General features: G+C 42.3%; 3 protein-coding genes across 10 annotated transcripts in view; 2 read left to right on the plus strand and 1 right to left on the minus strand.

Annotated features, from left to right (window-relative positions):
- The first annotated feature begins 821 nt into the window (after positions 1–821).
- Positions 822–41,837, plus strand: LOC132874488 (E3 ubiquitin-protein ligase DTX3L-like). 6 transcript variants are annotated; one of them, XM_060910706.1, is made up of 17 exons: positions 822–996; positions 1,634–1,706; positions 2,028–2,105; positions 10,106–10,177; positions 10,528–10,581; positions 10,683–10,760; positions 10,936–10,977; positions 17,568–17,630; positions 17,771–17,830; positions 18,618–18,707; positions 35,778–35,837; positions 35,948–35,989; positions 36,572–36,794; positions 36,940–37,055; positions 37,956–39,443; positions 40,711–40,928; positions 41,053–41,837. In XM_060910706.1, exons 2-17 carry the CDS (start codon positions 1,671–1,673, stop codon positions 41,120–41,122), a joined length of 2,790 nt encoding a protein of 929 aa, XP_060766689.1. In that variant the 5' UTR covers positions 822–996; positions 1,634–1,670; the 3' UTR covers positions 41,123–41,837. The 6 variants fall into 6 exon arrangements, with proteins under 6 accessions (XP_060766689.1, XP_060766690.1, XP_060766691.1 ...); XM_060910707.1 differs by lacking the exon at positions 10,106–10,177 and adding an exon at positions 6,810–6,872 and having other exon boundaries at positions 824–996; XM_060910708.1 differs by lacking the exon at positions 35,948–35,989 and having other exon boundaries at positions 824–996.
- Positions 41,838–51,241: 9,404 nt separating this feature from the next.
- LOC132874040 (E3 ubiquitin-protein ligase DTX3L-like) lies at positions 51,242–69,015 on the plus strand. Of its 3 annotated transcripts, none has more exons than XM_060909909.1 (12): positions 51,242–51,292; positions 52,715–52,787; positions 54,162–54,329; positions 54,701–54,923; positions 55,069–55,184; positions 56,756–56,818; positions 56,959–57,018; positions 57,802–57,891; positions 64,518–65,276; positions 65,368–67,002; positions 67,509–67,726; positions 67,851–69,014. In XM_060909909.1, the coding sequence occupies exons 2-12, from the start codon at positions 52,752–52,754 to the stop codon at positions 67,918–67,920; spliced, it is 3,438 nt and encodes a 1,145-aa protein (XP_060765892.1). In that variant the 5' UTR covers positions 51,242–51,292; positions 52,715–52,751; the 3' UTR covers positions 67,921–69,014. The 3 variants fall into 3 exon arrangements, with proteins under 3 accessions (XP_060765892.1, XP_060765891.1, XP_060765893.1); XM_060909908.1 differs by lacking the exon at positions 51,242–51,292 and adding an exon at positions 52,517–52,582 and having other exon boundaries at positions 67,851–69,015; XM_060909910.1 differs by lacking the exons at positions 51,242–51,292; positions 64,518–65,276 and adding an exon at positions 52,517–52,582.
- Positions 69,016–70,354: 1,339 nt separating this feature from the next.
- lrp1aa (low density lipoprotein receptor-related protein 1Aa) overlaps positions 70,355–72,089 on the minus strand; it is a 181,188-nt gene continuing 179,453 nt past the window's right edge. Inside the window, 1 exon segment of the mRNA XM_060910723.1 lies at positions 70,355–71,701. Coding sequence (XP_060766706.1) covers positions 71,561–71,701 — 141 coding nt within the window. The 3' untranslated portion in view covers positions 70,355–71,560.

Raw genomic sequence — 72,089 nt, forward strand, 5'->3', positions numbered from 1 at the left:
TCACTGAACCCACGCTCGCATTCGCACCTACGGCCAATGAGATGATCACTGAACCCACGCTCGCATTCACAGCTACGGCCAATGAGACGATCACTGAACCCACGCTCACATTCGCACCTACGGCCAATGAGACGATCACTGAACCCACGCTCACATTCGCACCTACGGCCAATGAGACGATCACTGAACCCACGCTCACATTCGCACCTACAGTCAATGAGATGATCACTGAACCCACGCTCACATTCGCACCTACAGTCAATGAGAATCACTGAACCCACGCTCACATTCGCACCTACAGTCAATGAGAATCACTGAACCCACGCTCACATTCGCACCTACAGTCAATGAGAATCACTGAACCCACGCTCACATTCGCACCTACAGTCAATGAGAATCACTGAACCCACGCTCACATTCGCACCTACAGTCAATGAGATGATCACTGAACCCACACTCACATTCACACCTACGGCCAATGAGACGATCACTGAACCCACGCTCGCATTCACAGCTACGGCCAATGAGACGATCACTGAACCCACGCTCACATTCACACCTACGGCCAATGAGACGATCACTGAACCCACGCTCACATTCACACCTACAGTCAATGAGACGATCACTGAACCCACGCTCACATTCACACCTACAGTCAATGAGACGATCACTGAACCCACGCTCACATTCGCACCTACAGTCAATGAGACGATCACTGAACCCACGCTCACATTCACACCTACAGTCAATGAGACGATCACTGAACCCACGCTCACATTCGCACCTACAGTCAATGAGACGATCACTGAACCCAGCTGATTAAACCCACAACTCCACAGCACATGAAGCCCCGCCCACTGCAGAACTCAATAACAAGTGCTTTCAGTTTCGTTTTGTGTGAAATGTGAAGTGAGTAAAGCAGAGAGGAGACACCGAGAGACACCGAGAGACACTCCGAGACCCTGAAGGACCCTGAGAGCCCCTCACTCGCCTGCTGTAAGTACCTTACCCTCCCTCTGCCTGCTGTAAAGCCTGTCAGTGTTCAGGCGCCTCATTAACATGGCGAAAAGTAAAGACTGAGCTGCAGGAGATCAGTTTCAGAAACTACGAGGGGATTTAAAGCTTTAACTCTCTCACACTCGTGTGATTATTATTCAGTTCTCATGAGACTCCGACAGCATTTTAACTCCAGCTTTCATCAAACAATCATCGAGTAACAGCTGCTTCCGTCAGCAAAGAGAAAACGAAAGTAACTGCTGTCGCAGATAAACACCGACTAACAAATCAAACGAATCCAGAGGAATATAAAGATATAATCAAAAGCTTTAGTGTTAATAATGAATGTGAGACAGAAAGAGAGAGTGTGCAGGTCAGTAAAGCTGGACACAGTGATCAGGAAGAGATCCTGCTTCTGTTTTCTTGTTAGATCCTGAACACTTCCTCATCCTGCTGATGGAATGGAGTTGGACAGCATGCCTTTTGTCCTTAATTGCTTGATGATGTGTGTAAAGTTCTCTTACACTCCTCCTCTGAACAGTTTTCCGAGAGTTTAATCAGTAACACACACCATCATAAAGAAAATGGTGGAAAATCAGGAAATGGATTGATTTCTTTTAAATGATTTTGATTCCAGATCTGAAGCTAGAAGTGGAAATAAACTTTCATTAGTCATGCACGAGCCGATGGAGGTCCAAAATTCAACTGATGCAAGTATCCCTTTAATAATATAAACTTATTTTAAACTTTATCTTTCCTTATTGTATTAAATGTGTTTAAACAGTATAAGAGTGAAATAGACACCGACACGAACAGGGCACTGAAAGTGATCCAAACACAAAGCAATAGCACACAGAAGGGCAGGGAACTAAAAACATTTGTGTAAAATGGAACCATAAAAAGTTCAAGTTTTATGGTTAAATACAGAGAAAATGTTCTTTATCTATTTCACTGTAATTTACTGCATGATATTAAACTTGTACATGTTTGCATTTTATAGTAAAGATCACATCATCAACCCACTTTTTCAGACACAAAATCCGAGTCGGTTCAGAAACCGAAGTGAAGACGAACCATCGACACAATCCAGCACTGCCAAAGCCACACAGGTTATTTAAAGAATTAGACAACAGCATTCCTGCCTCATCAATACTAATCATGACTAATCTATACTAATCACATCTAATCAATACTAATGATGTCTATTTAAATTGATGCATGTTTGTGTGGACATTTACTAACAACCTGAAAGCATTAATGTCTCGAGTGAGATGTCCGCCATTTTGATTTAAACACAGTGTGTCACTCTGGGGCGGCACGGTGGTGTAGTGGTTAGCGCTGTCGCCTCACAGCAAGAAGGTTCTGGGTTCGAGCCCCATGGCCGGCGAGGGCCTTTCTGTGCGGAGTTTGCATGCTGTCCACGTGGGTTTCCTCCGGGTGCTCCGGTTTCCCCCACAGTCCAAAGACATGCAGGTTAGGTTAACTGGTGACTCTAAATTGAGCGTAGGTGTGAATATGCTTGGAGAGGAGATGGGCGCCACCAAGCAATCCAAGCCCAGAGAAAAGACATGAGAGATGAGTGGCTATGTCAGCATCTCTCATGCCTCCCTGTGACCGCAGTGTGGTTACGGGAATGAACAGGGGGGTGTCACTCTGAAATTTAAGTTTTGGCTGTAAATACATCCAACACACAATGACCATGAATACACATACATATATTTTTTTCTAGATTAGACTAGATTAGATATAACTTTATTGATCCCTTTGGGAGGGTTCCCTCAGGGAAATTAAAATCTATCCCCATTCACTGGATGTCTGTGAATATTCTCAGTCATCCAGGTCATAGTAAACTGTGGGTGGTAAAAGAGAGCAACTGGACTTGAAGACGTTTCACTTCTCATCCGAAAGGCTTCTTCAGTTCTGTCTGACTAATAGGGAGTATCAGGTATTTATCCTCTCATGGATGAAAAGCAATCCTAAGGTGTGGTTGAGTCCTCCTGTTGATGTGGGTCACTGGGGGCTGGGTGTGAACGGCCTAGAGAGTTGTTGGGGTGATCAATGGGTTGTTGGTTCTCTCTGTCCTCCTGTGAGTCACTGAAAACAGCTGGGTTTTGGTGTGCATTCAGGTGGGGTTTACATTAGACCGTATCAGCGGATCATCAGATTAATGTTTTTAAAACGATTAGTGTTCACACAGCAACGCCAATACACAATTCACGTGCACACAGCAACGCCAATACACAGATACGCTCGGCTCCGCAGGCATCCTGTGCTCCAAATCACTCCGCCCTGAACAGCGAGTGCCCTCTGGAGGGTGCGCACTCCGGCCCTGCGCAGCTCACACAGCGCGCGAGTGAAGCGCACGAGCAGTGATTCGGGACTGAGACGCTGTGTGTGTGATCCCAGTGCATGTCGGGCATGCGCGTCACTTACCACTTGCAAATGGAAGGATGGCAAGCCTAAAGACAATCATAACTACACAATGGGCAGTATTTGCATCAGTATTTGCAGTATTTTCATACTTTTATACTCTTTAATGAAAGGTGATACAAGGCGGAAGTCCGCCCCGTTTTTCAGCAGTCGTGTCACATGACCAACGCCAGCGAATCAGGAAGGTGGATGTCACAGTGACGTTGTCCAATGACGACGCCAGCTAGAGCTCAGCACAGCGTATCTGCGTATTCTCAATGTTTACACAGCACCGGACCAGACACGATCTGGACTGAATACGTGAACCCTGGCGGATTCCCGTTTCCCGGCGTTTCCAGGCGTTTTAATGTAAATGGACAGTGCATCCGCGAAGAAAACGAGACAGATACGGTCTAATGTAAACTTGGCCTCAGTTGTCTGGGAAGTGTGCCAAGGACTGCATTGTAGGCGGCTGATAAATGATGTCTTAGACCCCCCAACTCTGTTCAGTGATGGCCGTTCCAGGTTGACAAAAATGGCTTCTTTAACTCCTCGCTCATATCAATGATCCTCTCTGGCTAAAATTTGTACGTTGCAATCCTGAAATGAGTGTCCTTTATTGTTAAGATGAAGATAGACAGCAGAGTCCTGGCCTGAGGAACTGGCTCTCCTGTGTTGAGCCATGCGCCTGTGAAGCGGTTGTTTTGTTTCCCCAATATACAGAATAGCCAGGTCCAAGGAGCAGAAGAGGTTCATCATCTCGATCTCAGGATTGACATGTAACAAAGAGGGACAGATTTTTTTGGGGGGGAGGGGAGAGAGAGAGAAAACACAGGTTAAGTATGCCTAATGTCACCTGAATAAGTAGGAGCAGTATACAGTGGTGCTTGAAAGTCTGTGAACCCTTTAGAATGTTCTATATTTCTGCATAAATATGACCTAAAACATCATCAGATTTTCACACAAGTCCTAAAAGTAGATAAAGAGAACCCAGTTAAACAAATGAGACAAAAATATTACACTTAGTCATTTATTTATTGAGGAAAATAATCCAATATTGCATATCTGTGAGTGGCAAAAGTATGTGAACCTTTGCTTTCAGTATCTGGTGTGACCCCCTTGTGCAGCGATAACTGCAACTAAACGTTTCCAGTAACTGTTGATCAGTCCTGTACACCGGCTTGGAGGAATTTTAGCCCGTTCCTCCATACAGAACAGCTTCAACTCTGGGATGTTGGTGGGTTTCCTCACATGAACTACTCACTTCAGGTCCTTCCACAACATTTTGATTGGATTAAGGTCAGGACTTTGACTTGGACATTCCAAAACATTCACTTTATTCTTCTTTAACCATTCTTTGGTAGAACGACTTGTGTGCTTAGGGCCGTTGTCTTGCTGCATGACCCACCTTCTCTTGAGATTCAGTTCATGGACAGATGTCCTGACATTTTCCTTTAGAATTCGCTGGTATAATTCAGAATTCATTGTTCCATCAATGATGGCAAGCCATCCTGGCCCAGATGCAGCAAAACAGGCCCAAACCATGATACTACCACCACCATGTTTCACAGATGGGATAAGGTTCTTATGCTGGAATGCAGTGTTTTCCTTTCTCCAAACATAACACTTCTCATTTAAATCAAAAAGTTCAATTTTGGTCTCATCCGTCCACAAAACATTTGTCCAATAGCCTTCTGGCTTGTCCACATGATCTTTAGCAGACTGTAGACAAGCAGCAATGTTCTTTTTGGAGAGCAGTGGCTTTCTCCTTGCAGCCCTGCCATGCACACCATTGTTGTTCAGTGTTTTCCTGATGGTGGACTCATGAACATTAACATTAGCCAATGTGAGAGAGGCCTTCAGTTGCTTAGAAGTTACTCTGGGGTCCTTTGTGACCTCGCCGACTATTACACATCTTGCTCTTGGAGTGATCTTTGTTGGTCGCCCACTCCTGGGGAGGGTAACAATGGTCTTGAGTTTCCTCCATTTGTACACAGTCTGTCTGTCTGTGGATTGGTGGAGTCCAAACTCTTTAGAGATGGTTTTGTAACGTTTTCCAGCCTGATGAGCATCAGTAACACTTTTTCTGAGGTCCTCAGAAATCTCCTTTGTTCGTGCCATGATACACTTCCACAAACATGTGTTGTGAAGATCAGACTTTGATAGATCCCTATTCTTTAAATAAAACAGGGTGCTCACTCACACCTGATTGTCATCTCATTGATTGAAAACACCTGACTCTAATTTCACCTTCAAATTAACTGCTCATCCTAGAGGTTCACATACTTTTGCCACTCACAGATATGTAATATTGGATCATTTTCCTCAATAAATAAATTACCAAGTATAATATTTTTGTCTCATTTGTTTAACTGGGTTCTCTTTATCTACCTTTAGGACTTGTGTGAAAATCCGATGATGTTTTAGGTCAGATTTATGCAGAAATATAGAAAATTCTAAAGGGTTCACAAACTTTCAAGCACCACTGTACATATTGCACTGAGTAGGGTTAACTATGCTGTCAACTAACTCTGACAGCATAACTAAAAGGGGAGAGCCAGAAGGTAACACAGGCATGAGGAGCCCCGGGACATAAAGCAGCAGCCACTACACCGTCAACAAACTTGAGTGAGCAAGCGAGTGGGGACTGACAGCATCCATACATCCCAGTTTACCAACACACTCTGTCTGAGGATCCTCCAGATCTACTCCTTTACCTCATAAACACCATTAACAAAAGGCTTGACTAAACAGATATGTTTTCAGCCGAGACTTAAACACTGAGACTGTGTCTGATTCCCGAACACTACTTGGAAGGCTGTTCCATAAATGATGTGATCCCCAAATTCTGTGCAGTTTTACATTGAGGAACATTATTCTTAAATTGTTGCACTGTTTGCCCACGCAGTCTTTCACAGAGCGGTGAACCCCGCCCCATCTTTACTTCTGAGAGACTCCACCTCTCTAGGAGGGTCTTTTTATACCCAATCATCTTACTGACCTGTTGCCAATTAACCTAATTAGTTTTTTTTACCATTACACAACTTTTCCAGTCTTTTGTTGTCCCGTCCCAACTTTTCTGAAACGTGTTGCTGACATCAAATTCAAAATGAGCATTTATTTTTCAAAAAACACAATACAATTTCTCAGTTTCAACATTCGATATGTTGTCTTTGTACTATTTTCAATTAAATATCAGGTTGCCATGATTTGCCAATTATTGCATTCTTTTTTTTATTTACAGTTTACACAGCATCCCAACTTTTTTGGAATTGGGGTTGAACAATATTTATCTAACTTTTGGACTTACATTGCTGACTCTGAATACGGTCTTTAAGCTTAATATTAATTTATGGACTGGGCTCATGAGGCACGCATGAACACTAATGCTCTATCTTTCACAGGACGCTGAAGAAATGGATGTTGACCAAAACTCAGGGTCATCATTGAGCAGTGGAAATCAAGCAGTGAGTGACTGTTCAAATCTGATACTCCATTATTATTTATATAATCCTCCAGAACAGGGGTCGGCAACCTATGGCACGCGTGCCACTGGTGGCACGCGGCGTCATAACCACTGGCACGCAGAACCGAAGCAAAAAAAAAAAAATCAAGCAAAAAAAAAAAAGCAACGAGCACTGAGTGACAGTGCGATCCTCCAATAACATTCGCTCTACAGCGCTCTCCGCAGAGATCCCGCCCATTTTCCCAGAACTCAAAGTCAAAGTTAGCACTGATAATGTTACGTTACAAATGCAGAGAAGATGACAGAGCCCCCGGCTAAAAAATCTAAAGCGCGGCTATTTCAGCCTTTCTGGACAGAGGAATTTGGTTTCGTTTGTGTGAAAGACCGTGCTGTATGTACATTGTGCTGTGAAAACGTTGTATGTCGCACCTCAAGTGTTAAAAGACATTTCGAGACAAAACATGAGAAGAACTATAAAGACGCTGCCGATAGAGCCGAATCCCTCAAACGTGCCGTGGCTAGTTATGGGAAACAGTCAAGTTCTCTTAAAACGTTTGCCAACACCAAAGACCTTGTCACAGAAGCCAGTTACAATCTGGCTAACTGCATTGCTAAACATGGAAAGCCATTCACTGATGGTGAATATACAAAGGAGGCCTTTCTGAGTTGCGCAGAGAGACTTTTTGAGGACTTGCCCAACAAAGACACCATTAAAAATCGAATAAAGGACATGCCCACGTCCGCTAGAACAATTCAGCGACGTGTCGATGAAATGGCTAACGATGTCCGATATCAGCAAACAGAAGGACTGAATAATGCAAAGATTTTCAGCCTAGCTCTTGATGAGAGTGTGGACGTGAATGACATTCCACGATTAGCTGTCATGGCAAGATACTGTGACGAATCCAAGTCATCAGTGAGAGAGGAGCTCTGCTGTTTGAAACCTATGCCGGACACAACTAAAGGTGAGGACGTAGCTACGGTGATTGCGCAACATTTTGATGAGAGAGGGGTTGACATGGCGAAGATTTTTGCAATAACGACAGACGGCGCTCCCTCCATGGTTGGGAGGCAGAAGGGAGCCGTCAAACTTATTGAGGAAAAGGTCGGGCACCCCGTAATGAAGCTCCACTGTATAATTCACCAGGAAAATTTGTGTGCAAAAATGTCAAATTCAGATCTCAATGGTGTTATGGCTACGGTGGCAAAGGTTATCAACTTCCTCATCAAACGATCGGCACTGACACACCGACAGTTTCGATCCCTGCTGGAAGAAATGGACAGCACGTACACAGATCTCCCTCTCCACTCAGCGGTGAGATGGCTGAGCTGCGGGAAAGTTTTACAGCGATTTGTCAGTTGCATCGATGCAATCAAGGTGTTTTTGGCAGAGAAGGGCCAACATTATCCGCAACTGGAGGACGAGGGGTGGATTGTTAAACTCGCATTTCTTGCGGACATCACTGGGCACCTCAACGAGCTTAATGTCAAACTGCAAGGCGCAGGACAAACTGTTTTGGACATGTTTGAAACGTGGACTGCTTTTGTTGCCAAACTTGCGGTATTCTCACGTGACATTGCGTCCTCAACCTTTCGCTACTTCGGACACTTGAGGGAGTTGTCCACACAACGCAACATCAGCACCACAGAAATAGCTGAATACATGCGGGAACTAGAGGCGGAGTTCACTGCCCGCTTTGTGGATTTTAAACGCTACGGTCCGATGTTCGATTTTTTGATCAAGCCTGACAGCTTTGATGAGCACGACCTGGACACAGAGCTGTTCGGTTGGATGGATGTACAGGGCATGGAGATGCAGCTGATCGAATTGAAGAGCTCATCACTGTGGGTGACGAAGTTCGCAGAGCTGCGCAAGCAGTTGGAGTCCAGCACTGTGCAACAGTATGGAGCCTGCATCCTCGCATGCTGGACATCTACACCGGAGAAGTTCAGCTGTCTCAAAAACATCGCATTGGCCCTCTTGTCTGTTTTTGGATCAACGTACCTGTGTGAGCAGGTATTTTCGCACATGAAAAATGTGCTCAGCACCACCCGCAGTCGTTTGACGACGGATCATTCTGAGACCTGTTTACAATTAAAAGTGACAAACTACGAACCCCAGATAAAAAAGCTCAGCCAAGAAAAGCAAGGACAGGGATCACATTGACTGGTAGGCAAGTTACTGGAGGCATAGCCTATGATTGAGAGTCAAAGTTAAATAAGTTGCTTTTTCCTTAAAAATGTTTGGCCGTTTTGTTTGCTAGGCATTCTGTCTTACTTGCCTTTGTTAAAATTATTTATGAGAGGTTTCTTTTCATTCATAAGATTTTTAAGATGTTTAAAAAGATTACAATTTCTCTCTCTCTCTCTCTCTCTCTCACACACACACACACACACACACACACAGTGTATGGGTCCTCCTCAGCAGAGAACAGAGACAGAGAAGTTGACACGTTCTTACAAAAAAATGCAGAATATAAATCCAACTATCAGTTCTGTGCTGGGGTAAAAAGTAATCTGTTAACCACTGAAGGCAAACATGTTTTTGTTGTTGTTGTCTACTGTTTTTGTTTGAGACTGCAGTCAATCTATTTCCTTCAGGAATACCCATGTTTGTCAGTTGGCCTAGGCCTATAATAAAATTCCAAATTTGTTGGAAAATGTACTTTTACATCATTTTTACGCGTCATTTTACCATTGTTGTTGATGGTGGCACACTCAATGATTAGAAAATCAAAAGTGGCACTCAATGTCTCAAAGGTTGCCGACCCCTGCTCCAGAATAATCAGAGATTAATCATTTCAGAGTCCAAAATCTCATCTCATCTCATTATCTGTAGCCGCTTTATCCTGTTCTACAGGGTCGCAGGCAAGCTGGATCCTATCCCAGCTGACTACGGGTGAAAGGCGGGGTTCACCCTGGACAAGTCGCCAGGTCATCACAGGGCTGACACATAGACACAGACAACCATTCACACTCACATTCACACCTACGCTCAATTTAGAGTCACCAGTTAACCTAACCTGCATGTCTTTGGACTGTGGGGGAAACCGGAGCACCCGGAGGAAACCCACGCGGACACGGGGAGAACATGCAAACTCCGCACAGAAAGGCCCTCGCCGGCCACGGGGCTCGAACCCGGACCTTCTTGCTGTGAGGCGACAGCGCTAACCACTACACCACCATGCCGCCCAGAGTCCAACATATTTTTATTATTTATAATATTTCTTCCAGCGGTCATTTGCCCCCCTTGTTGTTCCTGCACAACCTTCTCACCAACACTCTGACCAACAAAACCTGCATCAGGTTCATTTCTTTATTTTCAGAATCAGCTCTCATTAGGATTTGTTCTGTTACAGTATAAATGGTTGATTTTATGACTTTACCATGATACCATTAAATAATGCTTGGTTTATGTTTAACAAGTTGGAATTGCTAAAAATGACTAAAAGTAAATTGTACCATGGAACATCGATCTCACAAAAGACTGCATTCGAGATTCTTTTTCACATTAATGTTTAATTTAGTGATTATTTTTATCTACATTCTTGTTTATGTAGTTCCTACTTTTGTGTCTGATTGTTATTTATGTATAAAACAAAGATGGAAAAAATTGTGTGTTTCACATAACATCTTTTTTGTATTATTTATTACAGGACTCAGCTACAGCAGGTCCAGGAGCTAATCTTGATGTTCCACCTGCTGCTCAGGTTTAGTCTCAGAATGTTTCTCATTTTGTCATTGATGCTGTCTGTTTTAAATCAGTGATCCTTTGAATAAACTCTGACCTCAGATGTCTGTTTTGTTGTAGATGTTGCCAACAACCTCTAATAATCTTACTGCGGGACAAAAGCCAGACTCTTCCAACATGGGAGCGTTGCAAGACCAGGTACTGCTGAATCAAATTTAACACACGCTAAATATCAGAAAGTGAACATTTTCACTGGCAAAATGTTTATTAAACCTGAGACACAAAATACTAATATTTCACTTTCCAATTTGCACAGAATTTTCCATATAAAATTCTGTATTTTGTTTTATATTACATGGATACATCGGATCAGAAGCCATCAGAGGATCAGGCACGCCTCTCTTCTGCTTCACAGGTTAATATCAGTTTCTTAAAGAATCATCAGTATTATCAGGTTGAACACTAACTTTAGAGAGTGTAAGGACCCCAGGGTAACTTCTAAGCAACTGAAGGCCTTTCTCACATTGGCTAATGTTAATGTTCATGAGTCCACCATCAGGAGAACACTGAACAACAATGGTGTGCATGGCAGGGTTGCAAGGAGAAAGCCACTGCTCTCCAAAAAGAACATTGCTGCTCATCTGCAGTTTGCTAAAGATCATGTGGACAAGCCAGAAGGCTATTGGAAAAATGTTTTGTGGATGGATGAGACCAAAATAGAACTTTTTGGTTTAAATGAGAAGCGTTATGTTTGGAGAAAGGAAAACACTGTAAAATCATACCAGGTGGGTGGAGCACAGAAGCACGGCAGGCCAGAACTGAGTTCTCAAAAACCTCTTTTATACTTCGCTTTTCAGCGTTATACATTTACTCTCCCAGGCACACACGCATACACACAGGTGTTCTGGTTGGGGGAGAGCTCCCTTACTCTCCTCTTATAGGGTGCGGTCACTGGGGAAGACACACAAACACAAGTTAATTCCCATCAGGTACAGTGATTTTACCACTTACCTTCCCTGACTCTGCCCTCCATTCACAGACCGACGCTTGACCACGCCCCCACTGCCACATATCCCCACCATCCGACTCAGGCCGGGGAACTGTCCGGCCTGCAGTCGACTCCCCCCCCCCCGATGGGAGAGGAAATTCGCCATGACCATCTGTGCCCCTGGCCTGTGGACCACCTCGAATTTAAACGGCTGGAGTGCCAGATACCAACGGGTGATCCGCGCGTTGGCATCCTTCATGTGGTGGAGCCACTGCAGGGTCGCGTGATCTGAACAGAGGGTGAAAGGGTGTCCCAGCAGGTAGTAGCGGAGGGCGAGGACCGCCCACTTGATGGCGAGGCATTCCTTTTCTATTGTGCTGTACCTGCCCTCGCGCACCGACAGCTTCCGGCTGATGTACAGCATGGGACGTTCCTCCCCCTCCACCTCCTGGGACAGAACAGCCCCCAGCCCTCTGTCTGATGCGCCTGTCTGCAAAATAAAGGGGAGAGAAAAGTCAGGGTAGTGTAACAGTGGCCCCCCCACACAGTGCAGCCTTTACCTCAGAGAAAGCCCGCTGGCATTGCTCCGTCCACTGGACCAGATCTGGTGCTCCCTTTTTAGTGAGATCAGTCAGCGGGCTGGTGACATCTGAATAATTAGGTATAAACCTACGATAGTAGCCAGCCAGCCCCAGGAACTGTCTCACCCCATTTTTGGTCTTGGGCAGGCCACAATTGCTGCTGTCTTATTAATTTGGGGACGCATCTGCCCATTGCCCAAGTGGAAACCCAGATACTGTACTTCCACCCGCCCAATTGCACACTTCTTCGGGTTGGCTGTGAGACCTGCTTGCCTCAGCGACCTAAGGATGGTCCTTAGGTGTTCTAAGTGCCGCGGCCAGTCTCATCTCATCTCATTATCTCTAGCCACTTTATCCTGTTCTACAGGGTCGCAGGCGAGCTGGAGCCTATCCCAGCTGACTACGGGCGAAAGGCGGGGTACACCCTGGACAAGTCGCCAGGTCATCACAGGGCTGACACATAGACACAGGCAACCATTCACACTCACATTCACACCTACGGTCAATTTAGAGTCACCAGTTAACCTAACCTGCATGTCTTTGGACTGTGGGGGAAACCGGAGCACCCGGAGGAAACCCACGCGGACACGGGGAGAACATGCAAACTCCACACAGAAAGGCCCTCGCCGGCCACGGGGCTCGAACCCGGACCTTCTTGCTGTGAGGCGACAGCGCTAACCACTACACCACCGTGCACCGCGGCCAGTCATTACTGAAAATAATAATATCATCTAAGTAGGTGGCGGCACGGTGGTGTAGTGGTTAGCGCTGTCGCCTCACAGCAAGAAGGTCCTGGGTTTGAGCCCCGGGGCCGGCGAGGGCCTTTCTGTGCGGAGTTTGCATGTTCTCCCCGTGTCTGCGTGGGTTTCCTCCGGGTGCTCCGGTTTCCCCCACAGTCCAAAGACATGCAGGTTAGGTTAACTGGTGACTCTAAATTGACCGTAGGTGTGAATGTGAGTGTGAATGGTTGTCTGTGTCTATGTGTCAGCCCTGTGATGACCTGGCGACTTGTCCAGGGTGTACCCCGCCTTTCGCCCATAGTCAGCTGGGATAGGCTCCAGCTTGCCTGCGACCCTGTAGAAGGATAAAGCGGCTAGAGATAATGAGATGAGATCCAAGTAGGTGGTGTGGGGGCGGAGGACCCTGTCCATAAGCTGCTGGGACGTAGCGGGCGCCCCAAACAGCCCAAAAGGAAGTGTGATGACCTGGTGTAAGCCAAACGGTGTGGAAAAGGCCGTTTTCTCTCGGGATAGAGGAGTCAAGGGGATCTGCCAATATCCCTTTGTCAAATCTAGTGTCGAATAAAAACGAGCCGTGCCTAGTCGATCGAGCAACTCATCAATACGAGGCATTGGGTACGCGTCAAATTTAGACACCGCGTTGACTTTTCTATAGTCCACACAGAACCAGACCGACCCGTCAGCCTTGGGAACCAAGACCACCGGGCTTCTCCAGTCACTGTGGGACTCCTTGACGATGCCCATTTTGAGCATGGCCTCAAGTTCTTCCCGAACCACCTTTTTTTTGTGTTCGGGCAGTCTGTAAGGGCAGCTGCGCACTACTACCCCCGGGGGCATCTCAATGTGGTGTTCTATGAGGTGGGTGCAGCCGGGCAGGGGCGAGAACACGTCAGAAAATTCCGTCTGCAACTGGGTGACCTCCGTGAGCTGGGTCAGGGAGAGGTGGTCTCCACAGGGGACCAGAGCGGTAGGCGATGTCAGTTTTCCTTTTTGAACCTCCGGCCCTAGCTCTGCTTTCTCTGGAACCACCGAGACCAACGCCACGGGGACCTCCTCGTTCCAGTATTTTAGCAGATTGAGGTGGTAAATCTGTAACGCCCCACCCCTGTCCGTTCGCCTCACCTCATAGTCAACATCCCCGACTCGCCGTGTGACCTCAAAGGGTCCTTGCCACCTGGCGATCAATTTGGAGCTCGACATGGGCAACAACACGAGTACTTTATCTCCTGCTGTGAATTCCCTAAGGCACGTGCCCCTGTCATACAGACGGACTTGACGTTCTTGGGCCTGCCACAAATTCTCCTGGGTTAGGTGCGTGAGTGTGTGGAGTTTGGCGCGCAGGTCGATAACATATTGAATTTCGTTTTTACTGGTTGAAGTTCCCTCCTCCCAATTTTCACGTAGCACATCAAGAATGCCACGTGGCTTACGCCCGTATAATAATTCGAACAGGAAGAACCCCATGGAGACTTGCGGGACCTCTCGCATTGCGAAGGCTCGAGCCATTTATCCCAGTTGTGTGCGTCTTCGTTTACAAATTTTCTAATTATATTCTTGAGGGTGCGATTAAACCATTCAACTAAGCCATCCGTTTGTGGGTGATAAACGCTGGTGCAGATAGGCTTAATTCCCAGTAACCTATACAGTTCGCGCAGTGTGCGTGACATAAACGTAGTGCCTTGATCAGTCAGAATCTCTTTGGGGATTCCGACTCGGGAGATGATGCGGAAGAGTGCTTCTGCAGTACTACGTGCTGAGATATTGCGAAGAGGCACTGCTTCCGGATATCGCGTTGCATAGTCCACCAGAACTAAAATGAAGCGATATCCTTGTGCTGACCGATCTAATGGCCCGACGAGATCCATCCCAATTCTTTCAAACGGGGTCTTGATTAATGGCAGAGGGCGCAGAGGCGCTTTTGGAATGGCCACGGGATTTACTAACTGGCATTCGCAGCACACCGTACACCACCTACGGACATCGCCGCGAATCCCTGGCCAATAGAACCGGGCCATTATTCGGGCTAGTGTCTTATCCTGCCCCAAGTGTCCGGCCATGGGATTAAAGTGAGCCGCCTGGAATATAAATTCCCAGTGGCTCTTTGGGATTAAAAGCTGTGTTATCGGTTCCTTAGTCTGAGTGTCCTGCGTCACTCGGTATAATCTATCCTTAATAATGGAAAAATAGGGGAAGGATGGTGTGGCGTTTGGCTGGAGAGTTTGACCATCGATTACTCTTACTTGGTCAAACGCATGCCGCAGAGTCTCGTCTCGCGACTGCTCTAACGGGAAATCCGCAAGGGAATCCCCGAGAGAGGGAGGAGGAGCAGGCTGCTCCTCACTCTGACGCAGTGATGACGTAGACAGCTCTGTGACAGCTGCTCCTGCCAATGCCACTCTGGAACCTCCCCTCGCTAAACTATGGCAGGCCCCACTCTTCACTAAATGCGTCATTAATTCCCTAAATCCCAGCCAATCAGTCCCCAGAATTATCGAGTGGGTAAGGCGAGGATTAATTGCCACCTTTACTCTAAATTTTTCCCCTTGAAATAGAATGTGGACCGACACTAAAGGGTAGTTGTGAACATCCCCATGCACACACAACAGCTTCACCAATTGTGCTCTCCCCAATGCCTCGTCTTGCACCAGGCTATGGTGAATTGAGGTCTGATTACAGCCGGAGTCCACCAACTCCTGATACGTATCCCCTTGGATACTCACCGGTATGCGATACGCTCCGGCCCGATCGAGGTCGGTTCCTGGCGCATCGGGGATCCGGACCACCGCGCCCACCTCCATTGCCAAGCACTGATGCTGGAGGTGCCCTGGTTCCCCGCAGCGCCAGCATACTGGCCCAGGCTCTCCCTCTGCACTGGTGTTCCGGACATCACTCACCTGAGGGGGAGAAGACACAGACAAGGAAGTAGGAAACGATAGGGCACCGTGGGTGCGGCGGGCCGGCTGGGGTGGAGCCGGCCCCCACCTCTGCGGTGGGGGAATGGGTCGAGGATGAGGAGCAGAGGGAGAGAGAGAGAGAGAAAGAGAGGGGAGAAGAGGAGACACACTGTCCTGCCATTGGAACGGCCGCCATATGGTCCTCCGCCAGCTCGATGGCCTGATCCAGCGATGCCGGGCGATGGCACTGGACCCACTCTGCTGTTCCTTCCAGAAGTCGGGCAACGAATTGTTCCAGCACCACCAGGTCAATGATTCCCTTGGCTTAGCGGTTGTCGGCCCTCAGCCACCGCCGGCAGGCGTCCCGGAGTTGCTGGCCAAACATGAACAGCCGGCCGACCTCCTCCAGGCACAGTGCACGGAAGCGCTGCCATTGCTGTTCCAGGGTGCGACCAACACGTTGGAGGACGGCCCTGCAGAGGTCCGCGTAGACCAGCCGGCTGTTGGCGGGGAGCTGTAGCACAGCCAGCTGTGCCTCTCCCGTTAGCAGGGGGAGGAGGCGCGCCGTGCACTGTTCCACTGGCCAACCCCACGCCTCTGCTGCCTGCTCAAAAAGAGCGAGGAAGGCTTCAGGGTCATCATGCGGCCCCATCTTCGTTAGGGTGAGGTGGGGAGGGTCTGCAGCGGTGGTGATCATGGACCCCGCCGACGCGAGCAGGTGTCAGAATGCCTGGCGATCTTCCTGCTGCGCCAGCACCAGGGCTTCGAACCGTTGTTCCTGCTCCTTCCGGAGGGTGATCAGCACCTGGTGCTGGCTCTGTTGGGCCGTGGCAAGGGCATGGATCAGGTCCTTGAAGGGGGAGGACTCCATGGGGCTGTTCCCTTCTGCACTCCGTTCCCAGGTTTCAGCGCCACTGTAAAATCAGACCAGGTGGGTGGAGCACAGAAGCACGGCAGGCCAGAACGGAGTTCTCAAAAACCTCTTTTATTCTTCACTTTTCAGCATTATACATTTACTCTCCCAGGCACACACGCACACAAGTGTTCTGGTTGGGGGAGAGTTCCCTTCCTCTGCTCTCCCTCTCCTCTTATACGGTGCAGTCACTGGGGAAGACACACAAACACAGGTTAATTCCCATCAGGTGCAGTGATTCTACCACTTACCTTCCCTGACTCCGCCCTCCATTCACAGACCGACGCTTGACCATGCCCCCGCTGCCACACACTGCATTCCAGCATAAGAACCTTATCCCATCTGTGAAACATGGTGGTGGTGGTATCATGGTTTGGGCCTGTTTTGCTGCATCTGGGCCAGGACGGCTTGCCATCATTGATGGAACAATGAATTCTGAATTATAGCAGCAAATTCTAAAGGAAAATGTCAGGACATCTGTCCATGAACTGAATCTCAAGAGAAGGTGGGTCATGCAGCAAGACAACGACCCTAAGCAGGCAAGTCGTTCTACCAAAGAATGGTTAAAGAAAAATAAAGTGAATGTTTTGGAATGGCCAAGTCAAAGTCCTGACCTTAATCCAATGGAAATGTTGTGGAAGGACCTGAAGCAAGCAGTTCATGTGAGGAAACCCACCAACATCCCAGAGTTGAAGCTGTTCTGTACGGAGGAACGGGCTAAAATTCCTCCAAGCCGGTGTGCAGGACTGATCAACAGTTACCGCAAACGTTTAGTTGCAGTTATTGCTGCTCAAGGGGGTCACACCAGATACTGAAAGCAAAGCAAATGCACTTTCCAATTTGCACAGAATTTTCCATATAAAATTCTGCATTTTGTTTTATATTACAGGATCCGGATACATTGGATCAGAAGCCATTGGAGGATTGGGCACGCCTCTCTTCTGCTTCACAGGTTAATATCAGTTTCTTAAAGAATCATCAGTATTATCAGGTTGAACACTAACTTTAGTGAGTGTAAGTTTTTACTGTTTGTTCTTGATGGTATTGTTAGATTCACAGACAGTGTGTGTTATACGATATTTTTATTTGCAGGACTGGAATAAATCAGGTGAAGAAGCAAAAAATCATCCCGCTGCTGCAGATGTTACAGAGGTTAATATCACAATACATTTAACAGTTATTCCACAAAAGCGAGTCGTACATGAGCCGATAGCTGATGAGGCGCGTAGCATCGAGATGTACGATGAGATTGAGTGGAATAACTGTTTTATTCTCTCCACATTCACTGGATTTTGAGAAACAGAGCATTTTTATTTTTAGCAAATTCAGTAAATAAAAACTTTATACAAAACGTCCGACAAAATCATTTCCGCTTAGAACGTAAACAAATGGGTGAAATGACAGGAGCAATTTGTGAAAAATGTGATAATTCTTGAAAAATAAAAGATACGTTCTTCCCATCAAATACTTTCATTCCATATTTGGTTGCTTTTTTTTTTTGTATTTTTTGGGGTTTTGTTTTCAAGTAGAGTTTTTATTTTATCCTTGGTTGGTTCAGCAACACGCTCCACCATTTTCTTCTTCTTCAGGGTTTTTTGGTGGTTGGAAAACCAATTTAAAGGCCCATTACCACCACCGACTGGGGTGGAGTGTGGAACAGGAGATATTGGGGGGGGGGGGGGGGATCTCTATTCTTTTAACTACTTCTGTTTCTTTTAAATGGCTGATAATAAAGTGATATATCTGACTTGATGCGCTCCGCCATTTTGTTTTTCTCGACACACAGTATATGAGCTGATATCCTAGTAGTAGAGTAGCCAATCAGATTGTGTGATTGCTCATATCCAGTGAATGTGGATAGAATAATTAATAATACATCCTGGTCAGTGTTAATGTAGATTTTACGGAGTGTGGCCTTACAGTGTGTGTTTTTGTCTAGATGTCTTCATCAGCGTCTAAGAGTTCTGATACAACATACAGGAAACGATCAAAAAACCTCATAACGGGAGAGCCTGCGAATCAGATGAAGGTAAATATAATATTTAGTCATGAATTTAGTCAGAACTCAATCATGATGTACATATAGAGTGAACATTTATTAGCAAATGAGCAGAAAAACAACATACAAATATCTATATCTAAATAAAGTTTAGTAATAATGCAGGAACAAAAAGTCAAAAAGTTTATATTAAAATGTTTCTCACTGATTTTGTCCATTTTAATTCATTATTCATTTTACAGTCCAAATGTAAGTAAATTAAAGAAAAATCTCAGTGTTTCCTTTGATTTAATTTTCAGTGAGGGGGAAATAAGAAATAAAACACTTATTTTTGTTATTTAAGTTACAGCCACTGTATATATCCAACTGAAATTTACACACGTAGGGAAGATTTACGAACAAAACGTGGACAAAGTTATTTTTGTAGCTGACCTCATTGCAAATGTATTAGTAGGATGTCCCCTTTCAGATTGCAAAATTTGGGGGAGGAGAATATTTAAATGAATCATGTAACATGATTTGCAAAATTTGCGGTTGTCAGTTTTCTTCTAATTGCGCCGTAATTTAACGCTGAAAAAAAGCATCTGTACAACAGTGTCCGAGTGCGCAGGTGTCTGTCAGCCACAGACTGTCTGGGTTCATTAACTTGTGTATTATTAGTAGATCACCTGCAGAATTGATGACGCCTGTTGGTGGGTTTTTTTGTTTTGTTTTTTAATTGCAGCCTCATGCTAATTTGTTCTGCTTAGTAAATCTGACCAGTAATGTCTTTTGTCTTTGTACTCATAAACCTGAACAAAAAAGGGTGAGTTCATCAACATAATCAAAGATATGTTTAAAAAATTATTTGTCAGGGAAAAAGTATTCAGACACTCTAGTTCTCTATAATATCTAAAGTCCAGAGACAAATCTTGGGCAAATCGCACTTGGTGTGATTATAAATCACCAGTGGCTGGGAAGATTTCACACAAGTAGAAATGATGATGAAGGTGAAGGAGCTTCCTAAAGTTCTCAGAGACAATATTATTAAACAGCACTCCAATGGAAAAACTACAGCGCCATAGCAACGACTTTTAACATTCCTGTATTTAAGGTCAGTGTAGTTAGTTAGATACGTAATATGCAGGTGGAAATTTTGTGGAACCACAACTAATCATCCCTGAACAGGTAAACCATGCGAGATTTCACACAGCAATCTCAGATTAATGGTGAGGAAGATAAGAAAAGCCAGCAGTCACTCAAAGAGTTGTGGGAGGCACTTTAGACTGAATCAGACAAAATTATTTTGATGATGGTGACATTATTATACACTAGTGAGACCCTCAAGCTCAGTGGGGTTAGACTCTCAAGCTCAGTGGCTCGACCCTTCAGCTCAGTGAGGCTAGACCCTCAAATTTGGGGGTTAGACCCTCAGGCTCAGTGATTGGACCTTTAGCTCCACCTTCAGCTCAGCGTGTGAACCTTCAGCTCAGCGGTTAGATCCTTCGATTTTGAACTATTGAAGGTCCTGAATTCAAGTACCAGCATTGCCACTGCTGAGATCTTGAGCAGGCCCTTCACCCTCAACTGCTCAGTTGTATAAATGAGATGAATGTACGGTGGTGCTTGAAAGTTTGTGAACCCTTTAAAATTTTCTATATTTCTGCATAAATATGACTGAAAACATCATCAGATTTTCACACAAGTCCTAAAAGTAGATAAAGAGAACCCAGTTAAACAAATGAGACAAAGATATTATACTTGGTCATTTATTTATTGAGGAAAATGATCCAATATTACAGATCTGTGAGTGGCAAAAGTATGTGAACCTCTAGGATTAGCAGCTAAATTGAAGGTGAAATTAGAGTCAGGTGTTTTCAATCAATGAGATGACAATCAGGTGTGAGTGGGCACCCTGTTTTATTTAAAGAACAGGGATCTATCAAAGTCTGATCTTCACAACACATGTTTGTGGAAGTGTATCATGGCACGAACAAAGGAGATTTCTGAGGACCTCAGAAAAAGCGTTGTTGATGCTCATCAGGCTGGAAAAGGTTACAAAACCATCTCTAAAGAGTTTGGACTCCACCAATCCACAGTCAGACAGATTGTGTACAAATGGAGGAAGTTCAAGACCATTGTTACCCTCCCCAGGAGTGGTCAACCAACAAAGATCACTGCAAGAGCAAGGCATGGAATAGTCGGCGAGGTCACAAAGGGCCCCAGGGTAACTTCTAAGCAACTGAAGGCCTCTCTCACATTGGCTAATGTTCATGAGTCCACCATCAGGAGAACACTGAATAACAGTGGTGTGCATGGCAGGGTTGCAAGGAGAAAGCCACTGCTCTCCAAAAAGAACATTGCTGCTCATCTGCAATTTACTAAAGATCACATGGACAAGCCAGAAGGCTATTGGAAAAATGTTTTGTGGACGGATGAGACCAAAATAGAACTTTCTGGTTTAAATGAGAAGCGTTATGTTTGGAGAAAGGAAAACACTGCATTCCAGCATAAGAACCTTATCCCATCTGTGAAACATGGTGGTGGTAGTATCATGGTTTGGTCCTGTTTTGCTGCATCTGGGCCAGGATGGCTTGCCATCATTGATGGAACAATGAATTCTGAATTATACCAGCGAATTCTAAAGGAAAATGTCAGGACATCTGTCCATGAACTGAATCTCAAGAGAAGGTGGGTCATGCAGCAAGACAACGACCCTAAGCACACAAGTCGTTCTACCAAAGAATGGTTAAAGAAGAATAAAGTGAATGTTTTGGAATGGCCAAGTCAAAGTCCTGACCTTAATCCAATGGAAATGTTGTGGAAGGACCTGAAGCGAGCAGTTCATGTGAGGAAACCCACCAACGTCCCAGAGTTGAAGCTGTTGTGTACAGAGGAATGGGCTAAAATTCCTCCAAGCCGGTGTGCAGGACTGATCAACAGTTACTGCAAACGTTTAGTTGCAGTTATTGCTGCACAAGGGGGTCACACCAGATACTGAAAGCAAAGGTTCACATACTTTTGCCACTCACAGATATGTAATATTGGATCATTTTCCTCAATTTATTTATTTATTTATTTAACCCTTGTTTAACCAGGAAAGGTCCCGTTGAGTCACAGTGACTCTTCTTCCAGGGAGTCCTGGCCAAGTGGCAGCAAGTTAAGAGTTAAAAACACAAAAGACAGAGGACAACACTACCAAAACACTAAAGACTAAATCAGACTACAAAGCACACAAAACAGTGGAATATGTGCTGTAACTAAACATGTAACATACACTAAATACACCAAGTCAAAGGAACAACTCAAACAAGACAAATCTCATAAACATAAAAACAATTGACAATACAGCCAAGGACACTAAAGACAAAAGACTACAAGAAGACAAGACTCACATAAATTCTAAGATAAAACACAAACTAAACAATAAAAGGATTAAAAAAAAATTAGACACATGGGCACCATATTTAAAAAGCAATGGCACTGCTCTGTAAGAGCCGATTTTAAAAGATTTTTAAAAGTATTAACAGAGGGAAGTGTCTCTAGGTGTAGTGTGTTCTGAAGTTCGTTCCAAACGTATGGTGCATAGTACGTAGGAAAAAGAGGTCTTGCCCAGTTCAGTCCTTATTGAGGGTGTGATTAATAGCATCTTATTTGTAGACCTTGTACTATAAATACTAGTGTGATAAGAAAGCAGATTTGAGATGTACTGTGGTAATTTACCCATTAATGCTTTCAAAGTAAAAATCAACAAGTGAAACTTTCTTCTGAGAGAGAGAGAGAGAGGGGGGGGGGGGGAACCACTGAACCATTTAGACTGGTACCAAAATTCAAAAAAGTGCTTATTTAAGGAGTTAAAGGCATTTTTGAGACAAAAGCCCTATTCGCACGGGATTAGTATTACCTGTGAACCTCTGGCGATTTGTAATAATTGCAGAGAATGTCTGAGATGTTGGTCCCGTGCGAATGCGCCATGCCTGTAATTTGTAAGGTAATAATTCCGCCGCAAATTACCTACTATATTTTGTCAAACACAGATGTCCAGTGACAATACTAGTCCCGTGCGAATACACATGTCCGTGTTTGTTATTGTAATTGCGCGCGTTTCATATCTTTTCCGGTTACTGTGAGTAGGCTCATGGAGGCTACGGTTGAAATTTTCATGAGTACTGTTTCAGGGGCAAGTGGTAGTCGTGCCCCATACCACACTATATGGAATCCGCTTCCCAAATACAGCAAGAAATCCAAGAGGAGAGCTCGGAGATTTTTGACCTGGATGACTTGTGTGGCTGCTTTCGGTAAGGAACAATTTTAATATTTCATAGCTATAGCCAGGCCATATCCTCCATGGACCAGGGATGGCGAAAACTAAAAAAAAATCTTGACCGACCACCGAGCCTCATTAGCCGGTTAAAGTCGGTTAACCTAGGAGTTTAAACAGGGATGCAAACGGCGCGCCTTTTTCACGGCTCGTGCAGATCCGATTTTTTTTTTTTTTTTTTGGGGGGGGGGGGGGGGGGGGTGTTGGAGCGTCTGAATAATTTCATCAGAGTAAATTCTGTATTAAAATTACTACATAAGCAAATGCCTTACAGTCCATGAAAAAGCCGTGAAAAAGTCGGCATCTGCGCCTTTAGTTTGTGTGGAGAGATCTGATCTGCAGTAACATGCATTGTTGGCTACAGAGCGAAACATACTTTCAGAATGCACTGGCCAAGGCAGGACTAAACTCCATGTGCCTTCTAATAATAATTTAAAAAAAAATAGAATAGTAATTTGTAAGCTAAAAAGCCTGTGTCTACACTTTTTTCTTTTGCCGAGTGGCAGCGGGAGGGCGGGACATGACTGAATGGGTGTTTCTGATTTGTCAGCTGTTTTTAACTGGGGCGGGAGGGCAGGACATGACTGAATGGGTGTTTCTGAAGTACAGGATGTTACGACATATCCGGTCGTGATGTCTGTAAATTGAGTAAATTACGGACTTTGCTTATCCCGTGCGAATGCAAGGGATTTAACACAGAGGTTGGGTGGGAATTTACAAATTACTATAGGTTCACAGGTAATACTAATCCCGTGCGAATAGTGCTAAAGTCGGCAAACAGTCTTATTTTGTCAATTTGGGTGTGCCGAATTCAAATCTGCAATATGCCGAGCTCTATCTGACCTCTGTTGACCTCTAGAGGTCATTGAACTTTGGGCCTGTAAACGTCTCAGCTGAACCCAGTTTCTCAGCTTTCTAAGGAATGAAATGTACTAAAATGATTAATGAAGTTAGCAAATGGCCTTGTTTGTTAAATGTTTGGGTGCTGAATTCATTTTTCATTTGTAAAACGACATATGACCTCTGATAACCTCAAGGTCATTAAACTTGGCCTATAGGCCTATGCATTTAACGGCATTTTTAAACTGACTTTACTCCCCCCAAAAGAATATGAACAGACAAAAAACAAATACAACATTAAATGCCAGTCCATGTACATGTGACTTACTTTTCACAATGAGAATGCCTCGGCGATCACCTTACATAACATTGCATTACATTTAGCGGTTATTGTTTATACAAAGCTACTGAAAAAAGGACAGATTGAGCAGCATACAAAATGTGGGGGCATACAGGGTATACAGGTTCATCAGGGTTAGTATAGATGAGAGTTTTTCTTTGTTGTTTGTTTTGTTTTAAACGGGGTAAAGCCTTTACAAACAAAGAAAAAAACTCTCATATATACTAACCCTGATTAACCTGTATACCCTGTATGCCCCCACATTTTGTATGCTGCTGAATCTGTCCTTTTTTCAGTAGCTTTGTATAAACAATAACCGCTAAATGTAATGCAATGTTATGTAAGGTGATCGCCTAGGCATTCTCATTGTGAAAAGTAAGTCACATGTACATGGACTGGCGTTTAATGTTGTATTTGTTTTTTGTCTGTTCATATTCTTTTGGGGGGAGTAAAGTCAGTTTAAAAATGCCGTTAAATGCATAGGCCTATAGGCCAAGTTTAATGACCTTGAGGTTATCAGAGGTCATATGTCATTTTACAAATGAAAAATGAATTCAGCACCCAAACATTTAACAAACAAGGCCATTTGCTAACTTCATTAATCATTTTAGTACATTTCATTCCTTAGAAAGCTGAGAAACTGGGTTCAGCTGAGACGTTTACAGGCCCAAAGTTCAATGACCTCTAGAGGTCAACAGAGGTCAGATAGAGCTCGGCATATTGCAGATTTGAATTCGGCACACCCAAATTGACAAAATAAGACTGTTTGCCGACTTTGTCTCAAAAATACCTTTGGGTATCACAATTCTGGATTTTGGTACCAGTCTAATTTCATATAGCAAGCAGTGGTGAGTCCTATTTGCTGTTCCTGTGATAAAACGCAAGGCAGAATGATATAAAACATCCAATTTTTTCAATAGCAATTGTGAGGAATGCATATAAATCATATCACCATAGTCTAATACTGATAAGAAGGTGCTCTCTACCAACTTTTTTCTTGCTTTGTATGGAAAAACACTTTCTTTGTCTAAAATAAAATCCTAATTTGGGTCTGAGTTTTTTTAAGAGACACTCAATATGTGTACTAAACGACAGTTTATCATCCAACCATATTCCTAGGTATTTATAGGAGGATACTTTTTCTAACTGTGTTCCATTTGTAGTACAAATAGTGTCATTATAAGGTGTGTGTGAACGTGTGAAGACCATAAATTTAGTTTTTTTAGCATTTAGCACCAACTTAAGTCCTACAAGGGAATTTTGTACCTTGTTAAAAGCAGACTGTAAATAGTTCACAGCCTCCTGCACTGATGAAGCAAAAGTGTATAATATTGTGTCGTCTGCATAAAGATGTACTTTTGTGGGACTTAGTCCCGCACCCAAGTTATTTATATAGATAGAAAACAAAATGGGGCCTAGAATTGATCCTTGGGGCACACCCATTTTTACCTCTAAAGAGGATAAGGTGCAGTTATCAACAGTTACACACTGAGTTCTACCACTCAAATAGTTAGAGAACCACTTAATAACAGAAGGGCTGAAACCTATACTTTTCAATCTGTTCAAAAGAAGATCATGACAAACCATATCAAACACTTTAGACAAATCGATGAATAAAGCAGCACACGATTTTTTGTTGTCTAAAGCAGTAATAATATCATTCGTGACTGATGTTACGGCAGTAATAGTACTGTGCCCTTGTCTAAAACCAGACCGCATGGGGCTTAAAACACTGATCAGCTAAGAAATGTTTTATTTGTTCATTTATAAGTGATTCAAATAATTTAGCCATGATGGATAGTCTGGAAAAGGACGATAATTGTCCAAATTAGTAGGGTCACCACCCTTTAACAGTGGGAGGACAAGTGCAGATTTCCAAGAATTTGGAATAGTGCCTCTGTTTAAACTTAGATTAAAAATAGCAGAAACAGGATCAGCCATTAATCTTGCAGGCAGCTTAAGAAAGTATGGTTCAATCTGATCTGAACCAGCAGACTTTTTACAATTCAAATTTATAAGTGCCTTTTGTACATCATCTGCAGATATATAAGAAAAGTTAAAACATTCAAAAAGCTAGAAGAGACTGAAGGAGGTTCACTGTCCGCATTGGAGGTTGGGAGGGCCGACTGTGTCACCATTCCTGCATTGATAAAATATTTATTACAAACCTCTGCTAAATTTAGTTTACCCCTCACTTCTCCTTGTTCTGTTATAATAGCTTCAGGAATGGTGGGGAGAGGCACATCCCCTGAGGTAGATTTAAGTTTCCAGAATGTTTTGGGGTCATTTAGGTTTTCCTGTATTAAATTTAGGTAGTGCTCACTTTTTGTATTTTTTATTAATCTAGTACATTTATTTCTTAAAACTCTATAAGATAACCAGTGTTTCCCGTCATTAAACCGTTTAGCTTTAGCCCAAGCTTCATTTCTTTCTCTAATGGCTACTGCAAGAGTGTCGTTAAACCAAGGGTTATCTCTACCCTTCACTCTATATTTTCGAAGAGGCGCATGTTTGTCTATTATAGATAAAAACGTGTTTTTGAAATAATCCCATGCCAGTTCTACATCATCCATATAACACACTATTTAAGTCACTTAGATGGATGTCATGCAAAAAAGCCTGCTCATTAAAACATTTATAATTCCTTTTAAAAATAAACCGGCTTCACTTTAATTGATTTACAGTTTCTTACACAGACAACTGCACAGTGATCACTAACATTGTTGGAGAAAACGCCCACAGCAGGGTACTTATATGGTGCATTAGTAAGAATAACGTCAATTAATGTAGATTTGTCCATTCTCTTCGAGTTGAGGCGTGTTGGTGACTGTACCGGCTGTGTTCGGTGTAGTGCGTTGCATAAATCCCTTAACGTAGAGGTGGATAGCCAGTCCCAATTTAGGTCTCCTATAGAACAACATACTCGTTTGGAAGTTTCTGTAGAAAGTCTGTCAGTAGAGCAGTCGCTCCAACCACAGCCGAAGGTGGGCGGTAACAACCCACCACTGTCAGATTTGCGTTGTTGGAAAGGTTCAGTTTGATGGCACACAATTCAAAACATTTTGGTTTGGATATTGTTTCAACGCAACAACAGTCCGATGATGCTTTGGCATAAATAGCTCCTCCTCTATGCGTACAATCCGCCCGATATGGAGCATACTGTCAGTAGTTGAAGGTTTAAGCCATGTGCACACACACACACACACACACACACACTGCGTCCTTCAGCTACACTACTGAACACACATACACACACACACACACACACTGCGTCCTTCAGCTACACTACTGAACACACATACACACACATACACACACTGCGTCCTTCAGCTACACGACTGAACACACATACACACACTGCGTCCTTCAGCTACACTACTGAACACACATACACACACACACACACACACTGCGTCCTTCAGCTACACTACTGAACACACATACACACACACACACACACACACTGCGTCCTTCAGCTACACTACTGAACACACATACACACACACACACACTGCGTCCTTCAGCTACACTACTGAACACACATACACACACACACACACTGCGTCCTTCAGCTACACTACTGAACACACATACACACACACACACTGCGTCCTTCAGCTACACTACTGAACACATACACACACACACACTGCGTCCTTCAGCTACACTACTGAACACACATACACACACACTGCGTCCTTCAGCTACACTACTGAACACACATACACACACACTGCGTCCTTCAGCTACACTACTGAACACACATACACACACACTGCGTCCTTCAGCTACACTACTGAACACACACACACACACTGCGTCCTTCAGCTACACTACTGAACACACACACACACACACACACACTGCGTCCTTCAGCTACACTACTGAACACACACACACACACACACACACACACACAGCGTCCTTCAGCTACACTACTGAACACACACACACACACACACACACACACACTGCGTCCTTCAGCTACACTACTGAACACACATACACACACACACACACACACACACACTGCGTCCTTCAGCTACACTACTGAACACACATACACACACACTGCGTCCTTCAGCTACACTACTGAACACACATACACACACACACTGCGTCCTTCAGCTACACTACTGAACACACATACACACACACACTGCGTCCTTCAGCTACACTACTGAACACACATACACACACACACTGCGTCCTTCAGCTACACTACTGAACACACACACACACACACACTGCGTCCTTCAGCTACACTACTGAACACACACACACACACACACACTGCGTCCTTCAGCTACACTACTGAACACACACACACACTGCGTCCTTCAGCTACACTACTGAACACACACACACACACACACACACACTGCGTCCTTCAGCTACACTACTGAACACACACACACACACACACACTGCGTCCTTCAGCTACACTACTGAACACACACACACACACACACACACTGCGTCCTTCAGCTACACTACTGAACACACACACACACACACACTGCGTCCTTCAGCTACACTACTGAACACACACACACACACACTGCGTCCTTCAGCTACACTACTGAACACACACACACACACACACACACACTGCGTCCTTCAGCTACACTACTGAACACACACACACACACTGCGTCCTTCAGCTACACTACTGAACACACATACACACACTGCGTCCTTCAGCTACACTACTGAACACACATACACACACACTGCGTCCTTCAGCTACACTACTGAACACACATACACACACACTGCGTCCTTCAGCTACACTACTGAACACACATACACACACACTGCGTCCTTCAGCTACACTACTGAACACACACACACACACACACACACACACACACACAGCGTCCTTCAGCTACACTACTGAACACACATACACACACACACACACACACACACAGCGTCCTTCAGCTACACTACTGAACACACATACACACACACACACACACACTGCGTCCTTCAGCTACACTACTGAACACACATACACACACACACACTGCGTCCTTCAGCTACACTACTGAACACACATACACACACACTGCGTCCTTCAGCTACACTACTGAACACACATACACACACACACACACACACACACACACACACACTGCGTCCTTCAGCTACACTACTGAACACACATACACACACACTGCGTCCTTCAGCTACACTACTGAACACACATACACACACACACACTGCGTCCTTCAGCTACACTACTGAACACACATACACACACACACTGCGTCCTTCAGCTACACTACTGAACACACATACACACACACTGCGTCCTTCAGCTACACTACTGAACACACACACACACACACACACACACACACTGCGTCCTTCAGCTACACTACTGAACACACATACACACACACACACACACTGCGTCCTTCAGCTACACTACTGAACACACATACACACACACACACACACACACACACACACACACACACTGCGTCCTTCAGCTACACTACTGAACACACATACACACACACACACACACACTGCGTCCTTCAGCTACACTACTGAACACACATACACACACTGCGTCCTTCAGCTACACTACTGAACACACATACACACACACACACACACACACACACACACACTGCGTCCTTCAGCTACACTACTGAACACACACACACACACACTGCGTCCTTCAGCTACACTACTGAACACACACACACACACACTGCGTCCTTCAGCTACACTACTGAACACACACACACACACACTGCGTCCTTCAGCTACACTACTGAACACACATACACACACACACACTGCGTCCTTCAGCTACACTACTGAACACACACACACACACAGCGTCCTTCAGCTACACTACTGAACACACATACACACACACACACTGCGTCCTTCAGCTACACTACTGAACACACACACACACACACTGCGTCCTTCAGCTACACTACTGAACACACATACACACACACACACACACACACACACACACACACACACACACTGCGTCCTTCAGCTACACTACTGAACACACACACACACACACACACTGCGTCCTTCAGCTACACTACTGAACACACATACACACACACACTGCGTCCTTCAGCTACACTACTGAACACACATACACACACACACACACTGCGTCCTTCAGCTACACTACTGAACACACATACACACACACACACTGCGTCCTTCAGCTACACTACTGAACACACATACACACACACACACTGCGTCCTTCAGCTACACTACTGAACACACACACACACTGCGTCCTTCAGCTACACTACTGAACACACATACACACACTGCGTCCTTCAGCTACACTACTGAACACACACACACACACTGCGTCCTTCAGCTACACTACTGAACACACATACACACACACACACACACACACACACACACTGCGTCCTTCAGCTACACTACTGAACACACATACACACACACACACTGCGTCCTTCAGCTACACTACTGAACACACACACACACACACTGCGTCCTTCAGCTACACTACTGAACACACATACACACACACACACACACACACACACACACACACTGCGTCCTTCAGCTACACTACTGAACACACACACACACACACACACTGCGTCCTTCAGCTACACTACTGAACACACATACACACACACACTGCGTCCTTCAGCTACACTACTGAACACACATACACACACACACACACTGCGTCCTTCAGCTACACTACTGAACACACATACACACACACACACTGCGTCCTTCAGCTACACTACTGAACACACATACACACACACACACTGCGTCCTTCAGCTACACTACTGAACACACACACACACTGCGTCCTTCAGCTACACTACTGAACACACACACACACTGCGTCCTTCAGCTACACTACTGAACACACATACACACACTGCGTCCTTCAGCTACACTACTGAACACACACACACACACTGCGTCCTTCAGCTACACTACTGAACACACATACACACACACACACACACACACACACTGCGTCCTTCAGCTACACTACTGAACACACATACACACACACACACTGCGTCCTTCAGCTACACTACTGAACACACACACACACACTGCGTCCTTCAGCTACACTACTGAACACACACACACACACACACTGCGTCCTTCAGCTACACTACTGAACACACATACACACACACACACACACTGCGTCCTTCAGCTACACTACTGAACACACATACACACACACACACACACACTGCGTCCTTCAGCTACACTACTGAACACACATACACACACACACACACACACACACTGCGTCCTTCAGCTACACTACTGAACACACACACACACACTGCGTCCTTCAGCTACACTACTGAACACACATACACACACACACACACACACACACTGCGTCCTTCAGCTACACTACTGAACACACATACACACACACACACACACACACACTGCGTCCTTCAGCTACACTACTGAACACACATACACACACACACACACACTGCGTCCTTCAGCTACACTACTGAACACACACACACACACACACACTGCGTCCTTCAGCTACACTACTGAACACACATACACACACACACTGCGTCCTTCAGCTACACTACTGAACACACACACACACACACACACACACTGCGTCCTTCAGCTACACTACTGAACACACACACACACAGGGCCGTAACTACCATTGAGGACACCGAGCTCATGTCCTCGGCATTTTTTCCCACGGTATTTTTTTTTCACTCAGAAATGTGAAATTAATATATGATGAAAATCGTTCTGACTTTGATCGGGGGAAAATTCTAAATTCAGCTTGCATCCCCCTGTTCTCATGTGTTTGTCTAAAAATAAATCCACATAATCATTTTTAAACGAAGCTGAAATATCCGACATTGGAAACATTTCATATCCGGCAGCCTCGCGATAGTCAGCTCAGCACCGCGGGATACACAAGAGCTGAGAAGTGTTCTCATCAAGGTCCGACTCCGCAGCCAGCCAGTTTGTCAATTAGTCGTGGAATCTGAAAACTGACATAAGATGAAGAAGTCTACTACACTAAAACAAACCAAACTCAGCTCTGGAAAGTCAGCAAGTGAGAGAAAAAGAAAGAGGGAAGAAGGGGAGTTCATTTTGCCAGTCACTGACAGTTATGTGCCGGAATGCTTATGATCATTAACAGTGCAATTTTAATTAGCATTTCAAGCAACAACAGTGGAAGCCACTTAGCTAGATAGGATTTTCGTTTTCCAGGCAGCACAAACTCTTTTATTCTCTCTCTCGATGTGATTTGGTGCGTTTCAGATCAGAAAAGGCTGGACAGTCGTGACCTGTTGTTTATGAAGTTATTGGTGCTGACGAGACTTGAGCTATTTTGCTAACTTACCAGACTATAGGCTAACGGGAACACAAGACACTATTGTTTTGATCATTGGTTGTATTTTCGAACGGAAATGAAAACGGGTAGCAAACTTATGTTCACATTTTATTTACAACATGATGTACCGCCTCTGACTGCTTTCTGTCAATCATGAGCAGCCCAGCCGCGTTCACAGCTCCTCCTCCAATCAGCAGCTGGAGATGAGCCTCCTCTCGGGAAGTCTTGTCCCGCCCCTCTTATTGACTCCCATCTCCAGTGAGGCTCAGTCTCCCAATGGAGCGGTTTAGTCGGTTTTGTCCAATAACCGTCTAGTATTTTGCTATTGAAAAGGGCAGATATTTTTTAAAAAGCAATTGAAGTCCATTCAGGCTCGGCTAGATTGCGTTGTCACTCTCACTCACATTCTCACTCACTCACACTCATTCTCACACTAACTCACTCACTCACTAACTCACACTCATTCTCATTCACTCACTCACTCTCATTCACTCACACTAACTCACTCACACTCACACTAACACTCTCTCATTCTCTCTCACACTCATTCTCACTCACACTCACTCACCCACACAAAATACTTTTGTGATCGTGCAGTTTTGAAATTGTTAAAATAAACATGTTCACCTACATGTTCATCTTGTTGGGCTTGTGATTTTGACTCGTTTCCAAAATGTATGAAAAGTCATCATATTAGGACTTTTTTTTTTTTGGCAAATAAGATGTATCGCAGTGTCTGACCTCGGTATTTGAAAAATCCTGGTTACGGCCCTGGCTACGTACATTAACATGAAAAAACCGCAAGCCACTACTGTTTTTTAGTTCGTCGGGGTTCGTGAATTCAATCCGCTCTGGGCCTGGATTGGGGTGAAAGTTCCCGGAGAGAAACAGGAGTAGAATAATCCACAGGGTTGCTGGTTTTGTTGACCGGGTAGCCCAGGATCCCTGCTCACGCTTAGAGGTGGGCATGGGTCGGATCTCTGTCCATCGGGGCAGCAGTCCCAGCGGGGCCTCGGTGGAGGTAGTGGATGAAGTCAGGTGGAAAGCAGTGCTTCTTGAAAGAAGCACCATAGTGCCGGAACTCGGAAAACCAATCCGGAATACCTACGTTCAGTTGCTCATCACATCGCAGAACACACTCCTCAGGTAAGCTCAGCATATAAACAAGCAGGAGTAGCAGGCCAACCGCTTTCATGATGTTGATGTTATCCAAGTTGCGCGTTTGTTAATTAGGCTTAATTATATTGCTGTTTGCCACCCACGTGCAGTGAACCGGTGCTGCAGGTGCTCTAGCCCCGCCCCTTTTCTGTTTGCTGTCCAAAGTGCCCTTTTCATACGGACTGGGTTTTTTTAATATTTGTAAAAGATAAGTTAGCCCCAACATCAATATTCTCTACAATTTGACAATAATATATGAAATTATAGATTTATAAAATAACGTTTTTCTCTGTAAATGCGGGCATCAATCCGTGACGTTCAGTGCGCCTCCGTGCAGAAAGCGCGTGCAGGCGGGTGGCAGTGGGAGACAGTGCGAGGAACGGCATGGTGGGTCACACTGAGAGTCTCCTTTCATTTCTTATCTGAACATGCAATACTGTGCAGCTTAGAACACAACAGTAAATGCGTAGGGTTGTTTATCATTTAATGAAGCCGCCGAGGCCGTTTGCTCCATCCATTTCATTAACGCGGCAGATTCGGGAACTTTAGTTTGAACGACGGCGTTAATAACATATTCTAGCAGCTTCGAAAACTTAAGGCTGAATGACGACGTCCACAACATATTCTATCAAGACTATTATGTTCTAGTAGCTTAGGTTAGTGGAGTTAAAACATAGGGAAACGTTTTCTAAATAAGTGAAAGCCTGCATTATGCAAAGATGCCAAGGAAAGAGAGGATAAAGAAGCAGAAAGAGAAGGAGCTGCGGGAGGCAGTAAAAGGCAGTGGATCTCTGTCCAGTTGGGTCAGAAAGAAAACTACAGGTCAGACTAATCTTCATTTAGTGAAGATATCCATATTGAATACAGTGTTGTCATAGACATTTTCAAGAACATGGCAAACCGAAGACTGCTGCTTTGAAGAATACTGCAGCATTTAGATGGATCTCACACACACACACACACACACACACACACACACACACACACAGAATGTTCAGTTGCAATTGAAATTTAGTTTTGAATAAAGTTAACTTGTGTGAAAAATTTGTTCCAAGTGCCCTTTTTTGAATGTTGAGCCCCTGCCCCTCCAAAGGTCTTTGCACGGCCCTGCTGTTTGCGAATGCTGCTGCGGTTTAAGTTCTGAAGTCCCAGAATATAAGTTTATCAGATCTGGTAGTGAATGGTTGAATCTGGTAGTGAATGGTTGAATCTGGTAGTGAATGGTTGAATCCCATTCAAACAGATATAAACACAGTTTAGCTACACAGACAAACGTGAAAACACCTGTTCCGCCATCTTGGTAAGAAATATGACCAAGTATATAAATGATGGTAAATAAATGACCAAGTATAATATTTTTGTCTCATTTGTTTAACTGAGTTCTCTTTATCTACTTTTAGGACTTGTGTGAAAATCTGATGATGTTTTCGGTCATATTTATGCAGAAACGTAGAAAATTCTAAAGGGTTCACAAACTTTCAAGCACCACTGTAAGCTACTGTGGATAAGGGCATCTACCAAATGCCATTAATGTAAAGTTAATGTTTTTATTTTAGTAAACTGACCATAGATGTCTTGTTTTTGGTGGAAATTTGTTCATCGATGGCCATGAATTCAGGTCCACAACAAAACCATATCAACATGGGCATGTCACTGGTACTGCAAGATCAAATTTAACACGTAATAGATATCATAAAGTGAAGATTTTTTTTTTACTGGAAAAACAGTAAAAAAAAAAAAGATATGATGTGTATTGCGATATTTGAGATATAATGAAAGAAGCGCAGTGCTCCATGAGACAAAAAAAATGCTAATATTAAAACGAACACAAGAAGGAAATAAATATCTAATATTGTCCTATATTTCCCCCATACATTGGTATTACAGTGTAAGGAAAGTCATAAGGCACTCAGAGCAGGAAAATACAGCAAGGAAAAAATGAAATCAAGTTGTTTAAATACCGGAGTGTAAATATGATCACTCAGTAAAATAATGTGAGATTTTTAGATGTGCAGTGTGTGTGTGTGTGTGTGTGTGTGTGTGTTTATATGATATTTTTATTTGCAGGACATGAATACATCACCTGATGATGATGGTCCTCCCACTGACGCTGGAGATCATACACAGGTTAATCCTGGGACTGTAAATTCATCATAACCAGTTTTAATGCAGACTTTGCTGAGTTTAGACTGACAGTGTGTGTGTTTTTTTTCTCGATGTCCTCATCAACATCTAAGAATTCTGTTACAAAACACAAGAAAGATTCTGTCAGTCAGAAGGTAAATATTAAATTTAGTCATGATGTAGTGGACATTTATTAGCTGAAGAGAAGATAAAACACAACGCTCATACTGACATGATTAAAAAGAAGAAGAAGAAGAAGAGGTTTTTAGTCTATATAAGTAAAGTATACCTGGACAGATCTAGGAAAGCAGGAGCTAAATGTTTATATTAATGTTTCTCACTGATGCTGTTCACTTTATTCCACATTCAGATCATCTCATGAGGTTTTAGATGATTTAATACAGCTTCCTGCTAATTATTATGCAGCTTCCTTTGTTAAAGTACAAAATGTCACTTTGATCTGTTTATACTGTAGTTACAGCTAATGTTAAGGAAGTTTGTTGAAAGAAATGAGTTTCTTCTCTTATTGACATTAACACCACAGGAGTAATGATGATGGAGATACAGAGATGTTCCACCACCATGCTCTGAAAGCGCAGGCAGCTTGATCAGTAAAAGCGTGTTGAGACAGTGTTCAGTGTTCCTCTAAATATCTACTGTATGTTTCATAATAACTGGATCATGGGAATTCTGCAAATATTACAACATTTATTCCTGCCTTTAAAAAAACACATTAGGATCCAACAGATAACGATGGACTAGAACCCTCAGCACCTCAGGATGTTGCAAAGGTTTATATAAAAGTGCACTGGGAAGGAGAAATACCTTCAAGGTGGAAAGCTCATCTGCAAAAAGCTCTTCAGTCCTGGTGTTCTCAGCAGTCTTCTGAATGCACTATTAATGTACTTCAACTTTCCGATGATGGACGCACTGCAGAGGTGGAGATCACGCCATCAACTGGTGAGAAACTGCCTTTATTTTGTTGCAGTTCTGGAAACTGAATAGGATTTATCAGTGTTACGGTAAAAATAAACAACAACATGAGCAAATTTGTCATTTTGTTTTTATTTTATACTTAAAATGTATTTTCCACATTTCTTAACAGCTTTACAGGGAATAAAAACTGCAACTTTAACATTCAAGCAGTTTCCCAATAAAACTGCCACAGTAGACTTTCTGGAAGATGCACCAAAGTCTGTGGATAAAGTTTCCAGGCCGAAGGTAAATCTCTGTTCATATTTTCCTTTCCTAAATCATTAAACTGGGAAAAAAGCAAATTTTCTTTTTTTCATTTGTCAAAAGGTGAAGGCGGGGTGAATGTCGACGAATAATAACTGAGACGAAGTCAAGGTTATTATTCACTGATATTCACTGAGCCTGAGGCGGATAATTGTTTTAGTATAAATGCGCAGTTGATTATTTTTAAAAAATAATTTATTTCAGACTTCAAAATCTTCGTGTAAATGTAATAACTTTGCGCCGCAGGCTTGTGTCACTTCTCTACGCTGAGTCACATAAAATACTTTGTTTTGAAATCAGTCAAATAAATCCCAACCCCACCTCCCTTTCAATAGTTTTAGACCAAACTTCAGAGCATCGTTAGTGTTTTTAGGAACAGCATTTTCTTTTATCATCTGTAATTCTTCCTCACTTACAGTGACGAAGTGATTAGCTGCCATTTTACCGAGTTGCTCGAGGTGATTATCGAGAAATAGTCCGAATCTCTTGACCAATCAGCATGCAATTTCCTATAATCACCTGTGCATTCATAATAATAATAGTAATAATAATAATAATAATGGAGGGAAAATGACAGATCATCAAGGTAACTGTCCAAAACAGGTTGTAGATGAACACAAACTCATACAAAAATGCCAGTGACTTTGTGGAAGAGCGCCCTCTGATGGCCACGTGCACAACATACTGCCGTGTAATGGTTTTGTGGTCATTTTTTGTTTCATTCAGATTTTTAAAAACTGTTCTGTATGACACGATAAGATTGGTATCAGTCCAAACAAACCATTTTCACACCTCTAATCCTAGAAATTTAAACATTAAAATGTAAAAGCTATAATTTGGCTCTCAATAAAGTTGATAAATGTGTATTTCCATATTTTTTAGATGAACACACCTGATGCAGACACGACTTATCCAGAAACAACTCCATCTCAGCTCAAGAAGGATGCTGAAGCTGCTTCTAATGATGCAGGACACACTGAGATGTCCAGAGCTTCTCATGATCTTACTGTCCCTCTCTTTTTGTACTGGTACCTGAACCAAGCTTACAGGAAGGAAGTGGAACAAATTGAGAAGAAGTTTGGAGTTAAAATAAATGCAGAAAGTCATGTTTCAATCTCTGCTGAGAAAACGAATGAGAAGAGCGAGAGTGATCCTGTCAGTAGAGCTACAAAGGAGTTTTCTGATCTTGTACAGAATATTAATGAGACTCTCAAATCTGTTCATGTCCCTCAAAAACACATGGAGTCTGATATTATGAAAGAGACACTGCGTAATATTCCAAATGAACAGCACAAGCTCGTGCTAAGTCTGTCAGCAAATAACTACCTGCTGTTTGGGCCAAAAGAAAAAACATCAGTGGTTGCAAAGAGGTTACATTTGGATCAAGGTGTTTCAACATCATTTATCCCCAGCAAGTCACATAACACTGAGAGTGACATCAGGGAGACTTCAATGCAGGCCGCTCAGAACCTGGACATGGACATCAAGGACACTCAAGCTCCAGTTGAGATGGATGAGGCACACTGGCGTCTGATGAAGGTTGTGTTTCAGAAACAGATTACTGAGATTGAAGATAAATATGGAGTTCGGATTGATGGTGAACCTGTCCAAGGACTGATTAAGGTGTCGGCGCAGTCCAGAGGAACTCAGCAGGTCAATCTTGAAGCTCACGCTCTCAGTGCCTTAACTCGTCTCTACCAAAAGCTAGTCACATCAGCAGTCACCTGTGAACTTGAAAATCCTTCCGACACTGAAAGAGTGTCCCGGGCATTTGAAATAATTTGCCCTGTCCACGCCCATGTTGGTGGAGGAGAAAGTAACGGAAGCTGGAAACTTTTTGGACTGCCAAAGCATCTCATTCCTGCTATAGATGCTATTGAGAAGATTATTGGACATCCTGTATTTGATGAGAAGACGAAGCAAATGTTTGGATATCCATGGGATTTTCCACAGGCAAGTGGGTTTCAGAGAGGACAAATGAGGCTGGATGTGAAGAGAGGGTCACATGGTCCTGACTTCAGAAATGGACCAGAGAAGAAGTCTGATTTTAACCAAGATTTCCCAAATAAAGCAAAAGAAAACGGTAAAGAAAATGAAAGTGAAGAAGATAAATGTCCGATTTGCTTGGATACGTTTACTCAAAAGACAAAACTGGACTGTGGTCATGAGTTCTGTGAGGAGTGTCTGGAACAGTCAATCCGGAGCAGAGGAAAAATTTGCGCTTTGTGTCAGAAAGTCTTTGGGATATTAAAAGGAAACCAGCCGGATGGAAAAATGGATGTCAGACATTCCAGGTACCCAGAGCTCCCTGGATTTCCTCACTGTGGCACGATCACCATTTCTTACGACATACCCAGTGGCATTCAGACAGTAAGAGAACATTCTTTATTTTTCTTAATGATTATCTGACACCTCAACTCTAGCAAACTGTGATTAATTATCAGAATAAAGACTATTAGATCTGACATATTTAGATTTAAAAATCAATAAATGTTCATCTGTCATTTGTTTGCTGTTTAAATGAAAAAGGAAAATGTGCCAGATTATAGAATTTTCTGGATAAGCTTCTGATTTTACAGTGATATTAATTTAACCACTGATCAAGCAGGCAGATAGCAAGCCATGGGCCAGATATGCCCCTTATGCTCCCCCAGCACACACACACACACACACACACACACACACACACACACACACACACACACACACACACACACCTCTACCAAACCAAGAATTTTTTAATCTTTGGGGTCCCTCAAAATGAAATCAACTGGTAACGGTGAATAAATTGGGACTCGACAGCCATTTTGAACACAAGTTGCACACTACGGTCAAAAATGTTAAATTTCCGGTATATGACAAGAAACAGAGGTAAGTACTGAAAGAAAATCTTCTTTTGCACTGTTCATCAATATTAATCTTCAGAACCACTGTCGCTTTCATATCCATCACGTTCACTTCCAGGCACAAATGAAAAGTCTGTATCTGAATCGTGATCACTGTCTGTGGAGTCAGACGTAACGTGAGTGACGCTGGCGAGCTCTCACGGCCAGACGTCTCCTTCATACCAGAGAGGATGCAGCTTTCCATCGTGTTCCTCCCAACCATGACCTTGGCTCACACTGGGACTCACAGGTTGAGGAAAGTGTGCGCTTTTCCAGATTCCAATTTGCAGGTTCACCCTCTGAATGTGTTGGATATGGGACGTCCTGCAGGGTGGGAGATTCGCCATTCTGACATAATCAGAAGGAATGAAGCCATTTGATGTGTGACACTGATGGAAATGTAACATTTTTGACCGTAGCATGAAACTTGTGTTCAAAATGGCTATCGAGTCCCAAATTATTCACCATTACCAGTTGATTTCATATTCAGGGGCATATACGGCATATATGGCCCATGGCCTACAGCAACCTGCACTTGGGTTGATAAAGTAATAGAACAGAGTGTATATTAGTGACAGGATTTCCTCATGGACAAATGGAAAGGGAAAGTCAGTAACGGCACTAATTTTAATGAAACCTGTGTGTCCTTAGTACGACAGTTATACAACTGCAGGTGTTCTACTGCTTACATTATCATTAGCTTCTCTCCATGTTACAGCTCTAATCCCATTTTCTACAACTTTATTATTCAGAATGAACATCCAAACCCTGGAGAACATTACTCTGGGACTTCTCGCACTGCGTACTTACCGAACAATGCTGAAGGAAACCATGTGCTCTCACTGCTGAGAAGGGCTTTTAAGCAGAAACTCATTTTCACTGTCGGAGTCTCCAGAACAACTGGAGCAGACAATATGGTCATCTGGAATGATATTCATCACAAGACGAATACACACGGTGGACCTCAAAGGTAAGCAGAGTGACTGCTAAATAAATTCTATAAATATTGAGTCACTGTGTCGTACCGTACATCACACACACTTAAGCACACACACCAGAATATTAAAGGTAACATGAATTTCTTCTTTCCACAGTTACGGCTATCCAGACCCTGACTACTTAAAACGGGTGAAGGAAGAGCTGAAGGCCAAAGGCATCGAGTAAAGATGAAAAATGCAGAATTCTGAAGTCATAATTTACATAAAGCTTTAATACTTTAAAAATTAAAAACAAACAAAAAAATCAATACAAATATAACTGTATCTGGTGTCATAAAGAAAAGTATATGAAAATGCTTAAATTAAAGTTACTTTTAACAGGGCATAACCAGCATAATGCAGATTATTATTCAGGTGATGAATTGTTATCGTTAATATTTTTGTTTGATGGATTTCTTTTCCTTTGAATTCAGTTTTCTGTGTCTTCTGTTTTTACTGCATCGTAGAAAAGTTAATGCAGCTTATTTTAAATAATTTGCTTTTGTTTAGTAGTTTCAGATTGCCTGTGATATTACATGCTGGACTGGTGGATTCTCAAAAATAAATTAAAATACAAGTAGATCATATAAATTATGAAAACATCTCAAATTTTGATTAATGACTTATTTTCCCATAGCCCCCCCCCCAAAAAAAAAAGAGAAACCGGCAATGGCAGAAAATGTCCATGATACAAAATAAATAACGTAACCATAAGTCAGTAATGATTTATAAATCACACTGTTATCTTTCATCCAGAGGAGGATGGGTTTCCTTACAGTCTGTTTCCTCTTAAGGTTTCTGCCTCATGTCTTCCCGGAGAGTTTTTCTCTCAACACTGCTGTATCTGTCCATATTAACACCGCACAAATAAATACAAATAAAAGTGACTTGATTTAAACCCATGTGATTGTTCAGAGTCTGAGAGATGTGAAGGGCGGAGTCAGTGGAAGAGTCAGAGATGTAAAAGGGAGGAGGATGATTTGAGACTTGGGGGGATTCCAGAAGGTGAGAAGAATCCCAGAGTTTTGCAGTAAACTGAGATCTTGTACTCGGTCTTTACTGTGCCACAATCATGTGTTTTGAATCCATGTAAAGATTAATGAGGTATTATCCATCCATCCATTATCTGTAGCCACTTTATCCTGTTCTACAGGGTCGCAGGCAAGCTGGAGCCTATCCCAGCTGACTACGGGCGAAAGGCGGGGTACACCCTGGACAAGTCGCCAGGTCATCACAGGGCTGACACATAGACACAGACAACCATTCACACTCACATTCACACCTACGCTCAATTTAGAGTCACCAGTTAACCTAACCTGCATGTCTTTGGACTGTGGGGGAAACCGGAGCACCCGGAGGAAACCCACACGGACACGGGGAGAACATGCAAACTCCGCACAGAAAGGCCCTCGCCGGCCACGGGGCTCGAACCCAGGACCTTCTTGCTGTGAGGCGACAGCGCTAACCACTACACCACCGTGCTGACCTTAATGAAATATTATAAAAATATAAATTACTATTATTACAAATAAATTAGACATTTTAAAATAACATATTTAAAATTGTCTTACATATATTTTGAAACTTTTTTAATAAAATAATTTCAATCATCTTTAAAATCAAATGAAAGTAAAATGCCAAAATATTAAAATATGGAAATTATTCAAATACAGTATTCCAGTACTATTCATTTTCACTAATATAAAAAATAAATAAGAACTATGAGATAGTAAGCTGCCCTATGACCCATTACAGTTTATATTTTCAAATATAAGTTTACTTTTAAAAAGAATAAAGAATATTTTTTTCTTGGACTGGCAGCTCATCCAGAGTGAACTCTCCAGGTTTCTCCCAGTGTTCCTGAAACCCTGACCACAGTGAAGAGGTTACTGAAGATCAAGGTCAGAATAAACAAAAATTGATACTATAAATATATGTTCATAAAAGAATATTACAGATTAATAACAGAAAAATGGAACTGGAACTGAATAAATATCACTCAGTGACCTGGAAGGAACATTTGGTAGGATTTTTACCTCAAAATATCAGCTTCAAAATCATTTTGCTGGTGCACTGACTGGTAACAGGGAGAATGGCTCGTCCCGAGTCTGTGCCCAGTTTGCCAGTTATAGCACTGCATAACTCTGGTGGTGTGTCCCTGAGACCGCTCATAAAAACTGCGTAATGCTTTATGGCACTGTGAGACCTGCTTATGTTACACTTATAAGAATGACGCTGTGGCTGATCCTTTGTGTAGTCTATTGAATTTTATTCCTGAAGGAACAGTAACAAAAACACACATCAGTCCTGAGTGTCTGTGCTGCTCTGCGTTACTCGGACTGTCTGACGTCTCTGCGTTACTCGGACTGTCTGACGTCTCTGCGTTACTCGGACTGTCTGACGTCTCTGCGTTACTCGGACTGTCTGACGTCTCTGCGTTACTCGGACTGTCTGACGTCTCTGCGTTACTCGGACTGTCTGACGTCTCTGCGTTACGCGGACTGTCTGACGTCTCTGCGTTACTCGGACTGTCTGATGTCTCTGCGTTACGCGGACTGTCTGACGTCTCTGCGTTACTCGGACTGTCTGACGTCTCTGCGTTACTCGGACTGTCTGATGTCTCTGCGTTACTCGGACTGTCTGACGTCTCTGCGTTACTCGGACTGTCTGATGTCTCTGCGTTACTCGGACTGTCTGACGTCTCTGCGTTACTCGGACTGTCTGACGTCTCTGCGTTACTCGGACTGTCTGATGTCTCTGCGTTACGCGGACTGTCTGACGTCTCTGCGTTACGCGGACTGTCTGACGTCTCTGCATTACTCGGACTGTCTGACGTCTCTGCGTTACTCGGACTGTCTGACGTCTCTGCGTTACGCGGACTGTCTGACGTCTCTGCGTTACTCGGACTGTCTGACGTCTCTGCGTTACTCGGACTGTCTGACGTCTCTGCGTTACTCGGACTGTCTGACGTCTCTGCGTTACTCGGACTGTCTGACGTCTCTGCGTTACGCGGACTGTCTGACGTCTCTGCGTTACTCGTACTGTCTGACGTCTCTGCGTTACTCGTACTGTCTGACGTCTCTGCGTTACGCGGACTGTCTGACGTCTCTGCGTTACTTGGACTGTCTGACGTCTCACTCTGTTCGTGACTGGCTTATTTCAAAACACATATTACAAATTAAACAAATCAAAAACATTCAAATTACAGTCATGTAATCATGTAATGAACTCCTTTTTATCTTACTATTGTTAAATCATCAGTATTTATTATTTGTTCTACTCAGTGTTCACCAAAAACAAGAATAAACTTTAATACTGAAATCATGCCCTTCATATAAACTCTTATTTTGAAATGTAACAGGAAAACCCGTGTTAAATACAGGCTAGCTTTTGCACTCTTATTCTGAAAAAGCCACAGAAAGCCGCGCACTGTCTCCTCCACTACACCCGCAATAAACCCCGCCTTTATTAGGGCCCGGGCAGCGTTCGGGGCGGAGACTCTGCTGTTTTTCGAAGGATTATTATTATTATTATTATTATTATTCTGTCGCGCTTGGCCTTATTTGAAGCGGCCCCCATGCACGGAAACTCATGAAATTTGATACACACATCAGCCCTTGTCACCGCTTCTCAGCCACAGATGTTTAGCCCGGGCGTGGCCCAGGGACTTCATAGCGCTTCCTATGCATTAGCCACGCCCAACAGGAAGTGAGGTAATTGGGCTTGTATGCGTTTGCGAGAAACTGCGAGGGTTCCTGACTGACAGGCTGGAACAGGATTCGGATTCTCTTTAGCCGTTATGGCATCTTTATTAACGATCTTACACTTCCTCTAGTCGCGGTGGGCGGAACTCCGAACTCTTCATCTCTTTACAAACATAACACTCCTGGGGGCGTGGCCTAAACAAAATGCGGTGTCACAGCCTGAGTCTCTGCTTGTGCCCAGGGCCCTGTACTGCGAAGCGGGTTTTCTGGCTTACCAGGGTAACTTCGAGAGTAACTTGATCACGTGCAGCGTAACTTCCCGATTAACCCATACTACGAAAGTTGGCTATGTTCAAACCGAGGTCTGCTGCCATGGCAACTTGCGCTGCATCTCAAACCTGCTCGTCTCAGGTTATGTTCTTGGTTAACCCGAGGTTTCCGATTAACCACACCCTTTTTAAACACCACCTCTCCACCAGCATTTCCTCTAGAGACAATGCCAGCGTACCTGGATGACCCGTGCGATATCGGAGCGCAGATTAGAGATGGGATTTATGGCTCTTTGATGGGATCCGCATCTTTGTGATCCGTTCTTTGAAAAGAGCCGTTCAAAAGACTGGCTCATTCGGCTCTTTTTAAATATTTATTCAGTTTTAAGAAGACAGCGTCTAAAGAAGCCAGATCCCTCTGCTTAGACAGTGACATCAATATTTCTGGACATACCTTTTATATAAAGCAACCTAGACTTACATTATTGTAACCCCTAAACGCTCATAAATAACCATTAAAAAACAATGAGGGCTTCAATGAATGTCCATGCAGAACGGCTTTTCTGTAAAAAAAAAAAAAAAAAAAACACTCAAGAGCATAGTTACCAAGAACGCAAGAATATTTTATAGAAAAACACTTGTTTTACAAAAATATTTAAGTCTGAGATACAAAATAGATACAACTACAATAAATATAACACAAGAACTAGTTATCACACAAGAACATTTTAATAGAAAAAAACAAACTTTCTATATTAAAAATATTGAAATTGTAACAAAAATAGATACAACTAAACAGTCAGATAAATAGATAAAGTTATAACAAGAACACAAGATTATTTTAATAGGAAAAAACAAACTATTAATGCAAAAATATTATTATTAGAAAAATATATACAAACAGATAAATAAATAAAATACACAAAAATAGAACAAACAAAATGATGATAGAATAAATTAAATGAACGTCCGTGCAAAGTAGTTTTCCTACAATATTATCATTAATATCACACAACAACATTATAAACTATATACAAAACAATTTGAACTATTAGGCAAACAGATAAAACTTGAATAAATAAAAGGCAAATGAATGCTTGCTTGCACGCGCACACACACACACACACACACACACACACACACCCCATTATGAATGATGTTTTTATATTTCATTTTCACCTGTTGCCAGGTGCGTTTGGCACTGCTGTTGCCTCTGAAATGTCCACAGGACCGACACCAACTTAGTCAAAGGGACTGAACAGTCAGTCATCCTAATTCATGTGACTCTGTGCACAGATCAGCTTAAGTAGGCGACTCCATGAATTTACCATGCCAAATTTTATTCAGGATTTTTCGGACATTAAACAAGCTATATATGACTGGGGCCACGTCGAAGGACCATTTTCTGTGACTTGTGATTGATCATGAAGCTTCTCTCATCCTATACTTCTGTTCTGGAACATGTAGAAGGGAGAATGTACTTGCGCATTTACCCGATCGGCAATTCGTTGCCAACATGCTTGCCGCTCCTTATTGGCAGCCGCTGTGTTAGATTTTGCTCTTAATGTTGTTTTGAACTCCTCGTAGCTTTGCATTATGACAGCGCATTCTTCCTCCGTGAAGTGCGGCGACCGTGCCATTGTGAACAGCGGGGATTTGCGCTGATAACCTCCCCTTTAACGTGAACGCGCATTAACCCTGATTAGGTTAAACCAGGTTCAACAAATCAACTTCATAACTGGCGTCGTAGTTCCGTTTAACCCCAAACAAGATAACCAGGTTTTGTCAACCCCGGTTTAGCGGGGGAACCCTGGGTTACTTCTGGGTAGGTTAAGCTCCGTTCGTAGTACAGGGCCCTGGAAGCCACTGCGGGGAAACAAAACACTACACCGCGTTACAGTCGCACAGTGTAACAGCGGAGCGCGTTACAGAAAATAATCTCTCTTAATTATTAGGGCCCACTCTCTCAAGTACGCACTCACATGCACACACAACATCTATGAGCACACGCTCTCTCTTTCACACACTCTCTCTCTCTCTCTCTCTCTCTCACACACACACACACACACACACCAGGGCTTTACATTAACTTTTTTGCTCACCGGCCACTGTGGCTAGTGGTTTCCCCGAGTCACTAGCCATTCAGCCTTTTCACTAGCCACAATTTTGTTGCCAGGAAATCGAAGTTTTTTCTTCACCATGATACGTTAAAGTTCGGAAGATCTAGGTTTAATTATGAACGGCAGCGTATAATGTATCTCTACAGTAGCACTCAGGTACTCAGTGCTGTTAAGGTCGCTCCCTATATGAAAACATGCAACCAGTTCAGACAAAAATATAAACAGAGTATTCTGTTTATTGAACTCAAATTCAAGCCCCTTACAATATGAAATATCGTATATGAAAAATAATTCAGTACAACTGAACTGATTCTAATATTAAAAGTCCAATTCAAAACATTTACCACTGAAAAACATTTGATGTTTCAATATGCAAGTATTCTGTGTATTATCAAGTATTATTATGTATTTTATGTATTATCTATTAATAGTGTGTGTGTGTGTGTGAGAGAGAACGTGTAGAGAGAGACGTTAAATGTCCTCATTACATTCATCATTAGATGAGTCTGAATGGTCCATGAAAAATGGTCTTCGTGACCTGAGGCTTCCAGCAGGCCGTAAGTTGATAGCTGGGGCGGATCAACTTCACAATCGTGTGAACGTTTCTAAACAGCAGCTCCATCCTCTCCAGCTCAGCCGACTTCATGACAGCCAGGGACTGAAAGCAATGCTGTCCTGTAGTGAACCAGCCGTCTTCGCCTGTTTTGATGTTATAGTACCGATGTGTGCTTTTGACTTTTCGTGGTCCTTTATAGTTTTGAGTTTAAAATTGCTGGTGCCCGTCTTTGCCAGACTTTCTACAGTCTTCGCAGTACAGGGTATTTTCGGTTTTGCTATGAACTAGCCAATCTCACCTGAACTTCCATTTGTCATTGAACTGTCTTATCTTCCTATTAGCGTCTTGTTCGTCTCCATGGTCGCAGCCAGCTCTGGGGCCCCCGCTGTCCAGACCTCAGTCATTTTTAAGAGCTGAAAATACATTTGTACACTAAATATTCAACTGGATAAAAAAATAAAGAATAACATTAAAACGTCTCCATAAAAAGTGCATTATTAATGATGTTAAACGTTGATTCTGTCTTCTGTGTGTGTTTGGTGCGGCTCTGAGACCAAGAACACAAAAGCAAATGAGCGTACAACTCTGTGGAGGAACGCAGTGCAGGAGACACGCTTTTTTCATGGGAACCATCAGCGCACTTTCATCAAGCTGTTCAATTTACATTTTCAAAGCAGCACAGTTGTAGCCAGACATGCAGCTTGTGAACAGGCAAGGCAGGCAACTGCTTGGGGCCCCCTGGCCCAGGGGCCCCCATGAGAGTCGGGGCCCAAGGGCTTATTTATTTTGTTTTTTATTGTTTTTATTGTTCTTTACCATTGTATTTTCACATTTGGAATTTAAAAAACTTTGGTTTCATACATTTTTCGTTGGTATCAGATTATTTACCGTATAACATATTGGCGATGAACACTGGTCAGAAGGGCCCCCTGGAAATTTTTGCTTGGGGCCATAACAGACTCTAGAATCACCTCTGGTTGTAGCCTGCCTTGTTTGTGATTTTAAGAATAAATCATTCGATAAGCCAAAGCAATAGAGGGGAAAGTTTCAGCTTATGTTTGCCTTGGATAACTTTGCCTAAAACATGGTGGTGTATACTGATTTTTTTCCCCAGAATGTTGTGTGTCGGTGTAACGGATGCCAGATTGTTAATGTATCTCAGTTCCACAGGCTACATGGTTAGGGGATCTTTTGTCCTCATTGCTTGGGCCAGATCAAACCATTAAACAAGCTTCAATTATTCTCAATCTTGCCACATACATGATTTTTTTTTTTCAAAACTGATGTTCAGTTCAAACACCATTAAAAATAATTTTAGGAATAGATCTCTTGTGTGGTGTGTAATTCACCCTCTCATTTAAATATGTCGAACATTTTCGGCGCGCGCTTTGCGCATCACGGACCTCGGTGATTTTAAAATGCTGCTCCGGCCCTGATCATCTCTGCCCCTTTTTCCCCGAGCAGCAGGGTTTGAAACTCCAGCTATGTGCCGCCACATAGTGCGCCTGTCAGTCGTCAGCAACTTTGTTGCTTCGTTCATTAACCGCAGGTTACCGCATCACTGATTTTATCTGAGATGTTAACAAACGTTCTAAACAATTCTAACGTCAGAATGTTTATGCAGGGGCTCATGGGAGTTGTAGGCGCGTAATATTACATTGCAATGCGTTTATTATATCAGAGGCCTTCAGAGAAAACTACAATTAAAATATATTGTCATACCACAGAATAAACCACCCGCCAAAGTGGCTCGTGGGACTAAAGCCATTACCCGCCAAAGCCCAATTTTACCCGCATGTGGCGGGTGCGAATGTAAAGCCCTGACTCACACACACACTGATTAACCAGCACTTATGTGTTTCTTCACAGTACTCTCATATCATTTAGTTTATAGCTCAGATCACACAGTGAAGTGTGCAGTACCTCTTTAATATACACTCAGCAAAAATAAAAACTTGACACTCATTATTTTTCAGATAGTGTTTAGAAACTTTTCTTGAAAGAGTTCTTGTTGTGATTATGGTTAAATGCATTGTCAAGGGCATTACGTCACACATTCATTCTACTGGTCGGGCCTACGTAGCACGTGCGAGAGCACTGCACGCTAAAATCACGTTTCCACGTGACACAAGTGACGTGACCTATTGATATACGTGCAATTGATCTCACGGTAGCAGAGTAGACTGTCATCTCAGAAAAACAAGGTTTTATGGTTAATTATTCGTTAATTTGCAATGCCACGACTGTCAAACATTCAGCGTGAACGTGCCATTGGCCATGCTGAATACGGGAACATCCGTCACTGACGTTGCGAGGGTTATGGGATGCAGTCGACAGACCATCCATAATCTCCAGACACGTCTCCATCAAACTGGCACCACAGCCGACTGTAAGGAACCCTCCACAGAACTTGCAGGAGCTTGGTGCCATGTTGGTACAAATATGGCGGCGCATTCCCCAAGCTGTGTTCAGACGCATCATCCAATCCATGAGGAGACGTTGTATCGCAGTTGTGAACGCCCATGGAGGACACACCCGATATTGACATGATTTCATTAAGTTGTGACTCACAGTTTTTGATCATGGACATTGTCGTTGCATTTCCGGTGGAACCGATTCCATGACAAACATGATCTGTATGCTATAGCATCTTTAATGACAAGATAATTGAATACAGTCGTTATTTCAAACCTATTTTCCAAAATGTTCAAATTATTGACTTTGAAACGAGTGTAAAGTTTTTATTTTGTTGAGTATATTTATTGTGCCTTTATCTCTGACTATAATATATAAATTATAAAGCTCTGGTCTTGGAGACTACTTCCATAAATATTAAATGAACATTTCTTTCCAGAAAACTTAAACATTTTCACCTTTTTAAAATCTGTTTATCAGTGTTGTGTAAGTTCACACTTAACCAGAGTTGGCTCAAAGTTCACACAGATTAAAAATGATCTAGTTCACATTCAGTTCTTCTGAAATGTTTTTAATGAGCTGCTCTGATCTCTTCTTTTCAGTAGAACCTCCTCCTCCTCCTCCTCCTCCTCCTCCCCAGCCCTCAGTCACTGCCACGTCCTAAACCAAACTGATTACTGTATTCTACTGTAAAACCACAGACACATTTCATTTATAAGCCAAGAAAATCTAGTGTGAGTGTATTTTACCACCTAAACTAGTATCATAACTCAGGACAACTTCCTGTAGGTACTTTCTGGTCCATGAGTGTCATTGCATCATCACACATGCTCCTGTTCAGTGAACGTCACTCATTTGGTGCGTTGATGCCCAACGCTGCTGTTTATTATCAGAGCTGTGTCTGCTGGACACGCCCCTGTGGGTGAGCTGTTACTATAGAAACGATAATGTATCAGAACGAGTGCATTAATACAGGCGGCTGCAAAAGTAAGTATACAGTAATGAAAAACAAAATGTCCGTATGATATGAAACCTAGCAGCACTATTATAATAGTGGGATAATCCTTACTGCAGCGGCCTGTATAAACCTGCACTGCTGTCAGAGAGAATCACTCAACTCCTTCTGACCAATCAGAGTCCACAACTCAGCAGCGCACTCAGCTCCTCTCACTGCTATCCCAATGAAAAGTTCTGCCCATCAGCTTTCTGCAAAGTACTTTCAGTTTCCCTTTCTGTGAAATGTGAAGTGGGTATAAACAGAGAGGACACACTGTGACGCAGCACTCACTGTCTGTAAGTAACTTCACCGAAATCTAACATTTTATTTCAAGATTTGATTTCTGAATGAGAGTTTCTGGGAGAGATACTGTGCCTAAACACGACAAACTTCTTTTAGTTGGGCACTTCAGTATCCATGTCTACTGTCCTGCTGAACTCTTGGTGAAAGACTTTTTATTGCTTCTTGACTCTTGAGTTCCTCCAGGCGGTTGAGGCCCCGACACACAGACTGGCTCACATTTCTGCTGTTATCTGTTCATCATGCTCGGAGTCACGGGGTCACTTTTGACAGCCGTCTTGAGTTTGATAAACAGATTAATTTGTTTCTGTCAGCTGGGACTGCTGGAGGAGGTCAAACCTTTCCATAGCAAAACCGAGAATGAAAACATGACTCATGTCTTCATGCTGAAATTCACTATAAAGTGGTATCAGTTCTTCTCCTTCTTTATGTGTACCTACTAAACAGGGCCGTGAGATTTATTAATGGGAAAGTGTAAGCCTGAGCACATTACACCTATTCTGACCTCCCCTCGTTGGCTGCTTGAAAAATGTAGAGTTTAAAACTTTATTGTTTATAAGTCCCTGAATGGTTTAGCACCATCTTATCTTGCTGAGCTCCCGGTTCATTATGCCCCCAACCGAAGGCTCAGATCTTCTGATCAGTTGCTGCTGGTCATCCCCTGATCCAAGCTGAAATGAATGAGGGACCGTGTCCTTGTGGTTGCTGCTCCTTGGCTGTGGAACAGCCTACAGTTTCAAGTGAGCTCCACAACCTCGGTAACGACTTTTAGGTCTCAGCTAAAAACATCTTCACGAGCATTTAACTAGTTGGACATTGTCAGCTTGCTTTGGTGCTTGACTGAACTGGTTTTTATTAATTTTATGGTCCATTTTTTATTATAACTACAACTCTGCTGGTTATCTGTAGCTATTCATTTTTAATATTTTAGGATCTCAATACTATTTTGTTCAGCAGTTTCTATATCCCGGTCCCTGTTTTTACGTCTGTTCAGCACTTTGAGAAACACCTCGGTGTTGTTTAAATGTGCTTTAAAAATAAAGATTGATTGACTGACTGACAGTCATTTTAAAATACTATAACGACATTTAGGTGGACAAACTAAAAGCTTTAGTGTTAATAATGAATGTGAGACAGAAATAGAGAGTGTGCAGGTCAGTAAAGCTGGACACAGTGATCAGGAAGAGATCCTGCTTCTGTTTTCTTGTTAGATCCTGAACACTTCCTCATCCTGCTGATGGAATGGAGTTGGACAGCATGCCTTTTGTCCTTAATTGCTTGATGATGTGTGTAAAGTTCTCTTACACTCCTCCTCTGAACAGTTTTCCGAGAGTTTAATCAGTAACACACACCATCATAAAGAAAATGGTGGAAAATCAGGAAATGGATTGATTTCTTTTAAATGATTTTGATTCCAGATCTGAAGCTAGAAGTGGAAATAAACTTTCATTAGTCATGCACGAGCCGATGGACGTCCAAAATTCAACTGATGTAAGTATCCCTTTAATAATATAAACTTATTTTAAACTTTATCTTTCCTTATTGTATTAAATGTGTTTAAACACTGTAAAACTTTTCACTGTGAATTTATAGTAATTAACTGGCAGCAGCTTCACCAGCAAAGTACTGGAATTTTTGCAGTTCCTTACTGTATTTTAGAATTACAGTATTTTACTAGAAATAAATGTACAATTCTTTACTGTATTCTTGTAAATTTACAGCACAATACTGGTCACAGTTTTGTCAGTAAATTACTGTGTATTTACAGTATGTAGTCTACAATACTGTAGATTCAGACACAGCTTACATACTGTAAATACACAGTAATTTACTGACAAAACTGTCAGTAAATAATAATAATAATAATAATAATAATAATAATAATAATAATAATAATAATAATAATAATGGGACAATATTCATTATGCAGTTCCTTCTCAAATATTTCCTGAAATAAAAAAAAACAAAAACAGTGCAACAAGCGATACCTGAATAAACCTCAGCTCCCTGCCTGTTATTGTTTCTTTGCTTCATTCGTTTTAAAGATTTACAATTTTTATTTAAATGACAGTGCATACAATATTTGGTAACTCGCAGTGACAATTTTTATTCATTTGTTTGTTTGTATTTACAAAAGAACATCAAACTAGCTGTTTGTAATTAACCTGCTGCGGAACAGCAGCAGTCTGGGTTTGCATGAGTATTAGAGCAGGGACGTGAACACACAATTATACTGTTTCTGTTTTACTGAACAGTATAAAACTGGAGCTCCAACAGTGTGAAGAAGAAAAGCCACTGGGTTTAGTCACTGAATGAGTGAGGGAGGGAGTAAATAAGTGAACACATGACTGGGTGAGAGAGGGTGTGTGTGTGTGTGTGTGTGTGTGTGTGTGTGTGTGTGTGTGTGTGTGTGTGTGTGTGTGTGTGTGTGTGTTTTCACTGCTTCAGATGGGTTAAATGGAGAGAAAGAATTTCACTGTGCTCTAATGTAATGTGAAAAATAAAGGCTTTAAATTCCTAAATTTTAACACACACACACACACACACACACACACACACACACACACACACGCTAAATATCATAAACTGAACATTTTCACTGCAAAACCAAAAATTAGATATGATGTGTATTATGATGTGAAAATATAATGAAAATAATGAAAATGAAGATAATGAAAAAGAAATGCAGCGCTCTGCATTAACACAGCTGTACAGCACAGAACTGAAGGCATTATACAGCCATCACTACAGAAATGTTAAGACTCAGATTATTTTTTATCCCTTAGATATAAAATGTGATTATTTCACTTTCCAATTTGCACAGTATTTTCCAAACAAAATTCTGTATGTTGTTTTATATTACAGGATCTGAATACGTTGGATCTGAACACACTGCATCTGAACACATTGGATCTGAATACATTGGATCTGTATACATCGGATCTGTATACATCGGATCTGTATACATCGGATCTGTATACATCGGATCTGTATGTGGCGGCTAATCGGACACATCTCTCTGCTGCTTCTCAGGTTAATGTCAGTTTCTCAAAGCATCATGAGTATTATCAGGCTAAACTCTGACTTTAGCGAGTGTAAATTTTCACTGTTTTTTTCTCAGCTGAGAGGAAATTGGTTCAGATGGTCAGTAATGTAAAAGAAGTTTGTTGAAAGAAATGAGTTTCTTCTCTTATTGACATTAACACCACAGGAGTAATGATGATGGAGATACAGAGACGTTCCACCACCATGCTCTGAAAGCGCAGGCAGCTTGATCAGTAAAAGCGTGTTGAGACAGTGTTCAGTGTTCCTCTAAATATCTACTGTATGTTTCATAATAACTGGATCATGGGAATTCTGCAAATATTATAACATTTATTCCTGCCTTTAAAAAAACACATTAGGATCCAACAGATAACGATGGACTAGAACCCTCAGCACCTCAGGATGTTGCAAAGGTTTATATAAAAGTGCACTGGGAAGGAGAAATACCTTCAAGGTGGAAAGCTCATCTGCAAAAAGCTCTTCAGTCCTGGTGTTCTCAGCAGTCTTCTGAATGCACTATTAAAGGACTTCAGCTTTCCGATGATGGACGCACTGCAGAGGTGGAGATCACGCCATCAACTGGTGAGAAACTGCCTTTATTTTGTTGCAATTCTGGAAACTGAATAGGATTTATCAGTGTTACGGTAAAAATAAACAACATCATGAGCAAATTTGTCATTTTGTTTTTATTTTATACTTAAAATGTATTTTCCACATTTCTTAACAGCTTTACAGGGAATAAAAACTGCAACTTTAAAATTCAAGCAGTTTCCCAATAAAACTGCCACAGTAGACTTTCTGGAAGATGCACCAAAGTCTGTGGATAAAGTTTCCAGGCTGAAGGTAAATCTCTGTTCATATTTTCCTTTCCTAAATCATTAAACTGGGAAAAAAGCAAATTTTCTTTTTTCATGTATCAAATGTTTACAAAATTTTGCCATTTCATATGACATACAGTGGTGCTTGAAAGTTTGTGAACCCTTTAGAATTTTCTATATTTCTGCATAAATATGACCTAAAACAATATCAGATTTTCACACAAGTCCTAAAAGTAGATAAAGAGAACCCAGTTAAACCAATGAGACAAAAATATTATACTTGGTCATTTATTTATTGAGGAAAATTATCCAATATTACATATATGTGAGTGGCAAAAGTATGTAAACATCTAGGATTAGCAGTTAATTTGAAGGTGAAATTAGAGTCAGGTGTTTTCAGTCAATGGGATGACAATCAGGTGTGAGTGGGCACCCTGTTTTATTTAAAGAACAGGGATCTATCAAAGTCTGAGCTTCACAACACATGTTTGTGGAAGTGTATCATGGCACAAAGGAGATTTCTGAGGACCTCAGAAAAAGCGTTGTTGATGCTCATCAGGCTGGAAAAGGTTACAAAACCATCTCTAAAGAGTTTGGACTCCACCAATCCACAGTCGGACAGATTGTGTACAAATGGAGGAAATTCAAGACCATTGTTACCCTCCCCAGGAGTGGTCGACCAACAAAGATCACTCCAAGAGCAAGGCGTGTAATAGTCGGCGAGGTCACAAAGGACCCCAGGGTAACTTCTAAGCAACTGAAGGCCTCTCTCACATTGGCTAATGTTAATGTTCATGAGTCCACCATCAGGAGAACACTGAACAACAATGGTGTGCATGGCAGGGTTGCAAGGAGAAAGCCACTGCTCTCCAAAAAGAACATTGCTGCTCGTCTGCAGTTTGCTAAAGATCACGTGGACAAGGCAGAAGGCTATTGGAAAAATGTTTTGTGGACGGATGACACCAAAATAGAACTTTCTGGTTTAAATGAGAAGCATTATGTTTGGAGAAAGGAAAACACTGCATTCCAGCATAAGAACCTCATCCCATCTGTGAAACATGGTGGTGGTAATATCATGGTTTGGGCCTGTTTTGCTGCATCTGGGCCAGGACGGCTTGCCATCATTGATGGAACAATGAATTCTGAATTATACCAGCGAATTCTAAAGGAAAATGTCAGGACATCTGTCCATGAACTGAATCTCAACAGAAGGTGGGTCATGCAGCAAGACAACGACCCTAAGCACACAAGTCGTTCTACCAAAGAATGGTTAAAGAAGAATAAAGTGAATGTTTTGGAATGGCCAAGTCAAAGTCCTGACCTTAATCCAATGGAAATGTTGTGGAAGGACCTGAAGTGAGCAGTTCATGTGAGGAAACCCACCAACATCCCAGAGTTGAAGCTGTTCTGTACGGAGGAACGGGCTAAAATTCCTCCAAGCCGGTGTGCAGGACTGATCAACAGTTACCGCACACGTTTAGTTGCAATTATTGCTGCACAAGGGGGTCACACCAGATACTGAAAGCAAAGCAAATGCACTTTCCAATTTGCACAGAATTTTCCATATAAAATTCTGCATTTTGTTTTATATTACAGGGTCTGGATACATTGGATCAGAAGCCATTGGAGGATCGGGCACGCCTCTCTTCTGCTTCACAGGTTAATATCAGTTTCTTAAAGAATCATCAGTATTATCAGGTTGAACACTAACTTTAGTGAGTGTAAGTTTTTACTGTTTGTTCTTGATGGTATTGTTAGATTCACAGACAGTGTGTGTTATACGATATTTTTATTTGCAGGACTGGAATAAATCAGATGAAGAAGCAAAAAATCATCCCGCTGCTGCAGATGTTACAGAGGTTAATATCACAATACATTTAACAGTTATTCCACAAAAGCGAGTCGTACATGAGCCGATAGCTGATGAGGCGCGTAGCATCGAGATGTACGATGAGATTGAGTGGAATAACTGTTTTATTCTCTCCACATTCACTGGATTTTGAGAAACAGAGCATTTTTATTTTTAGCAAATTCAGTAAATAAAAACTTTATACAAAACGTCCGACAAAATCATTTCCGCTTAGAACGTAAACAAATGGGTGAAATGACAGGAGCAATTTGTGAAAAATGTGATAATAATTCTTGAAAAATAAAAAAAGATACGTTCTTCCCATTAAATACTTTCATTCCATATTTGGTTGCTTTTTTTTGTATTTTTTGGGGTTTTGTTTTCGAGTAGAGTTTTTATTTTATCCTCGGTTGGTTCAGCAACACACTCCGCCATTTTCTTCTTCTTCAGGGTTTTTTGGTGGTTGGAAAACCAATTTAAAGGCCCATTACCGCCACCGACTGGGGTGGAGTGTGGAACAGGAGATATTGGGGGGGGAATCTCTATTCTTTTAACTACTTCTGTTTCTTTTAAATGGCTGATAATAAAGTGATATATCTGACTTGATGCGCTCCGCCATTTTGTTTTTCTCGACACACAGTATATGAGCTGATATCCTAGTAGTAGAGTAGCCAAACAGATTGTGTGATTGCTCATATCCAGTGAATGTGGATAGAATAATTAATAATACATCCTGGTCAGTGTTAATGTAGATTTTACGGAGTGTGGCCTTACAGTGTGTGTTTTTGTCTAGATGTCTTCATCAGCGTCTAAGAGTTCTGATACAACATACAGGAAACGATCAAAAAACCTCATAACGGGAGAGCTTGCGAATCAGATGAAGGTAAATATAACATTTAGTCATGAATTTAGTCAGAACTCAATCATGATGTACATATAGAGTGAACATTTATTAGCATTCGAAAGGAAAATGTCAGGACATCTGTCCATGAACTGAATCTCAAGAGAAGGTGGGTCATGCAGCAAGACAACGACCCTAAGCACACAAGTCGTTCTACCAAAGAATGGTTAAAGAAGAATAAAGTTAATGTTTTGGAATGGCCAAGTCAAAGTCCTGACCTTAATCCAATCGAAATGTTGTGGAAGGACCTGAAGCGAGCAGTTCATGTGAGGAAACCCACCAACATCCCAGAGTTGAAGCTGTTCTGTACGGAGGAACGGGCTAAAATTCCTCCAAGCCGGTGTGCAGGACTGATCAACAGTTACCGCAAACGTTTAGTTGCAGTTATTGCTGCACAAGGGGGTCACACCAGATACTGAAAGCAAAGGTTCATATACTTTTGCCACTCACAGATATGTAATATTGGATCATTTTCCTCAATAAATAAATGACCAAGTATAATATTTTTGTCTCATTTGTTTAACTGGGTTCTCTTTATCTACTTTTAGGACTTGTGTGAAAATCTGATGATGTTTTAGGTCATATTTATGCAGAAATATAAAAAATTCTAAAGGGTTCACAAACTTTCAAGCACCACTGTACAGTTAGGTCCATATATATTTGGACACTGACACAAATTTTGTTTTTTTACCTGTTTACTGAAACATATTCAAGTTATAGTTATATAATGGACATGGACATAAAGTCCAGATTTTCATCTTTCATTTGAGGGAATCCACATTAAAATTGGATGAAGGGTTTAGGAGTTTTAGCTCCTTAACATGTGCCACCCTGTTTTTAAAGGGACCAAAAGTAATTGGACAATTGACTCAAAGGCTATTTCATGGGCAGGTGTGGGCAATTCCTTCGTTATGTCATTCTCAATTAAGCAGATAAAAGGCCTGGAGTTGATTTGAGGTGTGGTGCTTGCATTTGGAAGATTTTGCTGTGAAGAAAACATGCGGTCAAAGGAGCTCTCCATGCAGGTGAAACAAGCCATCCTTAAGCTGTGAAAACAGAAAAATCCCATCCAAGAAATTGCTACAATATTAGGAGTGGCAAAATCTACAGTTTGGTACATCCTGAGAAGGAAAGAAAGCACTGGTGAACTCATCAATGCAAAAAGACCTGGACACTCACAGAAACCAACAGTGGTGGATGATCGCAGAATAATTTCCATGGTGAAGAGAAACCCCTTCACAACAGCCAACCAAGTGAACAACACTCTCCAGGAGGTAGGCGTATCAATATCCAAATTTACCATAAAGAGAAGACTGCATGAAAGTAAATACAGAGGGTTCACTGCACGGTGCAAGCCACTCATAAGCCTCAAGAATAAAAAGGCTAGATTGGACTTTGCTAAAAAACATCTAAAAAAGCCAGCACAGATCTGGAAGAACATTCTTTGGACAGATGAAACCAAGCTCAACCTCTACCAGAATGATGGAAAGAAAAAAGTACGGTGAAGGCGTGGTACAGCTCATGATCCAAAGCATACCACATCATCTGTAAAACACGGCGGAGGCAGTGTGATGGCTTGGGCATGCATGGCTGCCAGTGGCACTGGGTCACTAGTGTTTATTGATGATGTGATACAGGACAGAAGCAGCCGGATGAATTCTGAGGTGTTCAGAGACATACTGTGTGCTCAAATCCAGCCAAACTGATTGGTCGGCGTTTCATAATACAGATGGACAATGACCCAAAACATAAAGCCAAAGCAACCCAGGAGTTTATTAAAGCAAAGAAGTGGAATATTCTTGAATGGCCAAGTCAGTCACCTGATCTCAACCCAATTGAGCATGCATTTCACTTGTTAAAGACTAAACTTCAGACAGAAAGGCCCACAAACAAACAGCAACTGAAAACCGCTGCAGTAAAGGCCTGGCAGAGCATTAAAAAGGAGGAAACACAGCGTCTGGTGATGTCCATGAGTTCAAGACTTCAGGCAGTCATTGCCAACAAAGGGTTTTCAACCAAGTATTAGAAATGAACATTTTATTTACAATTATTTAATTTGTCCAATTACTTTTGAGCCCCTGAAATGAAGGGATTGTGTTTAAAAATGCTTTAGTTCCTCACATGTTTATGCAATCATTTTGTTCAACCCACTGAATTAAAGCTGAAAGTCTGAACTTCAACTGCATCTGAATTGTTTTGTTCAAAATTCATTGTGGTAATGTACAGAACCAAAATTAGAAAAATGTTGTCTCTGTCCAAATATTTATGGACCTAACTGTACAAAAATTTAGTGGAGTAAATTTGGTTAAGAATATTTTTTCAGCTGCTTTGAATCATTTTTAGAAATTTATTGAGATATTTGTAAAGTGACTGATTTATGAGGAAATGAAATGTGTTCATTGTGGAGGACTGTGCTCAGATTTCTTGTATTGATTGTTTAATATTAGTGATTATTTAGGCAGCTGGATCATAATGAACTGACTACGCCAAACATCACTCAGACCATACAGCTGTTTATTTGTCATAAATAGGCCTGTGATAGAAATCCTATAATAATAATAATGGAGGGAAAATGACAGATCATCAAGGTAACTGTCCAAAAATGGTTGCAGATGGACAAAAACTCACAAAAATGCCACTGACTTTGTGGAAAATCCTTTTTTTTTGTTGGAAGACAAGAACTGAGCTCCCTCTCAGGGAAAAGTGAAATGATTAATTTTATGGTCCTTTTTAGCTCGCCTGCTATGGAGTAAGCGAGGCAAGGTATTGTTTCCGGTGGAATTTCTTTGTTTATTTCTTTGTTTTTTTGTTAACGATATTACGGGAAAATGGCTGGACCAATCTTCATGAAACTTTCAGGATAGATGGGCATTGGTCTCAAATAGAACCTCCAACATTTTGGGGGTCATTCGGTCAAGGTTTTTATGGCTACTGCCTCATGTAGAGGTGCTAGCCACTATATCATCGTACTGTAAGAATGTAAGTGGAACAATTGCGCAGTACAGAGTGAGAGCAGTACGTGTGTGTTCTGATTAAGCATGTTCACACACAAGGTCAAGGTCACCAAAAAGTTCAAAATCATTTTTTTCATGACGTCTTCCTTCATATTCATTATAAGTGCTACCAGGCGTGGTTTGTTTTGCCTGGCAACACTTATTTCTGATTATAACTACAACTCTGCTGGTTATCTGTATCTCATCTCATCTCATCTCATCTCATCTCATTATCTGTAGCCGCTTTATCCTGTTCTACAGGGTCGCAGGCGAGCTGGAGCCTATCCCAGCTGACTACGGGCGAAAGGCGGGGTTCACCCTGGACAAGTCGCCAGGTCATCACAGGGCTGACACATAGACACAGACAACCATTCACACTCACATTCACACCTACGCTCAATTTAGAGTCACCAGTTAACCTAACCTGCATGTCTTTGGACTGTGGGGGAAACCGGAGCACCCGGAGGAAACCCACGCGGACACGGGGAGAACATGCAAACTCCACACAGAAAGGCCCTCGCCGGCCACGGGGCTCGAACCCGGACCTTCTTGCTGTGAGGCATCAGCGCTAACCACTACACCACCGTGCTGCCCTAGAGGGATTAATGATACTCTAAATTCAGAGGGACCCGGGGGATAGCTTCTTGGATTGGGCCTTGAGCGGAATGTCCCGAGCAAAGAGCCAAACCTTCTGACCAGGTTGATAATTTGGGGCAGGAGCCCTCTATTGGTCAGCCACGTACTGGTTGTGATCAGAGGAGTGGAGGAGAGTCATTCAAGTGTCCTTCCAGATCCTCTGGCATCAGCGTAGGTGGGTCTTGAATGAAGGCACAGCAATCTCATCCTCGTGGGTGGGGTGAGGAGCTCGGCTGTGTCCTTGGCAGAGCAAAGCTTGGGAAGGGCAACAAAGTGGCCTTGGAGAAAAGGTCAATGATGGTTAGGATGATGGAATTCCTTTGAGAAGGGGGGAGACCGGTGATGAAATCCAGCACAATGTGAGACTGTGGGTGGCTGGGCACAGGGAGAGGGAGCAGTAGGCTGGCTGGAGGCTGATAGGAGGCTTTGCTGCAGGCACATACTGAGCAGGTGGCCATGTAGGCCCATGTGTCAGTGTCCATGGACAGCCACCAGAAATACCGCTTGAGAAATGATGATGTGTGGCTGGAGCTGAGGTGGCAGGTGAACCAGGAGATATGGGCCCATTGGAGAACCTTGGAGTAAGCTGAGTTGGGGACAAACAGTCACCCTGGGGGGCCATTGCCTGGGTCAGGATGAGTGTGCTGGGCTTTGATGATAATGCTCAAGATTTCCCAGGTGAGTGCCACCACTGCCCAGTTGGGGGAGACTATGGTATCAGGGTTGGATGAGGGGTTCTCAGAGGAGAAAAGACAGGAGAGGGGATCAGGTTTGGTATTTTTTTGAACCAGGGCAATAAGTGATGGTGAACTCTAATCTCCCAAAGAATAGGGCCCATCGAGCTTTGTGGGAATTCAGCTGCTTGGCAGACTTAATATACTCAAAGTTCTTATGGTATGTCCAGACCACGGAAGGCTGTTTAACCCCCTCCAGCCAATTTCTCCATTCTTCCAAGGCTAGTTTCACTGCAAGGCACTCTCGGTTGCAGACATCATAATTACACTTAGTGGGGGTAAGCCAGCACATAGAAGGCACAAGGGTGTAACTTGTGGTCCAATTCACAATGCTGGGACAAGACTGCTCCCACTCCCGAGTCACAAGTGTCAACCTCCACCACAAATTGCCTTGCAGGATGAGGTTGGTGGAGAACAGGGGAAAAGGTGAATTGCCTCTTTAAATCCTCAAAGGCCTGCTTCTGGAATCCACTGGAAGGGTTTGAGGGTGGAGGTGAGCTGCATCAATGTTGTGAGCACCCGACTGTAATCCTGAATGAAGTGTCAGTAAAAGTTTGCGAACCTCAGGAACTGCTGCAGCTGCTTGTGGGAGCCAGGCATGGGCCACTCCACAACGGCTTGTGTCTTCTCAGGCTCTGCCTTGGCCTGGCCCCTTTTCAGGAGAATGAGACAGAGGGGACATGGAATTTGCATTTCTCAGCCTTGACATCAAGCTTGTTCTCAAGCAGCCACTGAAGAATGTGGCATACCTGGATCTCATGCTCTTGGGGACTGCAGGAGAAGATGAGGATGTTGTCTAGGTAAACAAACACACATTGGTTGATAAAATCCTGGAGGATGTCATTGACTAGACTCTGGAAGACTGTGGGCCCAAAAGGCATGACCTGGTACTTAAAGTGGCCCAGAGGAGTGATAAATGCAGTCTTCCACTTGTTGCCCTCCCGAATCCGGACTAAGTGGTATGCATTGTGGAGGTCAAGTTTAGTGAAGATGGTGGCACCCTGTAGAGGCTCAAAGGTGGAGCTGATGAATGGTAGGGGGTACTTGTTCTGGTTATGTTGTTCAAGCCACAGTAGTTAATACAGGGGTGCAGGGATCCATCTTTTTTTCCAACAAAAAAAGAACCCAGCTCCGACAGGGGACAAAGATGGGCAGATGAGGCCAGCAGCCAAGAAGTCACATTTGTACATTTCCATGGTTTCCCTCTCCGGCTGGGATGGATTATATTGGTGGCTAGATGGTAAGGATACCCAGGGAAGAGGTTGATGGCACAATTGTAGGGATGGTGTGGAAGTAAGGACAGGGCTCGGTATTTACTGAAGACCTCTCCCAGGTCATGATAGAATGCAGGGACTGTGTAGAGATTTGGGTCTTTGGAGGGTGGTGAAGTAAGTGAAAGCCCAGGGGGAGATCTGGTGGAGGAGAGGCAATGGTGGTAGCAGTGAGGGCTCCAGCCGGCCACCTTGCTGGAAACCCAGTCCACTGATGGATTGTGTAAGGAGAGCCAGAGGTGTCCAAGGATCAAGGAGGTGCTGGGAGAGGAGATGAGGTGGAAGCTCACCGATTCTCTGTGGTTCCCTGAAAGAAGGTGAATGGGCAGAGTCTGGTGAGTGACCTTGAATAACAGCCAGCCGTCAAGGGCATTGACTAGAAGAGGAGATGGAAGGGGATCTCAGGGAATGCTGATCTACTGAGTGAGGGCCTCATCCAGGATGTTTCCTTCTACCCCGGAATCAATGAATGCCTGGAGCTCCCAGGAGACCTGGTTGAATGAGAGTGTGGCAGGAAATTGCAGATGTGGAATGGGAAACTGAGGGGTAGGGCTTTAGTTTTGTACTCATAAATAACTTAGTTATTAATATTAGTTAGTTTTTAAAATGATGTGCCACATGATCTCGTGGATTGGTAGTGGAGGCAGATGCAAGTGCAGATTGAGTTTATTTACAGTATTTTACAGTAAAATACATCATTAATACATAACAGTGCTTAATGCCATGTAATGGCTTCTAGGTAATTTCTTGTCATTATTAAAAAAAAGAGCTTTTTTTATTAAAAGGAGTAAATTGACATCAAGGCCACATGAATGTTGCAAGCCTATACAGTATTAATAATATGGTATAAATCCACATGTACTATTTTCACACTTCGATATCATCAATTTTTAGGTCAGCTTTATATACTGGATGATGTTTTAAATATTACTTTTGCCTTCAAGTGTAAAAGCATATTTTTATATTCTTTTTAGGTCAACATGACTGTGACTGCCATAATTGATACAGAAAACTTTTCCCCAGAAATTCACTCAAAGCTCATGAAGAAGTTTAGAAAACAGCAGGTTGGAACTAAGTTACACATTTCAGGATCTTTTGCTGAAATTGATGAGTTCTACAGGGAGTTTTGTGAAACTGTAGTAGGAGCTGCTTCTAATGATGCAGGACACACTGAGATGTCCAGAGCTTCTCATGATCTTACTGTCCCTCTCTTTTTGTACTGGTACCTGAACCAAGCTTACAGGAAGGAAGTGGAACAAATTGAGAAGAAGTTTGGAGTTAAAATAAATGCAGAAAGTCATGTTTCAATCTCTGCTGAGAAAACGAATGAGAAGAGCGAGAGTGATCCTGTCAGTAGAGCTACAAAGGAGTTTTCTGATCTTGTACAGAATATTAATGAGACTCTCAAATCTGTTCATGTCCCTCAAAAACACATGGAGTCTGATATTATGAAAGAGACACTGCGTAATATTCCAAATGAACAGCACAAGCTCGTGCTAAGTCTGTCAGCAAATAACTACCTGCTGTTTGGGCCAAAAGAAAAAACATCAGTGTTTGCAAAGAGGTTACATTTGGATCAAGGTGTTTCAACATCATTTATCCCCAGCCAGTCACATAACACTGAGAGTGACATCAGGGAGACTTCAATGCAGGCCGCTCAGAACTTGGACATGGACATCAAGGACACTCAAGCTCCAGTTGAGATGGATGAGGCACACTGGCGTCTGATGAAGGTTCTAATCCTAGAAATGTAAACATTAAAATGTAAAAGTTATAATTTGGCTCTCAATAAAGTTGATAAATGTGTATTTCCATATTTTTTAGATGAACACACCTGATGCAGCCACGACTGATCCAGAAACAACTCCATCTCAGCTCAAGAAGGATGCTGAAGCTGCTTCTAATGATGCAGGACACACTGAGATGTCCAGAGCTTCTCGTGATCTTACTGTCCCTCTCTTTTTGTACTGGTACCTGAACCAAGCTTACAGGAAGGAAGTGGAACAAATTGAGAAGAAGTTTGGAGTTAAAATAAATGCAGAAAGTCATGTTTCAATCTCTGCTGAGAAAACGAATGAGAAGAGCGAGAGTGATCCTGTCAGTAGAGCTACAAAGGAGTTTTCTGATCTTGTACAGAATATTAATGAGACTCTCGAATTTGTTCATGTCCCTCAAAAACACATGGAGTCTGATATTATGAAAGAGACACTGCGTAATATTCCAAATGAACAGCACAAGCTCGTGCTAAGTCTGTCAGCAAATAACTACCTGCTGTTTGGGCCAAAAGAAAAAACATCAGTGGTTGCAAAGAGGTTACATTTGGATCAAGGTGTTTCAACATCATTTATCCCCAGCAAGTCACATAACACTGAGAGTGACATCAGGGAGACTTCAATGCAGGCCGCTCAGAACTTGGACATGGACATCAAGGACACTCAAGCTCCAGTTGAGATGGATGAGGCACACTGGCGTCTGATGAAGGTTGTGTTTCAGAAACAGATTACTGAGATTGAAGATAAATATGGAGTTCGGATTGATGGTGAACCTGTCCAAGGACTGATTAAGGTGTCGGCGCAGTCCAGAGGAACTCAGCAGGTCAATCTTGAAGCTCACGCTCTCAGAGCCTTAACTCGTCTCTACCAAAAGCTAGTCAAATCAGCAGTCACCTGTGAACTTGAAAATCCTTCCTACACTGCAAGAGTGTCCCGGGCATTTGAAAGAATTCGCCCTCACCATGCCCATGTTGGTGGAGGAGAAAGTAACGGAAGCTGGAAACTTTTTGGACTGCCAAAGCATCTCATTCCTGCTATAGATGCTATTGAGAAGATTATTGGACATCCTGTATTTGATGAGAAGACGAAGCAAATGCTTGGATATCCACGGGATTTTCCACAGGCAAGTGGGTTTCAGAGAGGACAAATGAGGCTGGATGTGAAGAGAGGGGCACATGGTCCTGACTTCAGAAATGGGCCAGAGAAGAAGTCTGATTTTAACCAAGATTTCCCAAATAAAGCAAAAGAAAACGGTAAAGAAAAAATTCATGTAATTCAGAGAGGAAAAATGGGGCTGGATGTGAAAAGAGGGGCACATGGTCCTGACCTGAGAGGTGGAACCATACCACAAAATTCTGATATTGTCCAGAAACTATTTAAAAAATCAAGAGGTATCAAGAAAAAATATAATGAAAGTGAAGAAGATAAATGTCCGATTTGCTTGGATACGTTTACTCAAAAGACAAAACTGGACTGTGGTCATGAGTTCTGTGAGGAGTGTCTGGAACGGTCAATCCAGAGCAGAGGAAAAATTTGCCCTTTGTGTCAGAAAGTCTTTGGGATATTAAAAGGAAACCAGCCGGATGGAAAAATGGATGTCAGACATTCCAGGTACCCAGAGCTCCCTGGATTTCCTCACTGTGGCACAATCACCATTTCTTACAACATACCCAGTGGCATTCAGACAGTAAGAGAACATTCTTTATTTTTCTTAATGATTATCCGACACCTCAACTCTAGCAAACTGTGATTAATTATCAGAATAAAGACACAATATTAGATCTGACATATTTAGATTTAAAAATCAATAAATGTTCATCTGCCATTTGTCTGTGTCAGAGTTCAGTGATTTGTGATTAAGATTACAGAATATTACTGTAACCATTTATCAACCTGTACTCGAGGTGATAAGTAACGGAAGAAACTTTAGGATTCCTTGAGAGAAATGGAAAGAGGAAGTCAGTGAAGTTGTGTTGAATCTGTGTGTCCTCAAAACTCATGTACTTGACAGAACAATAGTAATATACTGTACTGTAATTACTGTGAACAGGTGATGCAGGTTGCATGATCTAACTACAACATATTACAAAGCATCACTGTGTTTATTTTTATTTCCTGTAATTCTGTTCTACACTGTCTTTCTTTTACTCATGTTACAGCTCTAATCCCATTTTGTACAACTTTATTATTCAGAATGAACATCCAAACCCTGGAGAACATTACTCTGGGACTTTTCGCACTGCGTATTTACCGAACAATGCTGAAGGAAACCATGTGCTCTCACTGCTGAGAAGGGCTTTTAAGCAGAAACTCATTTTCACTGTCGGAGTCTCCAGAACAACTGGAGCAGACAATATGGTCATCTGGAACGACATTCCTCACAAGACGAATACACACGGTGGACCTCAAGGGTAAGCAGAGTGACTGCTAAATAAATTCTATAAATATTGAGTCACTGTGTCGTACCGTACATCACACACACTTAAGCACACACACCAGAATATTAAAGGTAACATGAATTTCTTCTTTCCACAGTTACGGCTATCCAGACCCTGACTACTTAAAACGGGTGAAGGAAGAGCTGAAGGCCAAAGGCATCGAGTAAAGATGAAAAATGCAGAATTCTGAAGTTATAACTGACACACAGTTTGAATATTTTAAAATAAAAAAGGACAGAATGAGATTGTAGAGTCAAAGTATATTAAAATGAATAATGTAATTAAAAGGTGCTGACTGCAAAGTCATCTGAAAATTTTACTTTTTTTTTCTTTTGTGCTCATTTTCCTTTGTCCCACAAGAACAATATCATGTGGACGAATGGGATGTGATCATTTTGATGTGCTGAGGGTCGCTTTTCTTCATTTTGGGACCGTTTTCCTTCCTCTTGAGATAAACAGTACGGCCTTACAGAAACAGCAGAACGTGAGGGAGGAGCTTTAACTAATTACCATAACTATGGAACTGCGTCACACCAAGATGGCGACGCGCGGAAAACATCGTGACTCTGCATCGACCTCGGAGAGTTTTGAGTCGCAGGGATGGAATTTGTGGTTGACATTCGAGAATCGATCCGTGAAACAAAAGACAAATATATCTTTTATCTGTTCCTGCCTTTGTGTTCGCATGTCTTTCTCTGTAAGATCAAAACATTAGGTGGATAACTCCATACTCGCTACCGTTCAGTCGAGCCCATGCACTCTAAGGCTAAGATAGCTAAGTGCTAGCTAGAATGATTTAGTTATCTGTCCAGAAAAATGACGCGTCCTCTAACCTTGCTCTATCTGACAGTTGCACTCATTAGGCAGCTTTCTTTTTCTTTTCTGCTGGAGGGAGCGCCGAGTCCGCCATGTTCGCCCTCACCGACTTGTTTTAGTTAAAAGTAGCTCAAACACACCCCACGGTGACCATGTGATATTGTTGCTCGCTTCCGTCAGCGATCTCTGGAATCATAAAATGCAGGACACTTTTTATCTCAGCAAAACATTGACACACAGGATACACGGTGTTTGTGCGCAGCAGTGAAACATCTCCAAACTCCAACAGAAACAGAACATTTTACCCAGAATTCAACTCTTGCACTCAGAACCTTTAACTACTGTATGTGTAATTTAAAGTGATGGATTTTATTTTGGCAAAGATTTAATTAATCATAAAACCAATCATACCATATAATTTCTCATGTTTTCATTTTGTTTGTATGATATTAGATCCTGGAATGGTGAGCAGTCCAAATAAAGTAATTTACTTTCATAACATGACACAAAGTTTATACATAAAAATAAATCACAAATTTTATGAAAATGTCTCAAATTTTGATCCATGACTTATTTCTACAATAAAAAAATAATAAAAAGGAACCAAGAACCATAATTTGTTCATGTCATAAAATTTACATCATAATACCAAATAAATGGCAACAATGTGGAGAAAAAGGTGGGGAAAGAGCCCAGGGCGTGGCCAGGAGGTGGAGTCAACTGAAGGGGCTGTAATAATCGCTTATGATGCTGAGAACTTAGTCGATTCAGATCATCTTGGAGTTGATGTTAAATTAAATCTGGGTGCAAATGAAGGAAGAGGGTTTTTGAAATTAAACACAGTGTCTTAAGAACAAAAGAGTTATTCTGGAAATTAAAGACGAAAAACACTCGTGAGTCCCGCCGGACACAGTTGAAACGATTTACTCCGTTATAGACGGTTTATATTGGACATAATGTTTATTACTTCATTGATACTTTGCTAGATTTCTGTACGTCTCATCACTTTATTGCTACTCACTGCTGTTTTATCTTTAACAGTTATTCCATGAAATCGAGTCGTACATGAGCTGATGGGTGACGAGGCGCGTAGCACCGAGTTCTCTATAATCCGTGTACGACGAGATTGAGTGGAATAACTGTTTTATTCTCTCCACATTCACTGGATTTTGAGAAACAGAGCATTTTATCTTTAGCAAATTCAATAAATAATAAAAACTTTGTACAAAACGTCTGACAAAATCATTTCCGCTTAGAATGTAAACAAACCGGCAAAATGACAGGAGCAATTTGTGAAAAATGTGATAATAATAATAATTCTTGAAAAAAAAAGATACGTTCTTACCATCAAATACTTTGTTTTTTGTTGCTTTTTTTGTATTTTTTGTGGTTTTGTTTTCAAGTAGAGTTTTTATTTTATCCTCGGTTGGTTCAGCAACACGTGTCGCCATTTTGTTTTTCTCTACTTACGGTATATGAGCTGATATCCTAGTAGTAGAGTAGCCAATCAGAGCGCGCGATTGCTCATATCCAGTGAATGTGGATAGAATAATATTTGTTATTCTATCTTACCTTATTTGTTGTTTTTTTTAATAGCATCCTGTATGGAAATGGCAAACGTAATCTTGTTTTTCTTGTGCAAAAAAGATTAAAAAAAAAGATTCTGTTCTATTCCCAAATGCACGAAGAAAACACAATTGTTGTGACAAGTAATGAATTTTTAAACAAAGTCAGAAGTGTGACAGAAATTTCCACCATATAATTAAATAAAATGCTGAAACAATACAGATTTAAGATGTTTTATTTATAACAAATGTTATTTAGTTTGTAAAGTACTCCAGCAAATACATGACTTTGATTTCAGAACTAGGTTTGGGCCTTCATGCAGTCTGTAGTATAAAAGCTGTCATTAAAAAAAAAGATGCACATTAAAAATAAAAATGCATGAATTATAGTTAGCAACAATTCTGAAAGTGACAAGATTATATTTTGGGCTTAAAATCTGGAGAAGGAGATTTTTTTTTACTGTTTGTGTAAGATGATCAGCTTTCTGAAATCTCAAACTAAAGCAATCAATCAATCAATCAATCAATCAATCAATCAATCAATCAATCAATCAATCAATCAATCAAACACAGGACGGGAGAGAGAGAAAGGCACAATTTAAAAGCACAAATTCTGAATTCTTGCTGTAATAAATCTATAAAAATGTCACAAACTTCCCATTTTATGAATTAAGCTCTAACATGTAAAAATTAACTGAGGAAACACACACACACACACACACACACACACACACACACACACACACACACACACACACACACAGTGTCCTGCAGATGTAGATTTCTACAACATTTGTACCATGAAAGCTTCTGCAACATATCGATGATTCTCAAAATTCTTAACGTTTAGATGCACAGAATAAAATCAAGAAACTGTAAATATGAAATTGATGTTACACACGTGCTACACACATCATTAATATTCTGTTTGTGCGAAAAACAACATTTCTTTAACCTGGAGCTCGGCTCTGACCTGCACACACACACACACACACACACACACACACACACACACACTCCGCAATACTGAGATGGAACAATATTCTTTCTCTATACAATTCATACAAAAATAAAAATCAAAACTGTTCCAATTTATTTCATACTGACTTTTTTTTTTATCTTTCTTTTCACACAGAGGTAGTGGCTATAAAGGTTAAAAGGTTGGGATGAGAATAAAAATAAAATGTAGAAAATTGTTGCTTTTTTCTCTCTGTTTGTTCTGATCTGAAGAATCGTAGAAGAACAAAATATAATACTGCGTCACATACAAAAGTAGTCCTTCATTTTGTATATTTTACACAGTGTTCACGCAGAACATCTGATTCTCCTCCTGGGGGCTTTGCTTTTCTATTCTTTCTGTTTGTTTTCATAAAAAGGCAAATGGGTGGGTTTTGAATGATACGGACCATAAAAATCAACAGTGAGTCTATGCTAACGCTTCCACGAGCGGTTCCTCGTCTCCTCGTGATAGCAGCTCCTTCTTTTCGTCCGTACTTGCCAGGGAATTACGGCTGGTTTGGGCTCCCATGTACAGTGAGGAATACACCGGATTCGTGAAGTTAGTGGGCTAAGAAGAAAAACAAAACATGTTTTATTTTAAAAATTATTTAATTCCTCAAAAACGTTGGAGAGCCGCAAAAGCAGAAGCTCAAAGTGAAGCTCAGCGCTAGCTTAAAGGAGAACGGTGAATTAGCACAAATTAGCATTCGCCTGATAGTCAGCTGTTTCTCCAGGTTTGTATTTGGATCATTTTTATATGAATTAGTCTTTAATTCTTCAGCATGATTCATCCATTTATCACAAATATCACAAAGATCAGAATCTCAGAGCCGTTATTTCATAATCACTTATAATTATGTGATTTTTGCTGCGTAAAAAAAGATCAATTTTATTGAATTTATTGTAAGCATTTAAATAAAAAACTGCTATAACACTCCATCGATCGCACATACAGC

This window comes from Neoarius graeffei, chromosome 26, assembly GCF_027579695.1.
Source record: "Neoarius graeffei isolate fNeoGra1 chromosome 26, fNeoGra1.pri, whole genome shotgun sequence".
NCBI classification, from domain to species: Eukaryota; Metazoa; Chordata; class Actinopteri; order Siluriformes; family Ariidae; genus Neoarius; species Neoarius graeffei.

What these genes read in the sequence shown, in the direction of transcription:
- LOC132874488 (XM_060910706.1), top strand. Translation starts at nt 1,671, where the DNA reads ATGCACGAGCCGATGGAGGTCCAAAATTCAACTGAT. An exon ending in AGCCTGCGAATCAGATGAAG is followed by an intron (nt 18,708 to 35,777) that starts GTAAATATAATA and finishes TTTTATTTGCAG; the next exon opens with GACATGAATACATCACCTGA. An exon ending in GGAGATCACGCCATCAACTG is followed by an intron (nt 36,795 to 36,939) that starts GTGAGAAACTGC and finishes ATTTCTTAACAG; the next exon opens with CTTTACAGGGAATAAAAACT.
- LOC132874040 (XM_060909908.1), top strand. Translation starts at nt 52,539, where the DNA reads ATGGAGTTGGACAGCATGCCTTTTGTCCTTAATTGCTTGATGAT. An exon ending in GCCTCTCTTCTGCTTCACAG is followed by an intron (nt 56,819 to 56,958) that starts GTTAATATCAGT and finishes TTTTATTTGCAG; the next exon opens with GACTGGAATAAATCAGATGA. An exon ending in CTGCTGCAGATGTTACAGAG is followed by an intron (nt 57,019 to 57,801) that starts GTTAATATCACA and finishes GTTTTTGTCTAG; the next exon opens with ATGTCTTCATCAGCGTCTAA.